This window comes from Hordeum vulgare, chromosome 1H (genome assembly GCF_904849725.1).
Source record: "Hordeum vulgare subsp. vulgare chromosome 1H, MorexV3_pseudomolecules_assembly, whole genome shotgun sequence".
In the NCBI taxonomy this organism is placed as follows: Eukaryota; Viridiplantae; Streptophyta; class Magnoliopsida; order Poales; family Poaceae; genus Hordeum; species Hordeum vulgare.
Window position 1 is genome coordinate 1,126,991 of NC_058518.1, and position 72,089 is coordinate 1,199,079.

Here is a 72,089-nt window from a genome sequence, read left to right on the forward strand (position 1 = left end):
ACGTTGCATTTCCCCAGAGGAAGGACAGTTGATCCTAGAGGTTATCCACTCGGGAACCTGCGGCCATCACGCCTCTTCGAGAGCAATCGTCGCGAAGGCGTTCAGAGCTGGATTCTTCTGGCTGCAGGCTAAAGAGATGGCCAAAGCTATGGTCGACCAATGTGAAGGCTGTCGGTTCTACTCCAACAAGTCCCACAAGCCAACATCTGCACTAAAAACAATCCCACTTGTATGGCCATTTGCAGTTTGGGGATTAGACACAGTCGGACCATTCAAGACAGGCCAAGGAGGCTACACACATCTGTTGGTGGCAGTCGACAAGTTTACAAAGTGGATAGAAGCCAAGCCCATCAAGAAACTCGACGCCTCCACAACCGTTAAGTTTGTCAGGGACATCATCTCCAGATTCGGAGTGCCTCACAGCATAATCACAGACAATGGGACCAATGGGGTTATGTCCTAGGGTAGGGTCATAGGCCTGCCCTACATGTCCTACCCAAAGACTACCCCACATAAAGGATAGGACCTTAAGTCAACCCCGACTGAATTAAGGTCTCCCCATCATCCAGTCGGTAACAGGCCCAGGATCATCCAGTCGGAGACTAGCATTCGGAGGGCATCGGGCTTACCGACTGGATACACTCGGTACGTCGTAACCTCTCTGGAGGGAAACTGTCGTACGTTTCCGGATGCATTTATTAGCATTTAGAGCGTACGTTACCTGTAACGTATGCATTCAATCGCCACTACTCCACCCCTGAGCCAGAACCGTTATGAAGGGCAACGCACTCTATATAAGCCGCCCTCTCCCACTGGTCAGGGGGTTAGCAAATCACTGTATTTCATATTACACTCGGTAACAAGCTCCGAGAGCACTGAGACGTAGGGCTATTACCTTCACCGTAGAGGGGCCTGAACTCATACAAACTCGCCGTAGCTAGGACTCTGCCCATCTCATTCGTACCCTACACATCTACTGTCAGGCTTATACCCACGACACTTACTCGCCGTAGCTAGGACTCTGCCCATCTCATTCGTACCCTACACATCTACTGTCAGGCTTATACCCACGATACTTATAAAGGAGTCCAATTTCTTCTCCTCTAGCGGGTTGGGACTAAACTTCCCACCACAACCTTGTCATGCCACCACCTACATGGGTCCTTGGAGATTTCTGAAATTCTCTTATGGGCCTAAAGCCCACTACTAATTTAAACATTTATGATGGACTGTCTAACCCTGAAGCAAGCCATTGATGCCAACAATGCAGATCATGCAATGCATAACTGGGATGTCTTTTTCATGAAATCAAGTATCAACTCCATATGAGCTTCATCAAGTATCACTAAAAGTTGCTATCTTTTTTGTAATGCTTGAATGCCATTATGATAACTATTTACGAATAGCAGGGAACTAGGCATCAATTGTAGGCAAGTGAACATCAAGAGTAGGTTATTGCTCATTAGTAATAGATAATTGAGCATTAAAATTAAACAATTTCATATTATTTGTAGGCAACTAAGCATCAACCATAGGTAGCTGGTCATCATTAATAGACAATTTTATAGTATTTGTAGGCAATTAAGCATCAACCGCATGCAACTACTTGTACGTACTACTAAATGCGGCTTATGTTTTGTGTGATTTTTACATTTTTTTAAAAATCAACCAAATAGATAGTCCAATTAGACCCAAAAAAATAAGTTACTTTCTTATAAAACTTTACCTAATTTTTTTTATCAAAACCTATCCATATGGGATCTACTTTTTAAAAACTCATCGTAAGAAAGTCAGCCGTGAAAACGAATCTCGATTCTGACACTCGAATCTTACCTTCCTTTTTTTTGTCAGGTGGGCTCGCTACGGCGGCTAGCCGTGTCCGTGAAATATATGTCGTATGCCTTTCTGAACACAAAGTGAAATCCACGCCGGACTGATGTGTCGAACCAGCGAGCTTCCTAAGCTAGAGATTACGGGCTAACCACTAAGACAGGCCAATCGATCGCTTTGTTTAAACACGGCTTACACTTTTTACATTGAGTGCAAAAAATTGTTCAATTCAAAATTCGTTTGTAACATTTGGACAAAAAGAATCCGAAAATTCAGAGATTTCCCAAAAACCAGTTTTCCTGGTGCATACCGAAAGAATGTGAGAATCCAGAAAAAAAAACTTTGGCACCACCGATCACTGATCAACACGGGTTACACTATGTTTATTCTTTGGCACCACCAAAAACCAGTTTTCCCGGTGCATACCGGAAGAGATGGGGAAAAGATGAACCTTCCGAAATAACAAGGAGGTCTGGCTTCCGAGATCTTTATTCTTTCAATTTATCCATGCTTGCGTCTCCTTCAAGTTCCACACTCGCTTTGTGCCAAAGTGTTGCAAGCTAAATATTACCCGGATGGTGATATTCTCTGTTCCGTGTCCAACATGAGTTACACTTGGAGAAGCATCCCTAAGGGACTGGACATTGTAAAAGAGGGTTTCATATGGCGTGTGTTGTCTGGGGAAAACATTAACATCTGGAAGGATCGGTGGTGCCACGAGATATGTCCAGGACTCGACGCATACGCTGTCGAGATAGGGCACACAATCACTCACCCGTGTTTCTGAATTAATTGAGCCAGATTGTCGTGGGTATAAGTTAGACAGTAGATGTGTAGGGTACGAAAGGATGAGCAGAGCCTTACCTACGTCGAGGTTGTATGAGTTCATGTCCTTCTACGGTGGAGGTAAAAGCCCTACGTCTCAGTGCTCTTGGAAGCTTAGTGTCGAGTGGAATATAGGTTACAGTAAATGCCAACCCCCGCACGATTGAGGAAGGGCGGCTTATATAAAGTGTGCTGCCCTTCACAACGGCCCGGTGGACAGGGGTGGAGTAGTGACAAATAAATGTCTACGTTACAGGTAACGTATGCCTTAAATGCTAATAATGGTATATGTAAACGTATGACCATTGCCCTCCAGAGAGGCTACGATATACAGAGTGGAATCCAGTCGGTACGTTTAACACGTTCCGAATGCTCGTCACCAACTGGATGATGGGGGAATCGTCACCGACTGGATGATGGGAAGTCCTTAGTTCAGTCGGAACTGTCTAAAGACCTTGTCCTTTATGAAGGGTAGTCCTTGGGTAGGACCTATAGGGCAGGCCTATGACCTTATCCTGGGACTATAACCCCATCATTAGTCCCCGAATGGATCGGAGTTCGAAGTGATGCCTGGAGTACGGATCCGACTGGTATGGATGTGACTTTGGCGTTGTTTGTCTCGATCCATTTTATCCTCTTGACCAGTGATCCGAATGAATATATCCGCGAAACGAACCATCAGGGACCGAGTGCTTCCGTGGAATCTTTTGATGTGACCGGTCAACTGACAGCGGCAGATTTTCTGGGATCCTCAAATTTCGATTGCCGCGCGCTCAGCGGGGATGACGATATCGTAATCGAGTAGTTTATGCCGCCTCGATTACCGCGCCTTTATCTTCTCCACTAATATCGCAGCAGCCGTCGGGGGATAAGATTTCGGGGCCACCTGTTAGTGACCCAGTCAGAAGCTTATTTAAACCTCTCCAGTGGGGGTTTCTCGTTGCGCTCCCCTGGTTAGTCACACTCGCCTCGCTTCTCCCGTAGCTCACTGCACGCTCCAAGCCTCCTCCTTCCTCTCCTCCTCTGCGGATCACAAAGGTGGAGAAGATCCAGATTCAACCTCTAGTCGACGCACTGATTGCTGTCGTACTTTCTACGTATTTGGCTTACTGACCTAGACCGTCCGGCCCCTCCCAGACAGCTTGCACTCACAAAGGTGGAGAAGATTCAGATTCAACCTCTGATTGCTGTCGTACTTTCTACGTATTTGGCTTACTGACCTATCTACTGATATACTTGGTGCTGTGACCGGTGCTTCTATTAAAAACAAAAACTGCATAGGACGAATTCGAATATAACTCCTTAATGCCATCCAAGGACGATCATAAAAAGCGTGCATGTGCGTGCCTTGTCTATTCTCTGGTACGGTTTCATCTCTAACCACATATCTCAGAAGTTCTACGACAAATTAGATAGGTGGCAAACCTAGTCTAGTTCCCTATACACGAATATGTTGTCGTGCATCGATCAACGATCAGTTAGCATGTTACGTCGTTTTCCTAGTTCTCCGGATTCATCGCCTAGAGATACACCTACGACGCGTACCGTCGACGCAGACCGTCCATTGCAGCCATGCATTTCAAGCATGTCCCCGTCGCAGTAGCTGCCAGCCTCTCGTGACCATTCAGTCGATAACCAATCTAGGCTGTTGTACAAAATGAAGGACGTCATCAGTCGACCGGCCAGCACTGTTGGAGTGCACATATAGCCGACAGACGATCGACACGAACACTGCAGCTTTTGCTTTACTTTGGAAGATGCTCATGCTTGTTTTTGCGAAATTGAAAAAGATATGCACCAGGATTATGACCAGTAGAATGACATGACTTTAGAGCATGTCCAACAGACGTGCAACATTAATGCCGCACTAAACAAAGCAACTTCGCGTGTCGTTTATTTCGTGCGCTTACTCCCTTGCACTGTACATTCGAGCGTCCGCGCCGCACTGACGTCATCCTCTCCGGCTGTCGTGGGAATAAACCTGATAGTAGATGTGTAGGGTACGAATGGAGAGGGCAGAGTCGCTACGGCAAGATTGTACGCAAGAACGTGTGTCCGTTGGCCCTCGTGGGTGACTTCTGGTCTTCGATATCGACTGACATCCTTCCGAGTGAATGGAAATGTAATCCGAGTGTTTACATACCGAGTGACTTTTTGGGTGTCATCTTCATCCAGTCAGAATCTTCTGTCTGACTCTTGGAATAATAATGAGGAACCCTTGGGTAGGACATTCAGGTCAGACATGTGACCCTACCCTAGATCCATATCCCCATCATTAGCCCCCGAATGGATCGGGCTTCGAGTGATGAAGGAGTCGACGTGAGTTCTTGTCGAGTCGTTCTGATCTTGGTCCTTGGATTGACAAAACTTCGGGTCGAATGAAATCTTCGTCATTCGCCTTTGATCGATTCTGTTGCGAAATTTGCCCGAGTGATTTCAGATGCTTGGGTTCACTCCGAGTGAGTGACAGGATCTTTTGATATGACTGATCACCGCAACGGGTCCGGATCTTACAGGATTCGAAATTTTGGTTTCCGCGCGCCTCGCGGGGATGACGCAACTGTCAGTAAAGTGGAGCAACGACGCCTCGATTATCGCATCGTCATCATCGCCACGCGTCACGTCTCCACTGATATCGGGATATGTTGAGATCTGGAGGGCCCACTCGTCGGTGAATCAGTGAGTCGCTTATATAAATGCAGTCGTGGCTAGGGTTATGGCCGCGGGGAGGCCCTGCTGCAGGGGCAAGCCGGCGGGGGCAGAAGGAGCCATGGCGGCTCGAGGCAAGCACCGGCGGGGCGCGGGGGCGCGCACGGCCTGGCGGGAGGCACGGCAGGGCACGCGGGAACGGGGCCATCACGGGGGGAAGCGGGAGGCCAGGGGCACGACGGCAACCGGCACGCGGGGAACGGCGAAGGCGAGCGCGACGGGGCGGCCTGGAGGCGAGGCATGGGGCGAGGGCGACGACCACGGGAGGGGCTGCGAGCAGGAGGGGGAGGCGAGGGACGAGGCGAGGTGCGCTGCGGGGGCAGGACAGCCAGCGGCGGGGCAGGAGAGGGAGAAGAGGGTTTCGGGCATGGGGATCGGGGAAGCACGGGGGGGAGGGGATCGGCTGAGGGGAGGAAGACGCTCACGGGGAAGGAGGGGCTGATCGCCAGGGTTGGGCCAGCTGGGCCTTGGGCCTGGCCGGCTGGCTCCTCTCCCTCTCTCTCTTTGGATTTTTTTTTAAACAGAAAACGCACTTTAAAAGAAAAATATTAAACAAAATAGAAAAATGCTTTTTTGCTTCTGTGAAAATATACCCCAACTATAAAAAAATAGTTGGGCAGTTTTTTTAAACGAATAAAAGTAAAACCTTTTGAAGAATTAAAATTAAAACCCTTTTAACAAGAGAATAAAATAAAACCCCTTTTTATGAATAAAATGGGTCTCTTGTTTTAAAATAAACAAAAGAAATAAATAACGAAAACCCAAGTGGTTGCCCCCACATTTAATAAAATGATTTTAAAAGAAGACGAACTTTTAAAGGGGGTTGAAACTGAACTCTTTTACGCAACCACAAAAATGAAATAAGAGGGGAGAGGAGGGGAGTTACTATCGCACTAAGACTCGGTGAGCACTCGAAGCACACACACTCAAACACCACACGCAACAGACAATGCAAGATGCCATGCATGATGCGACGATGCAAACTAAATGATGATGCAACAAATAAAATAACACATGACGGAAGCGGTATAGAAGGGGGAATCTTCTGGAACGTCGGCATCGGGCTGTCACAGTGGCCAAGCGCGATCTGGCCCTAGGTGGCGGCGGAGGCCAGAGGGCTGCGTGCGGCGAGGGTTGGTGGCCCTACTTGCTCCTCTGCGGTGATGGCGGCCGGCGGGGGATGAGCTGGGCGGGGTGGGGCTCGTTGTGGGGTTGCCTTGCTCTGGCTCGTCCGGATCTTGGTGGTGGCACCGGCTAACGGCGTGGCTTGGTGTGTCGAGCGGCGGTGGCGGCTGCTTGTTGGTGGGTGCGGGCGGTGGTGGCGTCTTATCTTCTCCTAGCTCTAAGTCGGTGATGGTTGGAACCTAGGGTTCGCGCTCAAGCGGGCCAGATCGGAGCTTCCGCTCCGGGTAGGTGAGGATGGGCTTGGTCCGGGTGATAGTCGGTGGCATCGTCTCCAGGTTTTTCTGATTGGCGATGGGGCGGCGCGGCTGTTGCGGTTTGATGGCAGTGCGATCCGGGTCATGGAAACCTTTGGCGTGCATCGTGGATCTTGTTCGTGGTGATGGATGACGGCTGGCGCTTTGTTATGTGGGGCTGACTCGGTCCACGTTTGTTTTCCAGGTCCTACTTCACAGGATCTCCGATCATATAGGTTGGGTTACTCCCATGGCAACTCATGTGGGTCTCATGCCCATCTCCCTCGATGCACTATCTATGACAACACGTGATAGCCCTTTAGTAAAGGGATCTGGTTCGTGGTGGTGGATGACGGCTGGTGCATTGTTATGTGGGGATGACTCGGTCCACGTTGGTTTCCTCCGCGTTGTGCTTCTCATGTGTGATGCTTGTCCATGGCGTCGGTCCAAGCTGGGCTCTTCGGGTGTTGCCGGGTTTTGAAACGGACCGACTCCGGAGACCATGGGCATAGCGTAGCTCGAGCTTGCTTGGCGATGGCCGTCGGCAGCCACTGGGTTGCATCCCCGTGGTTCACCCGGACCGGCGGGGGAGGCAGGTGTGGGCGCCTCCTACTATGGAGGTGCTAACCAAAACCCGGTGGCTGATGGCGGGCTAGAAGTAAAAGGAGGTCCCTTTTACTCCTACTACCGTGGTGGGGGGGGGGGTCCTGATGTTGATGACCGGTGGTGTTTGGGGCCATGGATACCGAGACAGTGGTCTCAGATGGCGGGCTTCACGATTGGCTTTCCGACAGGCCCCGTGGTGGCGGTGGTGACTTTACTTCTTGGTCGTGTGGGCGGCAAGGGGTGGAGTGGTGGGAGGCTTTGGGCTGCTCTCGGAGTGCCCAGATCTGGTGTGGATGGACTGGCCCTCGTAGAGGTGGTGATCGGCACTCCTCCTTGTCGCATTGGCGAGTGCCAGAGTGAAAGCTTCGCGCTATTTGGCGTCGGCGTCGCTGGTGCTTGTGGGTGTCGTTTGCTTCTTGGAGTCGTCGTCGAGGGTCTCGTTGTGCAAGGGCTTCAGGTGAAAACCTATGTGTGTTTATTTGGACTCGGCAACGGCGATGTTGTGCGCCGTTACCCTTTTGGGGGCGTTGTGGTGGAGCTTAGGAGTTGTAGGTCGGATTTCGATGAGGTGTTAGCTTGTTCGAGGTTATTGATGTTTTTTTAATCTCCTTTTTAAGAGAGCCTCTGTATAATACTTTATCGTTCTGACGTGTATTTTATTATGTTGCTTTATTTATAAAACGGGACCAAAGTCTATTTCTATGGAAGTGGTTTGGAGAGAGCTATTTCTATGATAGTGGTTTGGAGAGAGGCAAGCGTATGTGGCTTACTGTGCTGATGTACTTGGTGCTGTGACCGGTGATTTAGCCGCGTCCACTAGTTAATGGAATGGCTAGGTGTTCATGCCGTCCAAAGGTCCATAGAAAGCGTGCATGTGCGTGCCTTGTCTATTCTCTGGTACAGTTTTCATGTGTAACCACGGATCTCAGAACCTCTTCAATAAACTAGATAGGTACCTAACCTAGTCTATTCTCTGGTACAGTTTTCATGTTATCGTGCAGCGTTTTCCTAGCTCTCTGCCATGCATTTGAAAGCATGTCCCTGTCGCAGTAGCTGCCAGCCTTTCGTGACCGTTCAGTCGCTATCCAGTTAAGGCTGTTGTACAAAATGAAGGAAGTAATCAGGCTGCCGCCACTGTTGGAGTGCACATATAGCCAACAGTCTACCAGTAATAAATTTATTGATTAGTGGTAAGTAAATCAATGAGTCTAGGAAAATAAAAGATACACGTAATTAAGAGAAAGATAGTTTTCCTTTCTGATATAGGAAGAGATACATTCAATCATGACAGAGATACTTTCCTTTTTCTGAAAGGATAATAAGGAAATTGCATGGATTTACAAAAAATGCATCTTACATTGTGGAATTTTATCAAAAAAATAAATACACTTATATAAAGGAATGGAGGGAGTAGAGTTTAAGTTTTTATGATCTCGATAGTCAATATTTTATGATTTGCGATCCTATCATCACAGGTCCAATCCGATTTAAAATTACGATTCTGACAACATCGATGGTGAGGCTTGGACTCTACCACCAGAGTTTGCTAGAAAGATAACTCTTACCACAACGGAGTGGGTACAGTTACTTTCTTTACCCACCACATCAATTACGAGACAAAATACTCACTGGGAACCACCAGACCAGGATTGGGTTGTTGAATTTTGATGCTTCGTTTTCTACAGATTCTGGTACTGCTGGGTGGGGTTGCATCGTCCGTGCTTTCCTTCCTGAAATCATGTCAATATTGCCGTGGGACGTGTGGTGTAGCAAGCCGTTGATGCCAACAATGCAGATCATGCATAACTGGGATGTCTTTTTCGTGAAATCAAGTATCAACTCCACATGGGGTTCATCGAGTTTAAACTAGTTCATAAACCTCGTGATTGTAATAGGCCTGCTCATATGCTTGCTAGTATTGGTAGTGGTTTGGAGATAGATAGGCCCCATTGGGAGTCCCTTCGCTCCGCGGCTCTGCTTCCGTAGCGGACGGAGTTATAGTTAAAGTTCGTGGAGCGGCTGCACAGAGCTGGTCGATTACAGAAAAAAGTCCATAGTGAATGTATGTGGCTTACATTCTTAGAATATCTACAGACAGACTCCTTAAACCCGTCTCAAACGGCCACGCATCCCGCCCGGGCATTGACCAGTCATAAAAAATCGATCCAACCGGACCCTTCATGTCGTCGGGAATCGAACGAGAGAGAGAGAAAATGCGAGATCACAGTGATCGAGAGTGGCTAGGGTTTTGGTGCTGTGGCAACTGCCCAGCGTTTTCTGTTGTATTCACCTCTTATTCTCTGTTACAACAAACTCTCGCTAACTACCCCGACCAGCTCGATGCGATCCAGATAAACCGCGCCATCCCACGATCTCTCTGGTGCCGCACTAGCCGCGTTGTCCGGGTTTAAAACAGACATGCAGAGAAGAGAGGAAGAGGGCGATCGTGCCTACTGCACGTCCCCAGTCCGCATGCAGGCTGCGCGGGGATAGCAAATCCCAACAGCTTTACAATGCTTATTTGAAAACAGAAACTAACTAGCTGACCTGAGCTTAGTATTGTCTAACACCTCATACTCATCTAAAATGTCCGGACTAATCGACACCCGTCATGTCCATCTCAAATATGGGATCAATATGACGGTCCGTGGACGTGTCTGGGCATGGCCGATCAGTCCGCCACATAGGACGCGACCCCATCCCGGATCATCTTTCTCTTTCTTTATTCATTCTTTTTTTTTCTTTTCTTTATCATCAATCACGTTCAAGTGATCGGGTATATGAGAAAAATTATAAAAGATCTGGCTTTGTAGATGAAGAAATAAAGGCTTAAAAAAGACACGTTTGGTCGCTGGCCGGATGTATCTGCAAACTGCCGAGTGCTGATAAAAGGAAGTTTTCAAGCAAATTATGGTTATGCATCAACTCTGTATTTACATATGTTGGAGAAGTACGAGGAGTGCTAATTTGTTATCCTGGAGTGCAAAAATGATGGCCTTTCATGTACTATACATGATATTTTCCATAAGACAAAATACACTATCTATTGATAAATTGAAGACATTTTGGACATAGCACAGTTACAAAGCCTTACTTTGATCTTTGAGTTTTATATCATATGTTAATAAGTCACGGTAGCCCTATGATATTGTGGAACCATTTTTTATGAATATTCAATGGTAATATTGTAAATGAAGTAAAAGAACATATTTCTGTATATTAATATATTGAAAATTGGAGAAGGTTGTTTGCAAAATTTTCAGCGCCACTCCATCCAATTACAATCACATGTTGCAAGAAATATTATTATTCCATATTCGAAGTCACAAAAATGCATTAGCATACATGTGACAATTAGTTTAGGCAAAAATAAACTTTCTCGAAATATATTTTTGTTAAAAATGTTTCGGAGATATGTACATGTATAAGAGGTCAGGTCCATATGTTTAAGGAAATGATTAGTGTATTGGGCAGCTCTACATCCTCCCCGAATAATAAAAACAAACATATATGTAGGGAAACAGTGTGTGCATCACATGACTTTATCTACCCTTTTCAAAATTCCCTATATGACGGACTTTGGAATTCCAACATTTGGCTTACGATCTCATACTCCCGGTATATGAAATCATGTGTTTTTAACCTATCTGATTAGATAAACATTCAAACAAAATCATGAATCAATATATGATCATAACATAAACAACAAGATAAAATGAGATAACTAGCCCGTGCGAATGCACGGGTTGACGACTAGTAACATAGAATGAATGATTGGAGCGCTTGGCGTGACTGTGCCAACGTTGTGTGTCTAAGCAGCTGTTTGGTTCACAATACCATTTGCCGAGGCAAAGTTTGACATTCACAATTTAGTTTGTATGTTTTTGTTTTTGTCATATTTTGGCTTACCACACTTTATTATTCCTATGGCCTATTTGTCCTAGGGTCAAAAAAATTAGACGCCAAAATTTCCAGCCATGCTCTTGTGCCTAGTTACACTTTGGTTTGACAAAATTAGTCTCTAACCAAACATACCCTAAGAGCATCCATATCTGAGCGCTTTAAATCCGTCTCAAACGGTCGGGTTACTAACTAGACGAAAATGCAACCCAGACGGATGCCTCATATGGCCCTCAAACATCCGAGCTGACCGGCACCCTTCATATCCTGCCCAAATCTAGAACGGACATGGGATGCCTGGGCGCGTCGGCCATTCGGACCCGGCTCACACTGGACCACACGACCCCACATATATTCATTTTCATCCTTTCATCGGACGGAATCCTAGCCACTTCACTCCACTCCACTCAACTCCACTCTGCTCTGGAACCCCAGCTCCCATGCATCCGGTGATCTTTGGAATGGCGGCAGTGGATCTGAATCCGACTAGTCTGAATCCATCGACTGAGGTCTCGTCCCGTGCGGGTTGAAAGAGACAATGGACGTCCACATTGCACTCCGTCGCCCCCGAGAGGACTGTGCCCGATCGACGACAGGATCAGTCCGGCACGACTTCATACCGTCGGTGCATCAGGCGCTCGGGTCCTCCGGGGCTGGATCATCGTGATCTCAAGAACCTTAAAATTTTCCCTCCCTTATCACAGGTCCGTCGAAGTATGAGTCCCATCGGCCTAGGCCTGGGCCCGCCTCGTTGCCGATTTGGCGTCGGCGGAGACGACTGATACGGCGGTGTGCTCGACCTAGATGAGGAAGCCATTTGTGCCCGCATTGTAAAGAAGCGGCAGCAGAGACACACGGGTGCCCTTGCCCGAGAGAAGAATCGGGTGGTCCGTGACATGGTCAGACATCCACCAATAGAGGCGAAGGAGGACAGTGACGGGTCGAACAACGACGGGGATGAGCAAATCCAGCTCAATTCCTACCACGTCTTTGACTGGTACGTCCTTGATAAGGACAGAAATGGTAGTGGGAAGGGCAAAGACAGGGGCGGATGAACTTCTCCACCATAGCCAAAATGCAAAATTTCGGTAGTCCGTTGGTATGTATGATGTAGTAGCCAGACAATGTGTATGCGTCATTTACATAGTTGCAGGATGATGTCTATGTGTCATTTACGTAGTTGCATAATTTTGTATGGATTTAAGGTATGCTAACTGACATTTCCGGTTGTGAGATGGGAAATTTGAGGCTTGACCGGTTACACATGTGAGAGCCGGCTATTCCATGATATCCGTGTACATTTCAACAGATGGACGAAATTCATGCAAATTGGTTGATTTTCATATAAATCGGAAGGAAACATTTATATTTCCTATATATTTTAAATAAACCATATAGGACTAGGGTAACTAGTGTAATGTCGGTCGGGGGGGGGGGGGGGGGGGGACTCCACTCCGACGACAAGTCTTCCCTAGAAACCGATGACCATGGTCTACGCCCCACTCACCAGGTAAGATACTAACCGTGCAACCCAGCGACATGGTGGCGGTGGCCTTCATGGGACGCAAACCCCGACGGTTTCCCATGATCTACTATTCCTCGATGTCTGCTGTGATAGTGGACGTGCATGTCTCTGCAGACATGGCTTCTTCCCCACCTGTCTGTTACGTTGCCGTCATTGCTCACAACGGATTGGGTGGGAGATGGCGTTGGCCAACCTGAACGAGCAAGCACTAGTAGAAAATGTCACGTTTGTCCCTGTTCCAGAGGCCCATTAGCCCCGGTTCTGGAACCGGGACTAAAGGATCGGGACTAAATCCCAAAACCCTTAGTCACGGTTCGGTTACGAACCGGGACAGAAGTGTCTCCACGTGGCCGCTGCGGGGTGTTGGAAATATGCCCTAGAGGCAATGATAAAATAGTTATTATTATATTTCCAGTTACAAGATAATCGTTTATTATCCATGCTATAATTGTGTTGAATGAAAACATAGATACATGTGTGGATACATAGATAAAACAATGTCCCTAGCAAGCCTCTAGTTGGCTAACCAGTTGATCAATGACAGTCAAGGTTTTCTGACTATATGCAAGTGTTGTTACTTGGTAACTGGATCACATCATTAGGAGAATCATGTGATGGACTACACCCAAACTATGAATGTAGCATATTGATCGTGCCATTTTGTTGTTATTGTTTTCTGTGTGTCAAGTATTTACTCTTATGACCATGAGATCATATAACTCAGTGGTACGGAGGAATACCTTGTGTGTATCAAACATCACAACGTAACTGGGTGACTATAAATGTGCTATTTGTGCCTGGGCTATTTGTGCGCACAGAGGTGTCGCAGCAGATACCATTCTTACCAACGACGTCGCACTCCTTCTAATTCACCTCAAAAACGTCGCACAGGAGCTATTCGTCCAAAAGCGTGGGTTTGGCCTCAGTGTTTGGTGGACTGGGGATATCGGAGTGTTACACGGTTCATGTCCGGACTCCGATAAAGCCTCCTTTCCTGTTTGTTTCAACTTTATAGAAAAAATGAGGTCCGAATTGCTCCTCAGACCATGTGGATTGGCATTGTATGGCCTGCAGAGTCCAGAGAGCTACTTCCTGATGAATACCCTGAGGAGGACATGACTTCTGTTGGGTTTGATCTCTCTATATAGCAGATGAAAACGCGACACATGCCATCAAGCTAGCTGCCTAGTTAGGTGCTGGCCGAGTCAGAAACGCAACCACCATTGTATATATTCTCTACTAAATTACGAAGTACACCAAACTACTGATCTCAACCTTCTCGCCATGTCCATTGCCACCCAAACCATTCTGCGCCCCTTTGTGGTTCACCCCGTTGGCCCCCATCTTAGACGGCAAGCCCAGTTCTGCTTACGAGCGAGCTCGGCCGAAGACGTTAATTGGGAGAAGAATCGGGAGACTAGCAAGAGGAGGAGGTATAAGAAGGCGCAGGAGGAGACCGGGTTGAAGGCTCTCTATGATGATGGGTTCGGGAGCGTCACCATGAAGGATTACCTGGAGGCGGTGAGGGCCATGCTCAAGGACGACGGCGGGCCACCTCGATGGTTCTGCCCCGTGGAGTGTGGGCGGCCGGTGGTTGACAAGCCACCTCTGCTGCTGTTCTTGCCAGGTTGGTCCAAATGGCCCGCTTAAAAAAATATACTTCCTTTGTCTCAAAATAGATGACTCAAAAATGATTCAGTTTTATACTAACTTTAGTATAAAGTAGTGTCATTCTTTTGAGTCATTTATTTTGGGACGGAGGAAGTAGAATGCTAGCGTTGTTTTCCCACCAACTTGAACAACTAAAGTTCCAAAATGACATCAACTGATGGCATCACCATACAAAGGGATCATCATTGTTGTTAAGATCTCCCGGAAGGATTATTTAATTCTCTCGCTTATACTAACAACTCTGTTATGGGGACTGCAGGAACCGATGGTGTTGGAATGGAGCTCATTTTGCATCACAAATCCTTGGGGATGTGAGTATTCCTATACATCCATGCATATGCTGTTGCGGCGTTTCTGGAGTGATGAACTGTGTACTCTTAATTATACAAATCCTTGGGGATGTGAGTATTCCTATACATTTGTTCTTTGAGGTTTGAGTGATGAACTGTGTATAATTAAATATAAATACTCACCTTTTCGTACAAAAGAAACAGTTAAATAATTGAGCCAGTTCCAACTATGTTAATTCAAAGAAAGAACAGATAAAACATGACTAACATAATACTGATGATAATCAAAACAAGCAAAGGTTGTTAAAGCTAGTCATGCAATTGAGAACATAAGAAACAAGCATCATATACATATCGGTTGCTAACTTGCTACTAGCAGTAAACCAAACATTAATCCTAATAGAGATGAAAAGATGACATAAGAAGTAGTGGAAGAAGATGTAGGTCCTTCGTTTGTCATGGCGTCGATGAGGTGGTTGACGTCGGGAAAGAAGTCGTCTGCAACAACGATGAGGAAGTTCAAGCAGTCATGCAAGAGCGCAACTCAAAAACCTTGTTCGCCTCCCTAAACGGATCACAAGAGGGGACTTTCGCAGTCATGCTGTCTCACCCATCGATGCATGCCGAGAAGCGAGCTGGGAAGATGGTAGGAGCGCAATGTTCTGGAAAAGAGGAGAAGTGGTTGCATCTGTGGAGGAGGGGATCCGCTCGATCATGAAACACTACGTGTGGGAACACATGATAAAGCACTAAAAAGTTGATGAGTGCATTTCAGATTGTTAAATTCACACATAATTTATTTCACAAAATAAACATATTTTTCATTTTTATGAGTGTTATGTTTGCACAACAGAATACATGTGTATGATGAGGTCATTTTCTCCATTGGCAGAATACCTAATAAGTGATGTACCGATCAATTTATTTTCCTTGTTCTGTACACAGGGTATTCGAGGTGCGCTGCTTACACATACCAGTAAATGATCGCACACCATTTGGAGGTACAAATGTATGGTTTATATTGCAGATATTGTGATTCGAATTAGCTTGCCATTTCCATCTCATCACATGCGCTTCATTGTGTCTAACTAATTAATATAGATATATCTTAAATTATATAAAGGCATTTATCTGTTCTAAAATCAAGACACACCGTTCCTTCCTTTTATTACCATAAAATCAAAAAATATTAATATTGTGAAAGAACATGTAGTGTAGTCCCTTCATTTCCAAGTACAGTGTATATTCATTTTGCAAAAATCAAGTATATACCATTCAAATATTATTTTCATGATGTAATGTTATCCATTTGGAGGGAGCGTCCATAAAAGCATTTGTGATTTCATAGATCCAAACAATGTTAGATGCCCCATACAAATCTAATCTAATGACTCGTGAATTCTGTTTGACTTTTCCTAACATATATTAATTTGCAAATTAAAGCATGTGAAATACCCTCTAATGCCCATTAAATTCAACACTTGTTACATCAAAATTAGTAATAGGGATCACCTTTGTAAGATACCCCTTGGTTCATGGCTATTCAATTTAAATGCATACAGGGCTACTACAAATTGTGGAAGAATCTATCAAGTCTGAGCATGATTCTTCACCACACAGACCAATATTTGTCATTGGAGATTCTCTTGGTGGATGCTTGGCAATTTCAGTAGCAGCTCGTAACCCAAAAGTTGATTTGGTTCTTGTATTATTAAATCCAGGTAGGTAAATTTTATATCTCAAACTAATTTATAGAGGGTAATTGCAATATGACTCAGTCCATTTTTACAGCGACGTCTTTTGCCCAAAGTCCGGTGCAGACAATGTTGCCTCTTTTGGAATTGGTGCCAAGCAACCTTGCAATCACAAATCCACACCTTGTTAGATATTTGATTGGTAAATTTAATCATACATACACAACATTTGTGATTACGTCCAATTATGTAAGTAGATACTCATAGTTAAGCAGTAGCGAATAATTTTATACATTACGTTTGTCTACCAACATTATCCTCATAACCCCGAAGTAATTGGTGCCGAGCAGGATACGCTATTTCCTGTCATCCAGAGCCACAAGTGATATGACAAACAGAGAACATAGCTCGATTCCATTAATTTTGTCTTCGCGAGGTTGTTGAATTAACTCCAACAAAATGTCCTACAAGAAAAATGTTCATCGGCACAAATACCCCTCTCGCTATAATCTAGGAGCTGTAGGAAAGCACCAGCCTATGATTTTTAGTTGGTTTCAGTGTGAGGTTCATTAGTGCCCTGCTTTTTTTGGGAAAAGGAGGAACGCAGCCCCTCGGCCTCTGCATCAATCGATGCATGCAGACATATTATTAAAAAGATTCTTGTTTCAGTGAACAGACATATGTGATACAATCATACAACACGCATCTTAGACAGATTTTGCCTAGCAAAGTCTAGTATAAGGTTCTGACAAACAAACAGATTGGTTCTATTTATGAACCATCTGTCATAATTTACTAACTGTTTCTCATACGAAACTTTTGTTATATTACATTTGCACATACGATTCAAACTAGGTCAACACAATTTGAACGTTTCTGCATGGAAAACTAGCAGTGCTATTTTTCCACCTACGTCTTCTTTACACTATATGTGATGGCCCATCGAATATAAGCGTTGCCGTAGTAGCAAGTCATCTTTTCTTGCAAGCGTGGTCGATATATAATATGCAAACTAATCGCGTTCCTTACAACAAACATAGAGGAGGGATCTGAAGAAAATTGAATTTCAGCACAAACATTAGTTTAAGTCTTGTTATACTATCTTTTGGGGGGCCTTCTTTTGGGACGCATATTTATTGCCGAATTCTTTCTATGTCAGTCACTTTGAGAAATCACTAACTTTATAAAAAAAACATATTCATAGGTGAACCTCTTAAGATGGCAATGACAGAAATTCAGAAGGATTTGTCTTCTCAGCGGGCTCTGCAAATGTTTACAGACAGTCTTGGTTCTATGCTAACCTTGTCTTCAGTAAGTTATCGCCTCCTTATGTCTCCCATTTTATACCAATCCTTCAGTTTGCACAAATAAGAATTATTTTTTGGAGATTCAATATTTTTTTACTGTATAGAATACTTCTAAAATTTTAGCCCCATTCTTCATCACTAATAAGAACCAAGATGGTCAACTAAATATTCTAGATTGTGAAAAATTTGCAAGTTCTGCAAGGGGCAATAAAATTTGGGACAATGCATATATTTGCCATTTGATTGCCTTAACTTTTGGTGGATAACGCGGATAAAATATCTTAGCTTCCTTTCGGAATTCATGCATGCTTGTTACTTTCCAGGAAATTGGAGATATCATAAGAATGGATACCGTTATGTGGAAGCTCAAGCTGCTTAAGTCAGGTGCAGCCCATGCCAACTCTTGTATTCATGTGGTACAAGCAGAAGTTCTACTTATTGTCAGGTGCCTTTTTGCATGAGTACTATAGTCCCCATGAGTTGAGACGTTTTCACATTTGATCTCACACTGTAATATATATATCTGTATCAAGTGGGATTGAGAATCTACCCTCAAGCGGAGAAGCAGATGGACCGTTTAAGATGCTGAAAAATTGTAAGATTAGATACTTTAGGAACCGGGATCACAGTCTACTCATGGTACGTAAAACGTTGCTCAAGATAAATTTTCCACAATGGCTTCTGTGTATTCACATGACCTATTTATGTTAGTACCCATTTCTCACATCAAGCGACGTAACTATTGCCTTAGAAAATATTTTGTACAATAATCCTCACAGTTCGATGTCGTTATGTAGGATTATGACTTCAATCTGCTAACTGTCATAAAAGGGGTCAACATGTACCGCCATGGTCGAAAACGGGACTTCGTGACTGATTTCCTTCCACCTACACTTAGTGAGGTTAAGAGAACATTGGGTGAAGATTTCAAGTATGTGTTCAATTTCTTAAAGATCCACTATACTATCACATCACATGGGACTGATGAGCTGAAACCTTGCACAGACAGTACAATCATATACTGAGCCCAGTAATGTTGTCTACTCTGGAGACTGGAAAAATTGTTCGGGGTCTAGCCGGTGTTCCTGACAAAGGCCCTCTCTTGTTTGTGGGTTATCACCAATACTTTGGAATGGAGACTCCTTCCATTATTGAGGGTTTCTTGAGAGAGAAGAAAACAATTATGCGATCATTAGCCCACCCGTTATTTTTTGCTGGAAATGATTGGACTTTGCGCCAGGAGTTGTCTCTGTTTGATGTAGTATCTATGTATGGTGGAGTACCAGCCAGTCCAGTCAATATGTACAAGTTATTCAAGAGAAATGAATATGTCATAGTCTTTCCAGGTGGTGCTCGAGAAGCTCTACACAAGAAGGTGTTCTTGAACAAAACATTTTGTTGTATTTGTATACCTGAATATCCTGTTTGCTCCTACTGTGCATATTAATTTTCCTCTCCGGACGTACTTATCATGTTTGACCTGGGCAGGGTGAAAGCTACCAGTGCTTTTGGCCAGATAAACAAGAATTTGTAAGGATGGCAGCTCGGTTTGGAGTTACTATCATACCATTTGGTTGTGTTGGAGAAGATGACTTTGTTGAGGTAACATTCCATGCCTTTGCGCACTGACAACTCAAGGAACATGACTACCGTACTTTTAATTTGTTAATTTCAACAATGATCACTAGCTTAGATTCAATGTTTTAGGTGAAGTATACATTCCATATCTCTCTCTCTTTTATTTTCTGCTAACTATTCGTCCCTTATGCAGATAGTTCTGGATTACAACGATCAAATGAACATCCCCTGTCTCAGAGACTGGATAAAATCACTCAATGACGATCTTCCAAGTGTAAGGTCAGACTTCTATCATCCTGACTTGTTTCACTTACAATATAAAGAAATTTTTGAATTGTCTTTTTTCAAAAATGATAACACCGGGCCTCTGCATCAAGCAATGCACGGAACCATTTGTACTGCATTATTCAACAAGGCCTTAAAAAATAAATACATGAATCAACGGAGAGCCACCTTCTTGGCGTAAATTGTTGCCCTACCTACAATATTATGTTGTGTCATGACCTCACGTCAACGTGCACTGTTCCGATTGGCCTCAACCATCCACCCATCGGCTAGCCGGAAGGACCAACCGGTCTAGCAGACCCTCAGTGCGCACCGCATGTGGCACGTTGTAGAATCTGTTGCCGCCATCTTGAAGGGTAACCAATGCATTGACCTTGCCAGACTCTCTGTCGTCGACGCCACCACGATGCTAGACATCATCACGTTCCGGCGCGACCAGACCAAGTTGCACCTTGCCGCCAAGATTCACCGTCGTCGATACTATATAGATGGCATGCCACTCTACCTTGGTCACCGCAAGAGAAACATGTGAAGACATGCACCCAGTCATCGAAGTCAAACATTTGTCCCTCCAACCGATGTACTACCCCAAAGATGATGCCCCCATGGGGTGATGACCAAAAATCCTTGCTATCATCCGATCCGAAAACTCAATCCGGAATTTCCCCATAGGCACGCAGGGAACGCGAATCACCCCACAACACCTTCAACCAGGTAACAACGCTGAGAGGCACCACAATGGACGGTTCCGACTGGACCACCAGATCCTCCTCCAGCATCATCCAGCAAACCCCATGGGGATGTCCTTGCCGTCGAGAAACTGCCCATGATCGGAGCCACATCAGTGCCATATCCCGGAACCGCCACTCTGCCTGGGTGAGACGTCGAAGGCGGAAGAATCCTCATCGTCGTAACACCGACGCCAAACGACACACATGTTGAAGTAGGACACCCACGCGGGTCTCCACCGCGGCCACGTGCTAGAGCCATGGCGGTGGAAGGTCACGCTGCCACCATCATCTCCCCTGCCTCGGCTTTGCCCCGCAGCACTCCAACGACAGCGAGGAGAGGAGCTGTGGTGGCAGAAACCTTAGATCGGGTGTGGAGGGTGGGGGTAACGCAGTGCGGACCGTGTGCAATATTTGTATTGTCTATCAAAAATTATTTGTTCTACAGCCATGATCAGCTTTAGTAGGCATAATAACTTTATTATTTCAGGGATAGTATCACAGGAGAGGATGGGAATCATGCCTTACATGTGCCTGCCGTTCTCCCTAAAGTGCCAGGTCGCCTATACTTTCTATTTGGCAAGCCAATCGAGACCAAAGGAATGGACAATCTGCTCTTGGACAAGAAACAAGCAAACGAACTTTATCTACAAACAAAATCGGAAGTGGAGAATTTAATGTCTTATCTTAAGAGGAAGAGAGAAGAAGATCCTTTCCGGAGTATAACGCGGCGAACATTGTACCAGGTGACAAGGGGTGCATCCGCTCAGGTGCCTACTTTTGAGCTGTAAAAATCGGGTGTGGGTGCGTGCACCTTTCTATACGGTGGTATCGCCGTTTAGAAAATCTCGTGCAACTACACAACAACGAGGATGTAGTGTATTTGGAATAAACTACGTACACAATGTCCAACATTGCTCTGTACTTCAGAATACACTTTGATCGGAAGAACATGATGTAACTGTTGCTGCACTCAGCCGTGCACTCTTCAAAGCTTCTATTTAGGATATGTAAAAAAATTGTCATGAACCTTCATTCGAGGCAAGGTCACAAAATCACAAAATGACTTTGCCTAGCCACATTTCAGCACCGTTGTTCATCTACATTTGCTACTCTAGAGAAGTTTATACTAGCGGGATCAAACACATCGATGCAATGGCATGTTGGTTCAGTCCCAATGTACGTAGTCAACATAGCTGAATGGGCCACACGAGGCGTACCGGTCGTAGCTGCCAGCTGGGCGCTCAGAGATAATTGTCCATGAAGAACGAACGATTGTTCCAGCTAATAGTCCACTGTTGGGAATAAGCCGTGACCTGCACGGTGTCGACCAGCGTGCGTGTGCGCCTGGTGCGGTACGTGCAGGCCACGAGCGCATGGCGAATTCGAGCAGATGCGCAGGGCGGAGACAGAGATGTCGGCAAGATCGGCGGGATGATGGCGCACTGCGTGAGGTTCGGGTCGATATTGGACGATGCCGAAATGGTGAACAAAGCTGTTGTGTCGGACCGGTTGTACACGTCGGTGGCCAGAATCGAACAACTCTACATCATCAGCACCATGGCGTTCGAGGAGGCGCTCGGGCGACTCAAAACCTTCAAGGAGAGGTCGCGGCGGCGCACTTAGGGCAGCGGTGAGCGGACAGATGAACAAAACGCGGTGAGCGGACGGATGAACAAAACAATTGATGCTCACGGCTGCTCAATGGGCGGCGGGGCAGCGTCAGCAGGGCGGCGGGTTCGATCACGACGACGACAACACGAGCATCACAGCGTCAGGAAGCGGAGGGAAGCGGCGAGGCCGCAGGCGCTGCTACAACTGCAGCCAGGATGGACACTTCCGGCCGGAGTGCGCGAAGCTACGGAAGGCAAAGGTGGCGGAACAACCTCTCATCGTCGAGATAGATGACAACATCGTGCCGGCACTTCTCTAGATCACGACTTTGCTAGAGGTGACTGTTGGGAATAAGGCTTTTACCTTCAGCCTCTTGATGCATACAGTTATATTATTAAGAAAAGATCCATAAAAAAATGTGCATTGTAGTACAAAGTCTCATCTAAGAATAAAAATAAGAACTACTCCCTTCGTTCCTAAATATAAGTTTTTGTAGAGATTTCACTAGTGGACTACATACGGATGTATATAGACATACTTTAGATTGTACATTCAATCATTTTACTCCGTATGTAGACACATAGTAAAATCGTTTAAAAGACTTATATTTAGGAACGGAGGGAGTAGTAAAAGCCATAACCGGCTAACTATAGGAACTAGATCCCTATCCATTTATTTTATTATTTGACCGATATCCAAATCGGTTGTAAGTACTCCCTCCGTTTCTTTTTAGTCTGCATATAAGGTTTGGTCAAAGTCAAGCTTTTTAAAGTTTGACTAACTTTATATTAAAAAATATCAACATTCACAACGCGAAATCAATATTATCAGATGCATCACGAGATGTATTTTTATACTATATAATTTTAATATAGTAGATATTCATATTTTTTATATAAATTTGGTCAACTTTTATGTTGTTTCACTTTGACCAAATCTTATACGCGGAGTAAAAAAGAAACGGAGGGAGTATCTCATGCTATTGTCTCCCATCGATTGCATCCATAAGCCATATGTTCTTTGACTTTCGCACGGCTGAGTAACCAGCGTGTACCTGTAAACAGTTTATGACAATATGCCTGTTAAAAATGATGGCATTCCGGCCATTCTATATTATTCAAAATAGTGCACATACTCCAACTGAATATGTGCCGCTAATTTAGACTCTATCCCGTTTAGCAAATTCCAAAAAAATGTCAATGTTATTCAAAGGCCTGAAGGTAAAAGCTACCTGTACCATACGCTACAGTAGCCTGGCCTAAGGACAGTTAATAAACAGATGTTGAATTGACTCATCCATGTCTCAATTACGTTCTACAAGATTATCTTTAATAAGAATCACCTTCATCGGTTTATGCACAAACCACATAATTGTTTTTATCTTTTGAAGGTTCCATACCAAATGACCATTTGAATGTTTGAGCTGGGGACAAGGCTCAAAGAAAAGTCACTACTAGATGGGTCATCGGGGCCCTTTCAAGCAAACTAGGTGCCCTACTACACGGTCTTTCTCGCTCAACGAGAACGTCATAACCGGAAGGATGGCGTCTCTTGGGTGTTCAAAACTTTTTTCTATGATTGAGCTATTTGAAAACCTGAGGACCAAATTCCATGTGTCTCGCAATACGAGCAAGTACAATAGGATGACGTAGACAGGATGTAAGACTTAAAATAATATATTTATAATGAATTAAAAAAGATAAAAAAAGAAGAAGCAGGCTACAAATTAACAACCGATTGTAACACGGACTCCTAAATACTTTGTCAAAAAGGATGGTGAGTCTTATATCAATAAAGTATTTATTTGAGTAGGACGTTTTGGATCTCGGCCTTCATGAAATCCTTTATTTTTGAAAAATTCAAAACTCAAACTTTTTGGTTTCAAAAAACTCTGAAAAAAATATGCAAGTACATAAGGATGAAATGTATTTTTGTGTAAAAATTCAGAATGAAATACCTTAAGATGTGATCTGTGCAAAAGAAAACAAATTCATGTACTTTTGGGATGAATAGTATCATGTGTTAAAAATCCAGAATTTTTTTTTATGCAGATCTTGTTTCGACGTATTTTGTCCAAAAATATACAGACATATGTATTATGCCTCCATATATATCCATATTTTTTTAGATTTTTTTGAAATGTAAAAATATGAATTTCGATGAATTGTAGGTTTTTCAAAAACCGGTCTCCATTGAGGTTGAGCTCCAAAAGGCAATTTTTTTACTTATTTAGGGCATCTCTAGTAGAACCCTCAAACCCTCAAACCCTTAAAAATAACCGTTTTTTACAGTTTTTATCGGAAAAACGGCGTAGACTAGAATCCTTAAACCCTTAAACCCGTAAAAAAATTTAGAGGTCGAACCCTCAAACCCCTTCCCAGCCTGTAGAAGTGAGGGTTGGGGGGGAAAACTGCCCCCAACCCGCACTCATTTTCCCACATCACGCGGGAGGAAGTTGGTTCCCGCGCGCGGGAGGAATCCGCAGCGGCCGCCGCCCCGGCCCCGGCCCCGCCGCCCCTCTGCGCCCAGGCCCCGGCCCCGCGCTCCAGCCGCCGCCGTCGCGCCCACCGCGCCTCCGCCCGCCGCCGCCGCGCCTGCCGCCGCCCCCCGCGCTCCAGCCGCGGCCGCCGTCGCCGGGCCCCCGCCCGCCGCCGCGCCTGCCGCGGCCGCCCGCCGAGAAGGGCCGCGGCGCCCGGCGGAGCTCCACCGCGCGGTACGCCAGGGAGACGGCCTCGTCCAGGCAGCGCGAGCGCGAGCTCCTCCGCGGCTGAAGTCATTTTTGTATCCTCTGTTCCTCCGCGTGCATGTTCATAGTGTTCAAAACTAGGCTATAAGGGTTGGGTTTGAGGATTCTAGTCTTTGCCTCTGTTTTTCAACCCTTAAAAGTGTCAAAAATGGCCAATTCTCAACCCTTAAAACTGATTTTGGATTTAAGGGTTTAAGGGTTCTACTAGAGATGCTCTTACATCTTTTTTCTTGAAAAGAAAATATATTAATATCATGAAGATATCAATTACACTCATCCTCTCCACCAACAAAATATCTAAAGACATACAGGATGCACACAACCAAGAACCAAAAAAAAAGAGAAATATACGAACAATGACCGCGTCGTAGTGACGAATAATCACAACAACAACAACACTCTAACCACCACCAAAGACAACACACAGATTGCAAAAGAGGTTCCCCAAAAGCGACGCATCTAACAAGGAAAAAATGCAGAAGCGTTGTCGCCGTCCAATCAAGAATCTTGAGTTTTCATACTGAAGAAAGACCGAGATCCCAAAACAATGCCTTCAACAAGGTCATTACCAGGTACAACCAGTAAAGGCCAGACCTTAAACTTTCACCCTGGAAATCACGGCTCGGTACTGATAGCACCACCAAAAATGCTTTCCACTTGTGTTGCCGAGCCCTCCTGCCAAGGCTGCTGCTGCAAGTACTCAACAACCGACACACAGGAAAAACATGTGCCGTCATTCTTCAGTGCATGCAGCCAAAATTTCTCTTATACTAGTCTTTGATCGCAGACACCATAACTTTCTTCACCTCTGTCAACGTCATGGAAATATATACTTACACATGTTCCATGGCACCGACAAGACGGCGAAGCTTCGCAACATACCCTCATGAAGCCTCTCTAGCGAAGATGAGGGTGCATAGGACCGGATCGATTCCAATCTAAATATACACCGGCGTCATGCACCAAAAGCTGAGATCTCCGAGAGGAAGATTGGAATCCGTCGATGCCCAGGTCAAGAAGGCCGGCATGAACCAGATCAATTAATGTATTTGAACTTGAAGAATAGCAGGGCCAACCACCGCGGAGCTCCCCGGGATCCCGACAGGCCAGATCTTGGAGTGAGCGGACAGGCACCACGCCGGCAGCAGCAGGACAAAACGCTCAATAGTGGAGCGTGCACGCCTACTGCCGCGGTTGCCATGCGGGCGACAGGACTGCACAACCATGCCAAGCTGCAGCTCGCTGGCCACCCCTTCCTCACCAATCTCCAGAATGACATGACCGTGAGGCCAAAGCAAAGCACCGCCAGGAGGAGTGAGTAAGGACGCCGTCGTGCTCTTAGGGAAAGATCCCCGTGGATGGATATGCCAAGATGCATTACTGCTCGTCACCACACCCAACTGTCGCGCCATCTCCAAGGCCTTGGCCGGCCGCCGCCACCGCAGACCTCACCAGATCCGCTGTCGATCCGCCGCCCCGCTTCCTGATCTCCGCCGCTTGCGCCAACAATAGCTGGTGGACCCCGTCCCTTTGGGAGACGCCATCATGTAACGCTTAGATGACTAAAGCCTTGTGGAGGCTTTGGAGAGGATCCCCTTCTTTCCATCCTCCCAGGAGCTCAGGTGAAAACCTTAGATCCCCTTGGTCCAAGCGACGACGACACCGCGGTGGCGTGTTCCTTCCTGAAGGCGTTGCTCGGTGGCTGCTCAAGCGGTGGTGGAGGTGGCGGCGGTTCGATGTCGACGCATTTTGGCTTGCTTCATCTTGGAGGCTGTGACGTCGACGGCGCTCGTCTGGTGGAGCAACGGCATTGCTGTTTGCGTCATCAAGCTCTGGATGCTCCGAGGGAAACTCTAGATCTGGGTCTTCCTGGATCGGACGATGATGGCGTTTTATCGCCCTGCCTCCTGGGGGCATCGTTTTGGAGCAAGTGCTGACTGGAGGAATGGTGGAGCGGTGCTTCATCTCACACATTGATGGCGGCGGATATCGGCGGCATGGCATTGTGGGGACTCGGCGTCCAATGAGTGGAGATGGACTCGCGCAGGAGGAGGTAGCTATCTGGCGTCATGGTTACGTCAATGGTAGAGTGGCTACACAAGGTAGAAGCCTCAATATTTGCTTTGAAGACGGACCGGTGGAAGATGGCGGCGACAGCACACGAGTGTGTCAGATCGGTTTTGTGCCCTAGACCCGGTATGTGGCAGATGGCCTGACCGGATCTGCTGGGGCTTCCGACTTTTGATGTTAGGCTTAGGTAAGTGGTCTGGGTATGTGGCCCAGCTAACACCCCTTCATCATATGGATAGGAGTAGCGACAGATGTTGCGAAGATGGTGGATTCAGACATATTGTTGTAATACTTTGTAAGGTCCTTGAGAATAATCAATAAAATGGCCGCATGCATCTCCCTGATGCAGAGGCCGAGGGTCATCCTCCTTTTCTAAAAAAAAGTGGAAGTTCATTATACAATTTGATTAGATGAACTTAATTATCATGAACTTAGTCTAAAATTGTCTTTATAAATTTTGTAGATCCAATGGCTAACGCAAATGTCAACCTCAATTTCAACGCGTTCCTAGAGAAAACCAAACTGAAAGATGATGGAAGCAACTATGCGGACTTGGTCCGTGACTTATAGCTCATCCTCATTGCATCCAACAAGGCATGTGTCCTTGATGCGCTCTAGGTGATCCTCCCGTTCCCGCGGCAGCCCAGGATGTTCTGAATGCCTGGCAGTCGCGCAGTGATGATTACTCCCTGGTCCAGTGCGGCATGCTTTATAGTTTGGAACCGGGGCTCCAAAGGCGTTTTGAGCTGCACGGAGCATATGAGATGTTCCAGGAGCTGAAACTAATTTTTCAAACTCATGCCCGGGTCGAGAGATATGAAGTCTCCGACAAATTCTTTAGCTGTAAGATGGAGGAGACAAAGGAAATTGCATACGGGATTGATTGAATCCCCAACATCGTGGTTCATCCGATGAGATCATCGTGAAAAATATGCGAGCCAACAAGGGTATCCAGATCCCGCTGTTGGTTATTGACCGGAGAGGTGTCTCGGTCATGTCTGCATGGTTACCGAACCCGTAGGGTCTATACACTTAATGTTCGATGACGCTAGGGTTATTATGGAAATTGTATAACCATCAAAGGTTGTTCGGAGTCCCGGATGAGATCCCGGATGTCACGAGGAGTTCCGGAATCGTCCGAAGGTAAAGATTCATATATAGAAAGTGGAGTTTTGATCACCGGATGAGTTTCGGAGATAGTCAGTAATATACAGGGACCAAACAATTAAAAGTGTGTTCTTCCAGGAATTTTGGAGCTCATGCTCCCTATCAAACACACCCATAGGTTCGCGGAGACGAGCATGTCAGACGACCATTCAGAATCAGACACCAGGAATGTAAGTGAACCATGTCAGACGTCCATTCATGATCAGACACCAGGCATGTAAGTGAACCCCCGTTTAGGTTCAATTTTACTGTCCTGATATAGTTTTGTACAAACAAAAGCAATTTCATAGCTCACGGCGTTGCAAATTTTTGAACTAGAATCTGAACCAGCATACCCTTGCCTGGATAAACCAAATAGATTCTTAGTTTCTTGACACCAACAAACACCAACTTTTATTAGCTACACTAGTGGTGTATTGTTCGGTTTCTTGATTGAACCTTGTCGATCCGCTACAAGGATTTCGGACCCCTGTTTAACATTTTGTCACTAAAGATGCAGAGCTGACAAACATCCAACTTGACGACCATCTTCATCATCACGCCCAGCAGTCACAGTCAATTAAGTACATGACCAAATCATTTGAGAATGAAGGGCATCATCTCTGTTTCTCCAGGACTACAACAGACACATTCCATCCGGTTCAGTAAGTCACCACAACCCAACCCCAATAGGAAGAAGGGGCCAACACGGTATGCAGATGTTCACCGCCCCGCTACCGCCTCTGTACCGGCTTGTAGAGCACGACGGTCACATACTTGGCCTTAAACCTATGGGTGATCCCCAGGGCGACGACGGATCTCGAGTTCTCCTTCTCTATGTAGAGGTGGTTCAGCACCACGGGCTGGGGCAGAGGGAGGCTGCTCGCGTCGTCATGGCTCGGCGGGAAGCTCAGCAGTGTGTGCTGCAGGTGAGGAGGAGCCAGCGGGGGTTCCCGGTCTTCGTCTTCGCTTCCTGGAATAGGGTTGCTGTAGCTTGAATCTGGTGACGCTGGGACTTCGAATCCAACAACCTGCACCCCTTCCTGCACCCATGTATCATGTATGTTAACCAACCATCATAAATACAAACACGATAGAGACAGCAGTTTAGAAAAGAAAGCACCAAAACTACTTACATGGTCATCCCTGCCTTGTCGATGGTCCATATTGCAGCAAGACTCTGTTCTGTTGCCTATCCTAATAAACGAGTATATGGAAAATGTTGACGTGAGTAATGAATTTCAGTAACTTGTGTGCAGTGCAGACTGAAAATGAAAAATCAAGAGCTGACATAAATACAACAGATAATAACTCTAAATCAAATCTAGCAGTAACCTAATTACACACGGAACCAATGGAATTTTCACAGCAAGTAGATTTGTTTTCAAACTGCTCTGCTACAACAGAGTGAGAGAGCATGATGGTATGCTAAACGATTTCAGTATGACACATGATTATACTGGCAAAGTGGCAAAATTTCAACTACATAAACAAATTCTAAATGAGTAACCCCGGCCTGAGGTAAATAGTTGCAACTAGAACAGAATCAATGCAAGTCAACAGAAAAAGAACAAGGAAGAAGACAACTTGAATATTGCTGCAGCAAAAATTACAACAACAAGCTGTTAAAACTCACTCTTAACGATATTATTCATTCAGATATAAACTAAAGAAAACTTCTAAATTCCACAGTGGCATGCCGCCTTATCAAACTCTTTTCCTCCTACCCTTGACTGAATTATTTTGTTGGTAAGAAAGCCAAACTTGCTAATAATATTTCGCTCTGATCTGGTTCTGCAAACAACGAATGAATATCTTCCTTACATAGTACTACATCCAGCTGCGTTGAATGGTCCATTTCCTAGTAAAAAGGAGCACTGGTACTCCGCAGTATCCTGAATGTAAAGTGTTGTGTAAATAAAGGTACGTCCGCTTCTCCACACAGACTGAACAGCCGTGCTGATTTGGCTTCCCAATTTCCCCACGTCGTATCATAGCAGGTAGTTAGGCCTGTTGGATCAGAACAGACGACCAGATTGGTAGCTCAGCAGGTGGGTTCACTGCTACTTCATGTCAAAGCAGCAAGGGCAAGTATTGTGGGGGCTCAACACAGAGTTTTGGCTACAGTCTGAAACTATTACAGGGGCTCAGGATTTTAATGCCAAATAGTTCCAAACAAATTAGGAAATTCAAAATCTGAAGTTAAGCAAGAACTTGAGGGCTTACCAGAAGAACAGAGCAACACTCTCACTGTAGTTGTTAGAGTCCTGTTCCTTGGGTTGACCGTTGAGGATTTAAGCAGTTGATGTTACATTTATCAGTTTCGTATTATTGTCCATATTACTACCTGTGTATGGGACCTAATATGCCAGCTTCGGAAATTGTGTTGCATACACACTCGTAGAGAAAAAACGATGCTCAACGGGGATTCGAATAGCCTGTGACCAATTGTGCGTTAAACAGGGGAGGGGCTAGGGGCATGAGTATACATATGTACACCCATTATTTTTTGTAAAAAGAGCTTAGAGCTCTGTGTTAACCTAATAATTAGTTAGTAAAAAATTTAAGCTTTGAGCTATCTGCACACACAATCTACAAATCCTGCCTCCGCCAATCGCGTTAAAACTAGCAACTTACCACCAGGTAACACATGAGGTGTTTCATCATGTGGTCTTTGATTCGCATATTTATGAGTTACACTCGAGTATCCCGAAGATTTTCATGTTCGGTCCCATCAGGGCGGCAGGATTTTCCAGAATTTTAGCTGGTTACATGAATCCTGGCTGAAATGGGGCAGTAACGAATCGACCAAAGATTCAGGCCAAGTGTATCAATATTATCTCTTAGTTTTGTTTGATTTTAATTCAAAATAATCCCTTGAATCTGGAGTCAAGCAGAAGTTTGAAGGTTATACAAGAACATCTTTTTGTGAGTCAAGGGTTAAGTCACAAGTATGGGAAGAAAGCCCAAATATGGGCAAATGTTGCGGCGTTTGGGGACTACAGCAAGGATTTTACCATAGTTACTGCATGGAATCGTTTATTTTCTGCTAAGCTGGACCTTTCACTTGATTTGTGGCACATGAGCATAAAGGCAAATAAAAGGAAAATGCCCAGATTTAGTAAGCTGTGGAAGCTAGTTATCACAATCAATGTTTGTAATTAGGAAAACACATCATAATCAATGTTTCTAATTAGGAAAACGCAGGAACCTGGACCTAAGATGTACCATTTCCTTTCATTTGCATCTATGCGCACGCAACACAAATCCAGTATCAGATCAAATTAACACATCGGAAAAACAGAAACTACCTTATATACTAAAACAAACTAATAACAGACATAATAAAAGCAAAAACTACCTTATACACCAAAAACAACCTTTCATGAACAAATTTTAAAAGCAACTTGCAAACAACTTAAACAACATGTTAAAGACAGCAAAGCACCGATACTCCAGAGTCTGCTGTATCCCCTACCCCTGTTTTTCGAAATTAGAAAAGGAAAGAAATAGGTACATCCCACCAGTACGCCAGGGCTACGTTCAGGATACGGGAGAGAGCGCACCGAGTAAAGCCCACCCAACCCCGACACGCTAACCGCAACAGCCCAGAAAGCTATATCTTTGATCACTCAGTAGATAACAAACGGGCACTACTTTGATCTCACACCTCAAAGTTATAATTATGTCATCATTACATTACATGCTATATCTTTTGGATTATCTATGTATAGTCCCCTTGTCGCCACATGGCCGTTTCCGCGAAACGCCTTATCCCGTGCCCCCCGTGTCCGGCGTCCGTTGTATCGGCGCTTCAAAGGCCAACACAGTTACGTCTATGAACAAGCGACGTACACCTTTTGAGTCGTATATCATTAAAAGATGCATCCGCTCTACATAGACTACCCTTGTCCCTGCTGCAACTTTCAAAAATCCTAATGGCTTCAATCACGACGGAGATTCAATGGATCCATGCAAAAGAAGAAGAACAACGCATAACACAGAGAACTGGAAGTGCTTGGGTACGGGGATTTGCTGTTACTCCCTCCGTTCCTAAATATAAGACCTTTTAGAGATTGTACTATGAACTACATACGGATGTACATAGACATATTTTAAAGTATATATTCATTCATTTTGATTCGTATGTAGTCTCCTAGTGAAATCTCTAAAAGGTCTTATATTTTGGAACGGAGGGAGTATATGATAATAACCCAGTCTTACGCTAATGCAGTCTAGCTCAGCAGACAAACGCACGCAGTCTTCCCACTGGACTCCGCAAGTAGAATATTTTTTTTCTCAGCCCCAGATACGGCGCCGCTTTGCGAAATCCTACGGGCGTAATTCATGACGGAGGCGCGCATGGATCAAAATGATGGGAACTGGATCCATGGAGGGAATAAACGCGCCGCAAGTCCTCACCTTTGCTTCCCTCCTGCCGTCGGGGGGCGGCTGGCGGTGCCGTCGGGGGGAGGTGGTCGTCGGCTCGGGAGCGGAGGGCTTCTGCCGGCTCCGGGGAGGCGCTTATCTCAGCCGACAGCGAGGTGGACGGACGAGGTGGAGGATCTGGCGGGGTGGCGGCCGAGAGCGGCGGGGAGGTGTCCGGCCGTCGGCGGGGGGAAACCCTAGCCGGCCGGTCGGGGGGGAATGAGATGCGGGTGTGTGTGGGGAAGACGGATTCTCTGAGGGTGGCGGGGGTATTATCACTCGGTGGCACTTTTCGTGTAATTACCGCGCCACCAAGGGGCATGTTACTAGCAGGGCATAGGTTTTAAACCCTGGCCATGATATTAACAAGTTCACCGCAAACTAACAAGTTCAAGCTAAGTTCGTACCATCTACCGCGCGAGCGAAACGTTTTGGTTGTGGCTGCTGCGGCGCACCGGATGGAGCTATCGTGGTTGTAGATGCGGATGATAGTTTTTTTGGTTGTTTGGTTGCGGACCTCCTACTTAATGTGCGCTGCGTGTACCAGGCAGGCGCCGCGCAAGGGTCGGCCCAGCTTTATTTTGTCTCAACAAAAATATATGACGATTTCCTTCTTTTTCTTTTCTTTTCATTTTACTTTCTATTTCTCAATTTATTTAAAAACGTTTGCATTCTGACAAGTTTGTTCATTTCTAAAAAAAATGCTACCGCTTTAAAAAACAATTCGTAAATTCCACAAAAAGTGAAATTTTAAAATTTCTTCACTTTATTTACAAAAATGTTCGGTAATTAAAGAAACAAAATTCACAAATTTTCTTTAGCAAACTGTTCGAATTTTTAAAAAATGAATTTCTAAAGAACATTTGTTCACAAATACTTTAAATATTTGTGCTTTTATAATTTTTCAGAAGTTCCAAAATATGTCCGTGCTTCCAACTTTTATTCTGAAATTTCAAATAATGTTCCCATTTCAAAAAATTGGCAATTATTTGCAAAAAATGCTTTTTTTACAAAAATATATCTGCTTTTTTAATGTTTGTTCACAAATTGACAACTTGTCCATAAATTCCAAAACTTGTTCTAATTCCGTTCACCGATTCTAAAAAAATTTGAACGGAACCATTTTGAGGTTTTTTTTAAATTTGCGAACAATGTTTTATACTAGAACATTTTTTGAAACTCCTGAAGAAAACATAATATTTTTTAAAAAAATTAAACAATTTTGGAAACGGGAACATGTTTTTGATACTCCGAATATCCAAACAGTTGTGAAATTTAGAACCAATACCTTTCGAACAAATTTGAAAAACACGAACAAATTTTTAATATAACAAACCATTTTTATATTTATTAACAACATTTCAAAATACGACCATTTTTTCAATTATCGAATATTTAAATAAAAAGTAAATATTTTTAATACATATAAACTTTTCCAAAATTGCAAATATTTTTTAGCAATTGCGAAAAATTTCTGAAAACATACACATTTTTTGAAACTGCCGAACAAATTTGAAAACATGAATGATTTTTTTAACATTTGCGAATAATTTTCATAACAAATGAACATATAAAAGAACAATAGTAAAAGGAAAAAATGAAAATGAAAATGAAAAAAAAACAAAAACAGGAAAAAGGTGAAAAAAGAAAAAAAGAAAATTGAAAGTTTAAAGTAAAAAAGAAACGGAAACAGAAAAAAAAGAATGGGAAAAACTCTCGGAAACGTGAACATTTTTTGAAAATGTGAACAATTTTTTAAACTCCCGAACAAATTTGAATAGCTAAAAAGTTTTTGGAAATATGAACATTTTCTAAACTCATGAATAAAATTAAAGCACGAACATTTGTCAAAAATTGTGAGCATTTTTTATAACACACGAACATTCTTTCCAAAACAAAGGGAAATTAAAAAATGAAATATGGAAACTAAAAGGAAGAAAAAAGATACAGAAAAAAGGAAAAAAGTCATAAACATTATTTGAAATTTTTGAATAAGCTTGAAAAGTAAAGGAATAAAAAGGAACAGAGAAAACAAAAAAAGAGGAAAGAACAGAAAAAAGACATAGAAGAAAACCGAGTTGGTCATGTTTAATTTTTGAATAAGGTTGCAGAGGGAGATGGGCCGGCCTAGTTGATCGCCCCCTGTGTTATCGTCCGACTATTTGACGCAAAGCGCGGTTTTCCGTTTGGTTGTTGTTTAGTTGTTTGGTTGTCTTTTATTTGAGAAAACTATCATCTCCATGTTGTTTGGTTGCCTTCTCCAACATGTATGTCCTGCATTTCATATACATCTCCATCATCTTGGTTGGAAAAAACTAGGCAATTAATCATCATTTACATGTTCTTTGGTTGTCAGCATTGATCAATGACCACTTTAGGGCGAGCTATTTGGTTGCTCACATATGTATTTTACGGGTGAGAAGATGCAAACAACAGTTGTTTGCGTGTATACACGTTTGTTTTCTGCTCACCTCATTCAAATATGATGGCCTTGCCACCACATTAACAACACAACAGCAGTCAGTAGCACTAAATAAGAGCACAACAGATAAACAACAATAAACAAGCAGCTAACAGCGGGTAAACATGCATATTACTAGTAGGGCATAGGTTTCAAAACAACAGAGGCATCTCATGCCCCAGCTTCACCCCAAGGTGTTGATCCCTGGCCATAATATTAACAGTTCACGGCATAAGTTGTCCCCATCACCGCAAATTAACGAACAAGTTCATACTAAGTTCACACCATCTACAGAGTGAGCGAAATGTCCCAGATGCAGTTGTGCCTGCTGCAGCGCATGCTGCACCAGATGGAGCTATCGTGGTTGTAGATATGCACCTTCAGGGCAAGGCCAGAGATCCGCAGGACAACAAAGTCGCTGGGGACGACCCTATGGAGGCGGTAGAAGTACCGTCAACCTCGACCAAGCACCATCTACCCATGAAAGTTCTGGACGTGAACCCAAAATTCACACCACTTATTCATCGAGAGACTGACGACGCACGGGATCTTGACCACCAGCCACTGCTACATCAAAATTTTCTCCTGCGAACCAATTCTCTTTTTTCAGGTCTGTGCAAAAATTGCGTGCAAACCTGTATATGTAGGGTACGAGGGTCATTTTTTAGGGGGGAGATGTACAATTTTTTACAGGATAATGCATTTTGTGGTATCTACGATGGATTTTTTTTGCCTCATAATGTAAAACGATAGTTATTTTATACTGGTATTTCACGGGATCTACGGGAGTTTCTCTAAGGACATGTTTGGTAGCCTGCACTCCGATGTTTTTTTACCCTTGCATACGTGACTCAACAGGGACAAGCTAAATTAATGCAGGCTTAAAAGCATATTGTGCGCATAGTTTGGTAACATACATTGCATTTGTGACCAGATTATATTTGTTGTTTGCTGGTCTGTATTTGTTTTTCAGGAGGCAATGGCGCCAGAAAAAGTCTCTCATCCTCTCAATTATGAAGGTGTTGGGGCCCAAGTGCAAGGGTTTGCAACAAGCAACATCTCCTCTCAAGTCATCTCAAGGCTTAACAAATCCACAAGACCTACGAAATTGTAACTAGTGATTGGTACATACACATACAAACAAAACAAAATAAAACGTCTCTGTGTCGCCAACTAAGAGCTAGTGAGGTTGTCAACCTGAGTAGCTTCACTAGTTTGGAGGAATTAAAAGCACAAGTGTATGGAAGATTTGATTGCAACAAGAAAGTAAAAGAAAGTTTGTCTTGTGATTGAAAGATTATAGGAAGAAGGTAGTCCGGGATTAGTAGGTTCACTAGTTGTTTCTCTCCAAAAAGGTAACACTATGTGATAAACGAATTACAATTGAGCATGGATTAAACTGCAATATTTATGATTGTGATTATCCATGACATAATTAGCATATGAGAATCACATACCAAAATCTATAGAGTGCCATTCAACTACATCTATATCTAATATTCTACCCCAAGACCACCATCTAGCATACATCTCATAGTATTAACTATTTTAACTATTAAGTAAAAAGATTATGACTTAAACTTCTCAATAGGCATTCACTCAATGGATAACTTAATGAGTTTAGTTTTCTAATGGCTTGAAATAGTGACATCAACTCATGATATATCGTCTTCACCCTGCATTCAAAGGACAAATATGCAATCATCTTTTTGACCCTAGCGGCAATAACATAATGCAATTCTTTTCTATTTTTTGTCACTGCGGTATATTACTTGCAGGATTGAACCCAACTATCATACAAAACTCCCCCTAGTATACCAAACCCCCAACTTTGCCAGTGAAAGAAGAATAGACTAGAGAGCATTTATGAATAAGGGTTATGCAAAGAAGAAACAAAATATATCTCAAAAGAATTCATGGATAAATACGATCATAAAGTAACAATTCATCATATCCTGACAACCACACCGTAAGAATTAAATCAAATGAATCACGGACATGTAGGGCAGCTCACGTGATCTTTTTATTGACAAACATGGAAGAGAAAAAACCAACTAGCTGCTGCAAGATATCCATAGTCCAAAGAAAATTACTAACGGGTGATCATCGTGGCCATCAAGTTGATGGAGATGGCCCCCTTGAAAGATTTCCCCCTCGGTCGGAGTACCCAAAAGGCCTCTTGATTGGATCGTGAATAAACGACGACATGTTGTGGCGAAAAAATGTCACAAATTCCTGATTGGTTTAAAAGGCACTCCCTCCGTTCTTAAATGTAAGGTGTATTAGGTTTTCAAAAAGTCAAACCTTGTCTATGTTCGACAAAATTTATAGCAAAATTTATAAATATTTACAATATAAAATATGTCAAATATAAAAATATATTGTTTGGTGAATCTAGTGACAATGTTTTAGTATTCTAGACATTGATATATTTTTCTATAAACTTGGTCAAAGTTAGAGAAGTTGGACTTAAAAAAAATAATACACCTTATATTTAGGAACGTAGGAAGTATGTACATGCACGGTGACTGAGAAGCGGTAAATTTAGTAGAGGCTTAGGTGGGGGCACACGACAAGGGAACAGACCCCATAAGGCCCGAGGGCCGTTGTGTGGCCCCTTGCCTATGTCAATCCCCCCGGAAGCTTATGGATCCCACACATTCATTGCATGTTTCTAGGATTTTCTAAACCTGATAAAATTATCTTTTCCTAGGAAATCCAAAAATCACAAGAAAACACATGGCGTTAGGCACTATATTAATAGATTAGTCAAGAAACAATAATATAAAATGATTAAAATAAGTGCTAAACGATGATAATTTAATATAAATATGACATGAAACAAGCAAAAAATATAATATACATTTGAAACATATCATGGTCGTAGATTGTAGGCAATGAATTGTGATTAATGAGATTTGTGGGTCATTTAAAATATGGGTATTGTCAATGTGGTATATATAGTATATGTTTGTATCCAGGTTATTTAAAGGTCCCATGTGTTGTAGGTGTTTTAATATTAGCATTAGCCCAATTTCCCTACAATTAATATGGAAACTCCCTTTAAGTTAACCGATATATGGATTAAACCGAGAAAGTGTTAATAAAGTCTATTATGAAATTAAATGTGATGAAAAGTCTATCTATATTCGTATCCAGACAAAGATATGCCATAAATCGAACATTCATTAGATGTAAAGAAGGTCCACATTTAGAGGAACATTGACACAACACAAATTGTTTTGCATATTAGAAAATATAGATCATCATACTTCCTTTCCTAGGATGTACATAAAGTCCATTATTAATGATTATTTATGCATAAATTGATCTATATCCTTATAAAAACATAATCCACTAAGCAATCATTAATTGGATGTAAACCAAATCCGTATTTAATGAAAATTGATTGAATAATTAATTTATACCCAACTCTTAGAAAGATTTGTGAACCGGATGAGTACTCATTAATTGTTGAGTACATCAGCAATATGATGCCATATAAAGCTTTCCAAAAATATAATGTGGCTTGGTTCTATATAAGTTGTGTTCTCTAAAGAGCATACATGTATGTAAGGAATCATCCATACAAATCATACATATAAGTTACTAATTTGTTCATAGGAGCACAATTACCCATACAAATGGGAGGCGATTATGTTGTCATACTAGTCTTAGTGTGCTTTTTATGTAGAACTTGGGAACTCACCTTGGTTGATTCGATAGACATAGATGGCAATCTTGTGACAGATGAGAAGGTAACCAACATTTTACTTTTAGCTTTTGACATGTAGAACTCTTTATCAATTGGTTTATGTATTCATCCCGTCCTTCTATCAATTTGACCTCTTAATATTGATAATTTCTATTGGTTGTAATCATTCATAACTACTCTATGTTACTTATATTCCCAACTAAAATGTAGGATAAATATATGGAAACAAATACTTATATCCTTCAAGGAATTTGTGTATCAATTATACATGCTAACCAGTCACGGACTAACATTTCGCTCTGCAGAACACCACACTTTTAACACCTAAATCTTTACATTTTCCTTGGAGAGCTAATATCAAGGATGAAGGAAGCGGCATTATTTCTCATGTACACACACTTGCTCCAACTCTCTTTCTATATATCTCTTTACTTTTTCATGTATTAGATTTGGGATGCTTTGTTGATTTTTTGGTGAATATTGACCACAAAAAACATCACAATGTATACCATAGTGACACGTGATAAATATAAAAGGAAAATTCAAGGTATTTTTAATATAAGAATCACATAGTTAAACCACAAAGAGAAAACAATATAAATCTACATTCATTAGTTATGCGACTAAATCATAGTTCGTCAAGCTAATTTATGGTCAATGGCTAGAGAGACAACGTGGTACATAAACACCAGATAAAAAGGCATACACCTAAATAAACTAAGTTTGATGCCCTATATACCGCGAAAGCAATGATCATTACATACAAAACATGCTACCAAAATACCAATAATTATAGATTTAGAAAGGCATATAAGACACACTCTATTGGAAATACGCTTCACATGTATCAAAGAGAGAACCAAATATTGTTTTCCGCCTGTCATGAGATGAGAGAAGATGTTCTCAGCCTAAGAACTCGAGTAACACCATCGACAATGCACATGAACTAAATCATTCCATGCATCACCACAAATGGTACACTTCGTTGCAATGACACGTCATCCTATGGAGGAAGCTAAATTCCATGATATACTCAACAAATGCCGATGGAAAAAATCTAGACTAAATACAAAAGAGGATGAAAAATTACGCATTGTAGATGTATGGTAGGTGAACCTCATATAAGGCCAAGAATACACAACCTCACTTGTTTATTATGTCGTTCTCTATACATTTTTCTAGTTATCTACTAATTTGAGCTATACTTTTCTCTCATTAGTATGCAATGTGGCACACAAAGCCAGGACAATTCTATGGCCTTCGAGCTGAGATGAGTATATGGGCTTCACCAAATCAAGAAAACTCCCAAGAATCTGGAACATCCTTACAGATGTACTGTCAAGATGGAGGAAACTACAACTTAATTCAAGTTGGATTTCACGTATAAACATATCACCCATTCTTGTAAATTCAACTACTTTTGAATAAACTACTATTTCATAATCATGTTTTTATTACAGATTTCCCCCTCCTTATACCACAACAAAGATATTCGCTTCTTTACATATTGGACTGTAAGTATAATCAATGTCATTTTAACAAATTATATATTATTTTGGTGCACATATAGTTTTTGGTATTTTGTAGGAGTTAGAGGCATTATTGGACTAACTACAAGTCTCTTTACATCCATAATAATACATGTTTCCTTTTTTTTATTCCTCAGAAGGACTTGAAATCAAGGGGGTGCTACAACTTGAAGTGCCCAGGCTTTGTTTCTGCAAGTGGAGCTAATCTGGTACCTGGACAAGCCATTGCTCCTCCATCAATTTATGGGGAACAAGACTACTCGGTTAGGCTTAGCCTCAACCAGGTGCACCATTTGTCCCATAATCTCACAGTGTTGCAGAAACCTCATGAAATTAAACACGTACACGCATGCTATAACGGAAAACCCTATTCGCAGCATATTGCGACGAATTGTCGAGGCTCCAGGAGGTTCCTGAACCTTTTTTTACCTTTTTTTTTAATCTTTTTTCGTTTTCCAGTTTCTCTTTCTGTTTCTTTTTTCCTTTCCTTTTTTTTTGCTTTCTATTTCCTCTTTTTTCTTTTTTTCCAAGGTTATTTTATATGTTTTAAACTAAGTTCACGTTCAAAAATTCTTCATAAAATTCGAAAAATGTTTTTGCTTATATAAAAACGTTCTAAATTTCAAATAGTTTCTGTTTTTAAGAAAAAAAAAATCATAAGTTAAAAAAATGTACCAGATTTTCAAAAAATGTTATTATTTCGTTTTGACCTATTTTATTTCTTATTTTCACTTTTCCTTTCCTAATCCTTTTGTTTGACATTTTATAATTTTAGTTTTGAATTTCAAAAAATATTATCGTGCTCAAAACTTTGTTCACAATTTATATTTAAATGTTCTTGCTTAAAAAGTAATCAGGAATTGCAAAAAATGTTCTTGCTTTCAAAATGTATTCATATTTTAAAAAATGTTTCTGGTTCAAAAATTGTTCTCGTATTCCAAAAACTGCACATTTTTAAAGAAAAATCGTATTTTGTAAAAACATCAAGGATTTAGGAATATGTTTTGCTTTTTCAACAAAACAAATCATGATTTAATAAAAATATTTCGTGTTTAAAAATTGTTCTCCTTTTCAAAATTTGTTCATCATTTTCATAGAATGTTCCTGTGTACAAAATTAGTTTCAATCTCAAAATTTGTTCACGATTTTCATAAAAACATTTATGTTTCAAAATTGTCAAGGAATTTAAAAATATCTTTTTTCTAAATTCATTCAAAATTTAAAATCAAGAATATATTTTGGGAAAATCCCAAATAAATTTGGCAAAATGAACATTATTTGAGTATCCCAAACATTTTTTGAAATTCCAAACGTTTTTTGAAGTTATGAATACTTTCTGAAAGGTGAACATGTTAATAAAATATGGAAACATTTCTTGAATTTTGAATAAAAATAATAATAGGAACATTTTTTGAGCTTCTGAACATTGTTTTGAAATTTTGAAAAAAATTGAAATTTTGAAGAACAAGAAAGAGAAGGAAAAGGAAATAAAATAAATAGAACATGAAACAAATAACAGAAAAAGGAAAAAAGAAAGAAAGAATAAGAGGAAACGCTATAGTACTCGCGTGCCTACTGGGCTGGCCCAGGTTGCTGCCTCTGTGTTCGTCGTTTGGCTACTCGCCGAAAATGCGGCGCATAGGAGCTCCCTGCTATAACAACAACTACAAAAGAGAAAAAAAGTAGGATTGCGATTAATGTAATGTCATTTTTCAAAAAAAGTGAAACATGAACTACATAGGTATCCTCATGGTGTCCAACACACAATCCCTTCATGACAACAAAAAATTAATACAAAGTAATAATTTATGAGGAGCATGCATGACTTGATGGTGTGGTAGGACTGCATGGATAGAAAAAAAATAAGCACATGTAAAAAATATAACTTAAGACGAACATGCATAACTTGTTGATGTTGTATGGCTGCATGTAGAGAAAGAAAAGTTAACTTATAACTTGTTGATGTGGTATGACTTGTTCATGTATCATGGCTGCATGAACAAAAGAATAATTAGTGGATTAGTACTATTTAAGAATGGAGGATCAAAATTAACAAATATAGATTTTGTTAGAGTGAAAATTAGTCAGCCATAAATTCACATGGTTAATAAGTAATATCCATTGTTATCTTATTAAGAAAATATGTAACATTAATTAGAATATAGGAAATTGTATTGTCACCGAAAGTTTTTTGCTAATAACAACTTATTCTCTACTCTTATTGTGTATGAAATTTATTGACCATCAATCTTTCGTTGACTACAGGATCCAAATTCCGAAGATTGGGTGGTGTACCGTCATGATTTAGAAAAACTATCATTGTTGGGACATTTTCCAAAGAAGCTTTGCCGTGGAACACCACGTATACAAGCCTTGACTGGATTCGTGAATTACTTGAAGAATGCACATGGTCCTCCAATGGGTAGCGGCCACTTCCCCGATCATGATGATAAGAAATCTGGGTATTTCAAGCACATTCGGTATATCAACCCAAATGGTCATTCTTATACCCTCTTTGACGTTCCCATGGTCAAGTTAGTTGATAGGCTAGATTGTTATAGAGCAAATGATTTATTTCTCGATTATAAGAAGGGTTATATGTTCCACTATGGTGGACCAAGTGGTTGTGTTGGTTGACACAAAAGTTGTATTCCCATTTGGATTCAATAATAAAACATAGTATGATACTTAATGGCGAAAGATTGTCCCTTATTTCATTTATTTTGTCAAACTCCAAATTGGTCTTGATGTTGATTATCACCATGGTCCCTAGTTTATCAACCTATTGGTTTTCATCATGCACTTAAGCCATTCCTAATACGTGCACTTGTGACACGAGCTAGGTGGCGATAGTAAGTCAAACTAATGAAGGCTCACGGCAGCAGATACCATATCATTGGACCTCGCACTAATATTGGAAGGACCTAAGACGACACATATATCGCACACCAATCAATTAAATTGTCTGCGATGCAGAAATCTCAAACGATAACAAAATATACTCTCGTGTTAGAAAACGAAATGTGTGCATTGGTCCATTCATCGGGCACGATTAGGTGATGAAGACCACATGTAATAGTTAACACACTGCTAAGTGCTAATTATAAATTTGCACTAGTGGTTGGGGTCCGACGTAGCGGGCGCTTAAGAGGAAGCTGTGCACATCATACCTATACCTTGAAATAAAAAAATGATATAATATGTGAACATCACAACCATCTTAAAAAGGAAAAAAACTAAAAAAAAATTCTTGAAAGGAAAAAGTCTCAATTTTATTTTAAAAAAATTCTAAGAAAATCAAAAACTTTCTCATTGCGACCAACCAGCATGTGCCACATGGCATAACTGGTTGACATTTGAAAAAGACTAAAAAAATCAAAGACTTTCTCACTGTGATTAACCAACATGCGCAAAGTGGCGTAGCTGGTTGGCCACCATTCTAACGATCCTTAATGTGTTCATGTGCGAACGTGTTCATAATGCATACATTTCTGTGTGTGTCACCACGTGCATTCTTGGCAAATGATTTACAAGCACAAAATGTTTGCGATGGCTTGAAGCATTGCACACGAAGCGTGACATAAATACTTGTGTGAGATGATTTGAAAGTTATACACACAGTTCATAAAGTCAACTCTTCTGTGCCAACATGTGTCAGCCATATGTGGCCATGGAAAACCTGTCACGAAATAGCTCGATCCGGTCTGTCTCGGTCTTGCCCATGGGTCGGGTCTGGGCCTAGATTTTGAGCCCGGATGCCAGGGCAGGTCCGGCTTAGGCTTGACATAAATGCGTTTTAGGGAGGAGGCCTGTCCCGAGGCCCGTCCGGCTTTTGCATTGATGAGCCGAGCTTGGGCCTGAAAAGTAAGCCGAAAGGTCGGGCCGGGCTTGACCTGTGCATGGGTGTCCTGCTATGGGCTTTTTAGGCCTGGCCCGAGTTATGGTAAGGTATAGTGATAGGACATACAATTCTTTGGTGTGAATTGTCTGTTCTATAACCTCTATTGCGCACACGAGTATATCGAGCACACCTGTGGGTAAGTAATATACGTGCACGCATCGTGCTTCCTTCGTTCATGGCTTGGAGCATCGCTAAGATATTCATGACGTTATCCGAACACGCCACCATTTCCCGCCACTTCTCATCGGTTTCCCATCACCAACGTTGGGCATAAGCCTAGGCAGCACGCGACACACTGAGGCACAACAAGCGCAACCTATAGCCGCTCTACCATTTCCAAGCATGCCAACCCGCCGAAGCGCCGCCTCGGTCATCAACCTCCTCGACGAAGAAAATGAGTCGTTGCAGACGCCATTGCCAGGCCGACGGCGTCCCCGGCATAGCGTCGGACAACGCCGTGCTGCACGTCATCTCCAGGGTTGAGAAGACCCTTGGCGTAGGTGGCAACACCACAGATCAAAATAGACGTATCCACGCGAGAGATGCCGCACAGCAAGACCGATGGAGCAAAAGGTGCCGTGTGCTGCAGAGCAAGAGCGGATTCATGACCACTTGCCTGTTGTCCAATTTGACATGCCTGATTCCTCGTCATCGCCACGCCATACTTGCACCAGACGCCGGCCATTTTTGGTGAAACCGCGAAATCATTTTGCTCCAACCAAGTGCTGGCAGTTTTCTTGCTTTAGATTTTTTTTTTTTTTTTTTTTGCTTCAATCAAGTATCGGCGGATTTTTTTGCTTCGATGGCGGCCATGGTGACCTGCCTGCAACAAGAGACGGAGACGTTGCAACCATGGTGACCTGCCTGGAACCAGCAAACCTTTTTTTGCTTCAATCAAGTATTGGAGCTGCAGCCAAAGTGACGAGTGGAGACAATCAAGTTTTCGTTGGTTGGCTTACGGCAACGTCTATCCAGAGGAGCAGTTTTAATTATACTATTGTTTAATATTATCGATTAACTTAAATATCTCTCTCTGATGCATCTTTTTACCAGTCAGTATACCTTGTTTATTGGCGTCTTGATCTAGTCGTGATATGTTTGCTTGTGCGTATTTTACAAAATTTTCACTTAATTTAGATCTTGATCTTAATTTCAATGTATCTACTTTTTCAAACACTTTTTCTCTTGTTTTAAACTCTAATTTGCATGATATGGATGAAATTAAGTTAGACTGACGTTGTTTTCAGCAGAACATTTTGGTGTTATTTTTGTACAGAAATAGAAGTTCTCGAAATTTGACGAAACTTTTTGTGAATTTTTCTGGGAATTATAATGAATTATGGAGCCAAGACCTGTTGAAGGAGGTGTGCCAGGGGCACAAGCCAACAGGGCGCGACCCAGGCCCTGGCCGCGCCCTGATGGCTTGTGGGCCCCTGTGGCTCCTCCGACCCTATTTGTTGTCCTATAAATTCCTATTCGCGGAGGAAAAGGGGGAGAGAAGATTTCATCGCGTTTCACAAGACGGACCACCGCCACTTCTTGTTCTTCCTCCGGAGGGCTGATCTGGAGTTCGCTTTGGGCTCCGGAGAGGGGGATTCGTCGCTGTCGTCATCACCAACCCTTCTTGATCAACACCACCATGATGCTCACCACCGGGAGTGAGTAATTCGTCTGTAGGCTTGTTGTACGGTGGTGAGATTAGATGAGATTGATCATGTAATCGAGTGAAGTTTGATAGGGCTTGATCCCTAGTGTCCACTATGTTCGGAGATTGATGTTGCTATGACTTTGCTATGCTTAATGCTTGTCACTAGGGCCCGAGTGCCATGATTTCAGATCTAAACCTATTATGTTTTCATGAATATAAGAGTGTTTTGGATCCTATCTTGCAAGTCATAGTCACCTATTACGTGTCATGATCCGCATCCCCCAAGGTGACATAAATTGGGATTCTTCCCGGTGATTGCCGTAGTTTGAGGAGTTCATGTATTCACCATATGTTAATGCTTTGTTACGGTTCTCTATTAAAAGGAGGCATTAATGTCCCTTAGTTTCCAATAGGACCCCGCTATCACGGGAGGGTAGGACAAAAGATGTCATGCAAGTTCTTATCGCAAGCACGTATGACTATATATGGAATACATGCCTACATTATATTGATGAACTGGAGCTAGATCTGTGTCGCCCACACTTGTGGGTTATCAACCTTTTGGTAGAAAAAATGTGGAACTGAAAAGCCAGTAGTAAACAAGAGTTGCATAGAGCGTGTGGGGAATTTATCGGGTGTGACATTCACAAAGGTAGACCAATAGATTAGCCCAACATGATCCACAATCTCAAGGGAAAAGAGAAGGGCACATCTATAGAGACAAATAACCCTCTCTCCTAGCTAAGACATTTGCAGCTCCCTTGGTTCTCCTACTAATTTTTTCACTTGGGAACAACTCAAGTGGTTGAACTATCCTTGCAATACCTACAAGCATCGATCTCGAGTTTTAAACTGATCTACTTATCCCGTGCGGCGGCTTACAAAAGGTATACATGACACATGTGACCTAGGTCAATACCGATCCGCTTTGGCCCAAGCCTACCGGCAACGGGCCTCACTACGCTCGCTCGTCGGAAGTTAGCCTTCCTCTTTATACATGAATTTGGAGCATAACATAATACGCTCCACCTTGAGACAAATTCCATCTTGTAGCATGAACGAGAACCTTCTCCCTGAACAACAAAGAAAGCACTTCAGCGTCAAACAACCATTAGGACTAATGAGTTATACCGACTAAGTCTGAGCTTTAAAGCTCAAACTTAGCAACAGGAACTGGCTTTGTGAACATATCAGCATGATTATCATGAGTATTAATCTTGCATACCTTCAGGTCAACAATGTCTCGGACATAATGGTATTTGACATTAGTGTGCTTTGTTCTCTCATGGAACATCTGATACTTAGTGGGGTATATGGCACTTTGACTGTCACAAAACATATTAATGCAAGAATTATCTCCACAAAGCTCAGGATACAAACCTTACAACCAAATTGATTCTTTACATGCTTCTGCAATACCCATGTATTCTGTTTTAGTGGTAGATTGGGCAACTACTGGCTGTAGTGTTGCCCTCCAACTCACAACACAATCACCAACCATGAACACATAACATGTAAGGGGCCTCCTCTTGTCCAAACCGCTGGAAGCAAAATCTAGACCCACATAGCCACCTAGTCCCTCACAAGTCCCGTCGAATTTCAAACAAGCATTGGAAGTGTCACGAAGATACATGAAAATCCACTAAACCGCCTTCCAATATTCTTTACCATTATTAGCCATATACTCCCTTGGTTCCTAAATATAAGGTGTATTAGTTTTTCAAAAAGTCAAATGGTTTCTATGTTTGACCAAGTTTATAGCAAAATATATAAGGATGTACAATACTAAATAAGTAAAATTTAATATATTTCATGGTGAATATAGGGATAATGATTTGGTATTCTAGACATTGATATTTTTGTCTACAAACTTGGTCAAAGTTAGAGAAGTTGACTTTAAAAAAAATTATACACCTTATATTTAGGAACGGAGGGACTATCTACTCCCTCCGTTTCATAATATAAGTCTTTTTAGAGATTCCACTAGATGACTACATACGGATGTATATAGACATACTTTAGAGTGTAGATTCACTCATTTTGCTCCGTATGTAGTCCCTTAGTGAAATCGCTTAAAAGACTTATATTTAAGAACGGAGGGAGTATTAACCAAACTCATTGCAAATGATAAATCAGGCCTAGTACACACCATGGCATACATTAAAGAACTGACATCCCTAAAATATGGAACTCTTGACATATACTCAAAATCTTCATCTATACTAGGACATTGAGAAAATAAAAATCTCAAGTGAGGAGCAATGGGAATGCTTACTGACTTAGCATCATGCATGTTAAAACGATGAGGCACTTTTTGAATGTAACTTTGATGACTAAGAAAAAGCAAACCAGAATTTCTGTCCCATGTAATCTCCATATCCAAAATTTTCTTAGCAGCAACAAGATCCTTCATGTCAAACTTCCTACTTCACTATGACTTTAAAGCAGTGATCTATTTTCCATTTAATCAGGGGATTTGAAGGTATGAAGTTTCCGAATATTCTTGGAAACATGAAATACTTTTTAGAACCCTAACTGTTATTCGAAAACTATGTACACTTTTGAGAAAACGTGACAATGTTATATACAAACTTTTTTACAATTCACAAACAATTTTTTGAAAAGACCAAACTTTTATAAATACATGAACGTTATTTGAATTTGTGAACAATTTTTTAAAACGGAAACATGTGTTGAAAATTTGGAATAATTTTAGAAAATGTGTATCTTTTATACGCAAAAACTATTTTGAATTGCGAACATTTCAGTAAAGCATTTGTTTTTAATTTGGAGCATTTTCTAAAATCTCAAGCAATTTTTGAAAACTCAAACAGTTTTTGCAAAATTGGGAATCTTTTTTTGAAGTTCTGAATATTTTTCAAAATAGCAATAGAATTTTAGAATTCTGAACATTTTCCAATTGTTCTTTGGTTCTAACCGTTTTTAGAATATTTTGAATTTAGGAAATCATTTTAAAATTAAAATAAACTTGGAAGGGAGAAAACAAAACAGAAAGGAAAATTAAAATAAAAATAGAACACAAAAACAAAGGATAATGGGCCAGCCCATTCTTGGGGTCCAAGTGCGAAGCTCTAACCCCCCAAACCGCTTCGCTCTTCGCTCGTGGACGGTTGCACGTGATTTGTAGGCGACGTTTCTGCCCGTTTCTCCATTGCCGAGGCTGCGGGTCCTCGCCTCCTCCGTCTGCCTCTGTGGCGACGTATAGGGGTGGGGACCCAAGCGATTCTACTTCCGCTATTTGGAAGGGTTGGTCATGTTTGTTTGTGGGGAGTCGTTTCGGTGGTGAGGACGGTGCCGCGTCCTTGGAATAAAGTGCTTCTGTTCTTCTCCCACCTCGACGACGCATTCACTGGCGACGCCGAGGAGCAGGTAGCCAGGTCTTCTCGGTGGTCTTCGGATCTAGCAAGTGTAAGTGTTGTTGGTTGGTGCTCGGTGTCCTCTTAGACGGTCGCGAGCTCGGCCTGTGTAGTTGTGTTTGGGGTCTTGCAGTTGCGTGGATGGCGGCAGACGACGACGTTTCGTTTCTTCAATCATGTTGTATGAAGTTGATGGCGCCAAGCTCTAATGGACACGGGGATGAACCCCGGCAGATGTGCCACAAAGCTTCGGTCTCGTCGCTTGCGGCGGTCCGGTTAATCGACTCGAAAAGCATTCTTGTATGCGAAGATGCTCCCTTAGATCTTGGTATGGTGGATGTTTTCTCTTTTCTCTCGCCTCGCCATGGCAATGGTGGTAGACAAAGGTGGACAACGATTCAGCAAGGCACAAGGTTCTTTACTAGTAAAATTTTATTTTCACTTGTTGTAGAATTCTTGGCGAAAAAATGTAAGACTTATGTGTATGTCTCAAGCGATGACCATGTATGTACTCTATGTAATATGTTTGTCTAATGAAATATATGTGGTTATTTCAAAAAAAAAAACTCACGGTAAATAGGATTTTCCCATCTGCGTGGGCAAAATAATAAGTGGGCTGGCTTCGCTGGGCCAGCATGCAGCCCACCTACAAAATTCTGGAGAAGCCGATTTTTTTTTTCATAGACGGACGTACACAAAATTAGTACCATCTTGAATAAGATTTTTTTAGTAATAAATGGATTAAAAATTAGAAAAACACAACTTGCTTTTATAGTAGGTAAGATAAGATAAAATGAGATGACAAATGTTAGTGTTGTTGATGATCACAAAATAGTGCCGCGTGTCACTATGTCAGTGGGTTAAAGATTAATGACACCTATATATGTGCAACGCTATAAATTCAACGAGAAGAGGAGGAACTATTTTATGTTAGGAGAAAGGGAAAAGATTATCATCCACCGGCCGATCGGCGCGATTCATCCGCCGCCCACTAGTCCGTTGGATCTCGCCTCGATCACGAACAATTTCCTGAAACTAGCTCGTTGTTTCAGAAACTGGGCCACCGTCCTCCAGATCTCCACCTCCTCTGCACAGCCAGATCTCCACCTACTCCGCGACCGGAGAGGTCGTCCACTAGATTTGCCTGATGGCGTTCCGCCGACTCCTCTCGGCCGCAGTGCGCCGCCGCTCCGCCAACTCCTCTCGGCCGCAGTGCGCCGCCGCTCCGCCAACTCCTCTCGGCCGCAGTGTGTCGCCGCTCCGCCGCGGCTGCGGCGGACGCCGACAACCTCGTCGTGGACAGCATCCCGGAGTACCTCACCACGGCGGAGCTCCCCTACGGCATGACCTACTTCGGGTACCCCACCGACCTGTCGGCCGCGACGCCGGCCGGCCATCCGGCCGCCGCCAGCCGCCCATGAACGTTCCAAAAAATTTCCGCAGCTTGACTTTTGTTTGCAAAAATTCCTGAAACATGACCTTTGTTACAAAAATTTCTTCCGCAAAAGTATCTATGTTGCAGAAAGGCGAAGAAAAAAAAATCTGCAACAAGCAAATTGTTTCTGAAACTCAACCGTTGTTTCAGGAATTAACGGGTCCAAAATTTATTTCTTGCAACAAAGTAAAAGTTTCTGTAACTCAGCCATCGTTTCAGGAATTATGGGGTGCCTGGCCGGAGCGGATCGGACGGCTACGCGTAGATCGGACGGCCCTTCAAGTGACGGATGCGTAGTAGGCCCCTAGGAGAAAACAAGGCGTTGCTTCATTTGATCTTTCTGCCAACGAGAAGAAAAAGTTGTCCCTGATTGTTTTCTCGTACCAGAAAATAGTTCCTCCTCCTCCGCATAGTAGTTCAATTTAATATAGCGTTGCACATAGGTGTGCTTAGCCTTTAACCCACTGACATGCTGCGACACTATTTTGCGACCATCAACAACACTAACATTAGTCATGGTCCTATTACAATGTATCTAGGTCAATGATGCTTCAGCTGTACGCTGCGAAGAGCGAGAGATGTCGGGCTATGGGGCAATGAGATGAGCACGGCAATATGACAACGGTGGCATGAAGCTGGAGATCACTTTGCAGTGTTGTGCGATGCGGCATGGTCTTGTATGTTAAGCTTCATGCACTAGTCAACACAATTAAAAGCTCGAACCGATGAAAATAACTAGACAATCCACTATACACTACAACACCCACTCTCACGTGTGAATGGAAAGTCAACAAGTGAATAGAGTCAAAGGTATGACTCAAAAGTCCTATACATGCACAAAGAAGGCAGCGTTTAATTTTTTAGATGTGAAAACGAGTACTTGAACTCAAGACCTTAAACGCTCATACGATGCTAAACTTTTCAATGCAACGAAAAATCCGAACCGATGAAAAAAACTAGACAATCTACATATACACTATAACAGTGTGAAGCGACAAGGCGCATGCATGGGATGGACAATCAATTGGAGCCGAGAAAATCTGTTAGTCAGTTAGTTAGTTTGTTAGCTAGCTTTGTGCGCGTGTTTTGCATGTTGGACGAGTCATGTGATACTGGCCGAGTTAGTGGGTTAGCGAGGTTAGCGTGTGGCTTAGTGCGTGCTGGATTCCTACTTAAGCATTGCAATCATGTTTACTTTGAGCCAAGAGAAACAGAAGAAGAGAACAAGTGACGCCAAGCTCCTGTTTCTCCTTTGTTTCTGTGATAGTTTGTGTGAGACAGCTGAGGAAGAAGAAAGGGGGAGCATAAAATCATATGAGGGAAAGGTATGGAGAGCGCCCGTAAGAAGGCACTCGGCATGGCGACGCTGGTGGTGGCTCTGCAGCTGCTCGCGGCGGCGGCTCCGACGGCCATGGCTCGCTCACCACCGGAGGAGATGGAGATGGCAGCAGGGCAGTCAAGAAGGATAGCAGTTGAGCGCCTCGTCCTGAGAGCACCGACGGGAGACGCCAGATGCGGTGACGAAACATGCTATACTGGTTTCTGCTTCGCCGTCGCTGGTTGCAGCTGCCGGTATCCCTACTGTATGAAGCCTCAGCTTCCAACGCCGGTTCATGCTTGAGAAGCTTCACCGTCCGTCCATGGACGGACCCCTAACATGTTGGGTTTTGCCTACTCTCTCGAAAAAGCTATTACTATTTTACGCACATGTGCCGATTTAAGTCAGAACTATGTATGCATGCAGAACCACCAAATATATATGTCTCATTTGTGTAACTCAAATACATTTGAATTTTGAAATGTGAGCTTTTTCTATGATGTCATGTGTTTTTTATGGGTGTCTATTTTTCTTTGCAATGTTAATCGTCGTTGCAAGCTTACTACAATTAATGTGTAGAGGTGCAGTTTTTCATCATAGTATGTCTACGTTCCAAATACTCCTGAACCTGAACGTGGGGTCTTTCCAATATGTGAGTCACAGTCTGAGACTCAGCTCTCTGAAAGCTCTAGATTAAATCTTTGAAACTTGTAGGTGCTTACTCCTACTCCTGCATATACATAAGAACTAACTTGAAATTCCGTCGAGCGTTATCGGTTCCGGGCTACACGGAGCCTTTGATCATTCTTGCCATGGGTACGTTTTCGGTTTTTTTTTTTGAGACATTCTCACTAAGTTTTTTTCAAATCAACATAGATAAAATTCAAATCGCCAGGTTAGCCTAACCGTGGCCAAACCAAAGTGAATTTATAGGCTAGAGAATAAGGCAAATAGAGCAACAGGGGGCCCACAAGGGGGCAGCGTGCGACTATGCCCCAGAGCGCCCCTTGCAGCATTTTCGTCTCCTCGTGAGGCTTCTAGCCTCCTCCCGGCGATTCCCGAGTGTCTTCTGGTCCAGAAAAAGCATAAAAAAGTTTCACCGCGTCTGGACTACCTTTGGCATAGTTTTTCGGGAAAAAAAAGCAAATAACAATAATTCGCACCTGGCACCGGATTAATAGGTTAGTTCCCACAAAATGATACAAAATGATATAAAACAACTCGCACTTGGCACTTCATACAAGATTGGTAATATAATAGCATGAAACAATAAAAATGATAGATACGTCGGAGACGTATCAGCTAGCAATACGTGCTCCTTCTTCCCTATGCCGCCAGATCTTTGTGAGGATTACTCTCTCGAGAGTCGCTGGTTTCCTTTTGAGGTGAGATGCATTGTGTGGACAATGGCTTGACACAGAGGGTATGATTGTGCGGTGGTGGCGGCTAGTTTTCTAGCCCAACACATGGATGCAGGGAAAAGTGGTGGCAACTAACACATGATTAACTTTGATGGTGGTCCTTCTCGAGTATCCCGTGTACAGCTCCAGGGTGAAAACTAGGTCTTGCCCGAGTTGGTTATACCTGACAATGGCGATATTGTTGTATGGTTACCTTGTTGAAGGCATTGTTTTGACTGATTCTTTAGGGTAAAAACCTGCTAGACTCCGACCTTTGGTTGTTGGATACATTGTTGGCGGCGCTCGAGCATTGCTTCCTTCTAGGAGGTGTTGTTATTGAAGAACCTCGTCATCCTTGTGGTGTCATGAGATGGTTGGTATGAATATGGTCATAGTTCTAGTTTGTCGATCGCTGATTTGATCGCTTCAGAGGTTTCTTTTAATCTTTTCTCATTTAGGCATAGCTTTGGTCTTATATATATGACTTCGTTATTTTCCGGCGAGTTTTTGTACGAATGTGTGTGTGTTGGTGTTGGCCGCGTACATCTTAGCTATGCAGAGCCTAGGTGTGTGCTCATTTGGGTGTATCTACTTGATACTTCATTTTGAGTACTAAAATCCATTCGTTGTCGAAAATACAACCAGGTGGGTTTTATTTGTCTTCACTGGTGATCAATGGATATTATGGTAGGAGTGCACTTAGCTATTAAGGTACAATATATGGACTTATATGCATAAAAGCATGTATATATGAGCATGATAATATATACCACAAGAAAACAAAGCTGAAGTACATTCATTCATGAACTATATAATTAAGATTATGGTATCACGGAATACAACAGCTTCCTCGCAGGGGCGGGTGTATTATTTAAGGAGTGCACAAAGTAGCAGCAACAACAGCAAAAGATAGCAACAGTAGTAGAGTAGTAGCATTCTGGGATAATCAGTTCATAGGTCGGGGTAGTTGTGCGTAACAAGACGAGCGAGTTGGAGACCATCAATCATAGGAGCCACACGACAACCACTAAGCCCGTCTGTTATATTCATCTTGCTAGTTCCACTGTCAATCTTGACATTTCCCAAATCTTCATATGAGTAAGTCACCATGGGTTTTCCATGTCCACTTCCCGCAATAATATTGTCATATGCCTGACCAACATGATAAATTGCAGTGATAGTTAGAAAATGCTCAGACCCATTCTAAGATTAGACAAGGTCCAGTCATGTGTTCATTCCAAGATTAAGCAAGGCCCTGATCTGTGTTCATTCACTATGCGCAATTCAAAGATTAAGCAAGGCCCCATTCTAATGTATGAAACTATATCATTTTAGTTCAAATTGAAACTCCAAAGCATGATAACTTCTTGTTTGAATTAAACTATAAGACAATTCAAGTACCTTTTGGAAAGTTTTTGATACGAACTTTCATTTGATTACGATATTGCTATTCTTCACATATACTACCTCTGTTCACAAATATAAGACGTTTTGACAGTATAGATTGAACTGCCAAAACGTCTTATATTTAAGAATGGAGGGAGTAGTTTACATTGTTAAAAATGGACTTCAAATCACCAAATTGAATAACTTCAATTCAGTTTAGTTCAGTTCAACAAACAACACTTAATAAAGCAGCCTAAATCATTTCTATGTCTTGACTCCCGTGAGTTGAAAACTTGAAATGTAGTAATTTTTCCACTTTTGCTACGGTACACCCCATGGACTCATCAATAGCCAAGATCGGCCTATACCCCTTCCTAATGAAGGTCATACGGTGGGCATTAAAGTAGTAATTAAGTCAAGTCTAGCAGTTGCCACCGCAACCCAATGGAAACAGCTATAATCAACTTGCCTGCCAATATTCAAGCCAGATGCTCACGGGTCAGGCAACGCCATATATACCGGCCCATGCTACTGAGGAGGTGACGGTAATGCTAACGTAATCAGACCACAACGTTAAAAATGATGACGGTGGTGTAATGAGTTTTTTCCAAGTCTGTTTGGTTCACGTTCAGGGAGAGGAATTGATTACTATCCCTTTGCTGTTGCTCGGTAATCTTGTCGCCGCCGCTGAGGGCGACGCAAGCTGGCGTGGGACATTTCCATGGGAAACCCGATATCCTTCTTGAATTCCTAAGCAAGTTCCTCGCCGGTCTTCTTCTTCTTCCTGCTGCAAACCAAAGACCACGATCTGTTCGCTGATCTTGCATGCCTCTTTCAAGAATGTCAGCTACGGCCTTCATGGAGAGGTTCCCATAAATGGCTTGCCCTTGCTCCGGCCCAGCTGCCCAAGATCCCAAATGCCGTCGGTCATCCCCGAAGTCATGTGCCACCGGTCGCTCAGATCTCAAACGCCGCAGGCCATCCCACAGCATGGGTGAACCAAACTACCCTTTTCAAACTTTTGAGCGCACTTTTTTTTTGCGATGAAATCTTTTGAGCGCAATGCAGTACCACGGGTCTTTTTTGTATACAAATCACAATAATGGTGTATTACAATATTTAATCACTTAGGCAAATATGTGTAATATAATACCTTTGACATTGTTAATTTATATAAGCAACTAATTTATGATAAGCCTGTAAATGGCAAGGTTTAGAGAGTAAGTTAGTTCATACCTTTAACTTTTGAGTATCATCCAAGGTTTTAAAAGCCCCCCTCAAACCAGGCTTGGCGGTATCACTGCAAGTACAATGGGAAAACAATTGTTGTTACTGCATAAGTACTATAGTTAAGTCTAGAGACTAAACAGAGATTATGTTCACTAAGTGATGCCAATTTGCTTTTGTTTGTTCTCGGCAACGTCAAGCAATGTTAAACAAATTCCAAAAATGTTAAGCAAGTACCGCCCCCTCCCGTTTCTTTTTAGTCGACGTCCACATATAACAATTTGTAAAAGTCAAACTTTATAAAGTTTGATTAAACTTATATTGAAAAATATGAACATCTATGATACGTGCTAAATGTATGCAATATGAAAATTAATTTTAGGATGCATCTAAGGATATTTATTTAAAAAAAGCAAAGATCAATATGTTACTATTTTTATAAACTAAAGTTAGATAACTAAATTATTGAAACCAACACATTCGAGATCAAATTTTATGAATTTCGGTTATGAATTCCCGCTATGTGAAATTTTAATAATAGTAATATAAAATTATTGTACTCACTTTGAGCTCAGAAAATTCATATAATAATAATAATAATAATAATAATAATAATAATAATAATAATAATAATAATAAATGTAGGGACATACTCTGCCACCAGATCCTGAAACTTGATTTTGTTACCCTTGAGCCATTCTGAGAATTGATTTGGTATAAAATGTTCAAACTTTTCGGCATCCTCAAGCGCAGCTTTCTTATACCTGCCAGCCTCAAGAGCAAGGCATTGAGCTTCCTTCTGTTGAGTTGCCGGATCAAGACACTTTAGCTGCTTGATGAGATCATCACTGTGGGTCTTGACCTTATCAAGGTAGGTGAGACGGGTGTTGTAACTACGGATGAATTTGAGGGATGTTCCGATGGCCTTGGTGCAGTACTCATGGACATCCTTAGCAATATCTTGCTTGGTGGCGTCTTTGTCGGCCTCGGCCTCCATAATCATCTCCTGTGCACTGCCAAGGATATGGTACACCTTATCACGGGCCTCTTTGGCGTTTTTGAGATAGTTTTGTTGCTCTGCGTATGACTGGAACTTGAGCTCTTGAAACTTCTGCACTTCTTGTCGATGGATCAACTCCGCTAGCTTATGCAGCTGCCCTGGACTTAAATCAACTAGTTGCTGAGGCATGGTGTAATCCTGACAATATATACATCCTAGTTAGTCATATCTACTTAATTACAACATATAACATATGAAAAGTTTTTGTATACAAGGCCATCTCTAATTTCGATGTCTAAACTTGAGTATTAATTTATATGAGAAAGCTACGAACAGTAAAATCAAAAAAATAGGAAAACAAATAAAAAAATCTGAAACTTTGCAACATCAAAGATGATCAAACTTTGTAGGTTTTTGCAAGTTTTAATTTCAAAATATCATGTAGAGAAAGGTGTACAAACAAATTTTAGATTTCAGTGCTAAAAATGCTCAAAACTTGAAGCATTTAAATGTTTTCCTGTGTAGAGCTCATCAATTGTTTTTTTTGGCATGAAAACTTGCAAACACCTAAATTGTTTGATCATCTTTGATGTTGCAAAGTTTTAGATTGTGTAGGTTTTTTTCTATTTGTTGTGATTTTACTGTTTATAAAGGGTGTGCTGAAAATCCACTCTCTAATCTATATTTTATCAACAAAGTAGATTCGATCACACCCACTAGTTGAGATGAGATCTCTGTCCATCCATTTTCTGGGATGTGTGTGTGTGTGGGGGGGGGGGGGGGGGGGATGGCAAAGAAAATACATCATCTGGGGTGGCGGAAAGAAAAGAAACATATACGCACGTCCATGAACAGAACAAGAACGAACACAGAAATCCATTCAATGACTCGACACAAAAATCCCACCAACGCCTCGAACTAACAAACAAACTGGACATTCCAAACAGGGGAAGGGAAGGAGGAGGCGCATCACCTCGGGCTTCAGGTTTTCCACGGCGACGACGACGTCCATGGCACAAGCAAAGGGGTTTCAACTGGGCGGGATTGCTTCTTGTGTCCGGACACAGCTCTCACACAAGTAAAGGATGGTTGGTGTTTATAAAAGAGAGGCAGAGGGGAGTGGCAAATTAGCCAAGCCCCGTGAACAACGTGGCAAAGCTCCCTCCCGAGGTACTATGAACTGAGTTAGTATGCATGCGTGAGTTAGTGGACAGAGAGTCCAGGGGTTAGTTAGTGGGATAGCTAGTAGTGTGGGTCATTGTGTGAGTTTAGGATAGCTAGTAGTGTTGCTGTGTGGTCACTTGTACTAGCTTTGGCAATCCCGTTCAGTGGCGGAGCTAGCCCATCCATGGAGCCTGGGCAAAATACAAAGGGATATGCTTAATTCAGCATTTGCCCACAAAAACTAGTGATTAATTATCAATCTCTTACTATAAGCTAATAGAAGTATTTGGGCAGAGCCCGGGCCGCTGCCCAGGGTCGCCGGGAGGTGGCTCCTCCACTGATCCGTTCAGTCGGGCCCTTGCAGCTGGACGGCGACGCTCGATGCGGGAGGGCCTCCCTGATGAGCTACCTCGGTTGTGCCGGCAGGTCGATCTGGTCTATCTAGTCGGCAGGCCACGTTTGCAGATGACCTCGCGGAGAGTTGTGCCGCTACCATGATGGGCAGACACGAGGGTGCTCCTCCCCCCTTTTCCTCGTGCTCGACAGGGAGCCCGGTAGGTGGGATGGGTGGCCTCGACGCGGTCGCGTCACCTGTCGCCACAGCGGTGGCGGTCCGAATCCGTCTGCTCCCCTTTCTTCCTCATTCCTTGGCCACGGGCGGGTTGGTGCAACTCTACCAGCGGAGCGTCTGCGGATGGCTCTGTCGGTCGAGGGCCATTGGTAGATCAAAAGCCATGGCCTTTGTGGAGGTCTCGGGGATGTCTTGTTGTAAGGCGACGGCTCTAGCGGTGGGAGGCGTGGCGTTTGTGGGTGGAGCGTGCGTCCTAAGTGCGGACGGACAACCATGGCCTCGTGGGTGGCGTGGTTGCGGGTGATTGACGGAGTTAGGGTGCGATGGTGGGGTGCGAGTGACGGAGTACACCACTTGACCAGTCCTTTTAATTTTTTTACAATGAACAAAATGTAACCGCATAAAATTGATAATTGATAATAGTGCTCCCCATTACATCCATTTAAAAGTTACAACCATCACATAACATTCACATCACGTTAAATTTCAAAGGAACGAAGCAAACAAATAATACATGCTGAACAAGCAGTCAAACCACCACATGTCACCGACCCTGATATGGACCGGAATAATGTGATCCTGATTTCAATCACTTGAGAGCGAGCTTGCTGACGATTCACGTAGGATTTGCTTCTTTGTACACAAAGGCTTGTTTTTATCTGAAAAACTGCAAACACGATATAATTAAGAACTAGCAAGTGAAAACACATGCCTTTAGATTGAATAACAGACCACCAAGTGCCTGCGTTTTAATAGATTGAATGAAAGCATGCAAACCAGACCATCAAGTGCCCTGCGTTTTAACAGATCATATAAAAACAACAACAATGCTACATTGCAGATAAATAGGACTTTGCCAAAATTACTCCAAGATAAACCACACTTAGTACACCGGTATGAACCTGAATATATAACATGACACCTATATGATGTGCCAGGGAATTCATGCATCTGGCATCAGTATAAATGTGACATGGATAGCATGCAGGAAGAAATACTAAGCATCTCGTGGCAGTGAAGTCTAAAAAATGCATGCAAAGTACTAAACAAAGTTGCAATGGATGTATAGGATATGAATGGCGATGTAGATGAGATGAGATGATATGCGGCGACTAGGGTTGAGGGTAGCTTGCATAAGGAGCTTCCGTAGCCTTCTCTCTTGATGGGCTTCATCCAAGGGATCAAGATGAGTCAAATCTTTTCTCAATCTCTCTTACGAGCCAAGAATCTCATGAGATCGAACGAGGACAAACCCAGTGAATAATCCAGTCTGGAAGCTCGACTTTCGGAGCCATCTGCGTGTCAAACGACATGCCGAACATCGTCTTTGAATCTATCTTCCTACGGTAAAACGTCCGCCAATTCTCCACACAAATTGGAATTTGAAGTTCTTAGTCCCGTTTGATTCATGTGAACGTCACCGATCCATTCGTGGTCTTTGATCTCGATTCGGAGAACTTTGAAAAAAATCACATTTTTTGACCTCTGGAATGGCTAAGTCTGGCCCCTCACTGACTCCGCATCAAACCTATACTTGGTTATTTCATCGTGCTTGGTCCTACGTTGATCCAAATCAGCGTAGACAAAAGAAAACGAAGAAAAATGATAAAACATTGAATAAAACACTAAATGTGCAATGTTCACAATGATAAGTATAAAAACATGAAGTCATGCATAATGAACACCTATTTGGTTCAATGGGACATGCTATATGAAAAGAACATGCAACAAATTAATGAGCTCGTAAAATATAGAGCCATGGGCGACTCTTAGGAAATGCTAAAGGACCATGGGCCCCTTTGCCAAGATAAAAGATGTCGATAAGAGAGTGGAGGTCTGCGACCACATCACGATAGTTCTGTCAGAGAGGTAGGATCAAGACCAAGACGTCGACACCTCAAAGTATGTGCCTCTAGAATAATTAACCTCGGCCTCCCGGCCAAGCTACTAGCAGGCAAGACAAGAGCCCACCAAGGTCTCGCGGTGACCCTATGTGACCTCCGCCACACTCGGGGCTACTAATGGGGTCGTGTACCGGGGCTAGCTAATGCGTAGGAGCCCATCCTCATCAAATATAATGGGGCCCACTAGGCCCAAAAGAAATAACAAACCTAAGGATGCGAAAAGGACCTTCATGGCACCCAAGTTAGGAGGGCGGCAAAGTCCCAGATCGCATCTACCGCCATGTAAAGTTTAGACCTCCACTGCCTATATAAAGAGAGGTCTAGCGTCGCCCTCCTCATCTATCCAAAGATAGCCAACTCTTGGTATCAATCTCATACACCATTGTTACCCATCGCACAAGGTATCACTCCACCATGGATAACGAAAACCATCATGACGTAGTGTATTACTCTCCGGAGGACCGGACTTGGATAAACCTTTCATGTGATCTTTGATCTCGGACTTCAAACTATGCTTGGACCTCTACCGAGGGATCTAACTGCCACTGGTGTGAGTCGGGAAGAGATGAGGGATAGCAGTGAGGGAAGGGGGTGAGGGTAACTTATGACGCTGCTTCCCGAAACAACACGATGTCTCCATAACGCATCCACGTGTACAAACTCCCACACCCACATGCCTAGGGTAGCACTGCTCGGGTGTGACTCTAGAAAAACGACCGATTCACGCGTTCTTCTGGATGCATGCCCAAAGTACGTGCAAACCAAGAAACCAAACAAGCAGAAAACTGCCCGTGCGGGTCTGGCTGGCTCTTATGCAGGTAACCAAACGCGCCCTACATCGCTTTGCATGTCTTTGGCGACCTCGTTGCACCATCGAGTCCCTATATATGTACCTTGTTCCGAACGGACATGACGAACACGCTGGTCACCATGAGCTTAACCTTCATTCCCAGGAGTCTGGTGTGGATGGTTTGAGGGCTTTGTACAGGTACTACATTTGTGGCATCTAGGCATATAAAATAGATACAATGTGCAATTCTTGTTTAACAACAGTTTCTTATTACGTTTTATCTTTGGGGCTCATGGCGAGTTAAATTGTGTCCTAAAGATAGTGTTTTTGCAATGTTTTTTTTTGAAAAGCCAGCAATGAAATGTCAAAACATAGCTAAATATGCTATCTAATACATCTTAGGGCAGATAACGTGGCTAATTTTGTTGGATTATTAGGACAAGCTCAAGCACCTGCAAGAAAACGTAAGGAAGAACATGCCATTGGCAATGTTGTTGAAGAGTGCATGTGGTGTTTTAGAACAAACTAACAGTGGGTTGGCACAACTCTACCAGCGGATCGTCTGCGGGTGGCTCTGTCGATCGAGGGCCATCGGTTGATCCAAAACCATGGCCTTAGTGTAGGTCTCGGGGATGTCGTTGTAGGGCGGTGACTCTAGCTGTGGGAGGCATATCTTTTGTGGGCAGAGGGTGTGTCTCAAGTGCGGGCGGACAATCATGGCCTCGTGGGTGGCGTGTTTTAGATGACCTAACATTTTAATTTCTTACAAGATAGAAAGCACAAAGGTGCCTTGGATTCTGGTTTCGCGCCCCCCAAAATCTGCCCTTAGTAGTATGACAAAATTAGTAAATATTCCTAGTAAACCTAATTAAACATATTCACTGTATGACCACAGTATGAAAAATATCAACGAATAACATTCACAGCAGAACCACACTTGATCATGATATAGTTTACATTACAAAATTCTAACAGATTCAGAGTACAACCAAATCATATCGAATTCAGAGTACAACAGTGTGAATGGTTTTCATCTGCCTAACGAACATATACTAACATACAAGCCGGGTCCAGTGTCCCTCTATTATTGCAGTAATGCTACACATACCCATGTATCATCCACCTACCCTCCCCTTCCCTCCATCTATCTTCACCTCCTCCACACACTCGTTAGATGCCGTCTGTGACTTCCATTAAAGAAAGAAAGATGCCGACTCGGACAAATGATATGTGTGCAGACTGCAGCGAACGGGAGTGTGCAAGCTAGGATCCGATCTAGGGTGCATCTTTACGCGAAGATGGCACGGTCGATACTGTAACAACACGTTCAGCAGAGACAAAACAATGAGCATCTCTGCAGTTTTGTTTTGGAAAAGATAAAGATATCAGCATTCTATAGGCAGATGCGGACGAGGATCATCATCACTATCACGTTCACGTGTACGATTTTGTTCCTCGTGGCCCATGCTCTCTTGATTTTTCAGAACGCACATGTATATTGGCTTTCTTAGTTTTGATTTCTTCCTCTCTTTTGTCTTTTTGTATGGTTGTCTGTATGATACTATCTTCATCTCTTTTAAATTAGATCCTATAAAAGCGACATGAACTCATACCAGAGTATCGCATACGAGCAATTAAAAAAGAATTGATGGGATTCTTTGTTGATGAGGTCATATCACCAACCGGAGAATACCATCAACAAGTGATAGGGGATGTTGGTAATTAAATATTAGAGATCGTGAGAGATATATATATTGTATATATGTATGAATGTGTACTATGGGCGTGTTTGGTAGCCTGCATGGAGAGTGTATGAGCCCAAAAGTTCCCTCCCGACCCACTTTTCGCTGTTTGGTAGGGTGTATGGGCCGAGGAGAGCATGCATCAACTGATGTAGAAAGGGCCTCAGCATAGCTGAGCCCAGCACCCCCGCAGAGGCGAGCTGAGGCGAGCTATGCTAAGCCCATGCACCCTGTCGCCCCGTCGCCCCGTCGCTCCCCCCTGCGCCTCGCCCCGTCGCCCCGTCGCTCCCCCCTGCGCCTCGCCCCGTCGCCCCGTCGCTCCCCCCCCTGTGCCGAGCCCGAGCTCCGGCGGCCCCCCTCCCCCCCTGCGCCGAGCCCGAGCTCCGGCGGCCCCCCTCCCCCCTGCGCCGAGCCCGAGCTCCGACGGCCCCCCTCCCCCCCTGTGCCGAGCCCGAGTTCCAACGGCCCCCCTCCCCCCCTGCGCCGAGCCCGAGCTCCGACGGCCCCCCTCCCCCCGTTCCTTCACCTCCCTCCTCTTCCTCCCTCGCAGTGCACCTCTTCCTCCTCCCTCTTCCTACCAAGCACAGTCTCATCCAAACATGTCACAACACATGCATGACCACCAAACAACTGAACATGAATGTATTCATCATGTCTATACTTAGCATGCATCAACAGGGAACAACTATGCTAGGGTGAGAACAGCTGCCAAACACACCCTATATGTAGTAGCATCGAATATTAGTTGGCTCGACGGTATTAGCAGCTACATACCCAGGAGTTGGGTTTCGACGGTATTAGCAGCTACATATGTGCAACGGTGGCCAGCTTTCCATGGCCAAGTCGACCTTCTTGCTTGCCCTCTGTTTTTACAACTGTGGTCATCGGAGAGGTTCTCTATAGGACGACCAAACATAGATGTCGACCAGGGTTTTGATGTGGGCAACATGTTTGATGTTGAAAACATCGACATGCCTACTTTTGGTCTGTGTTGGACACATCGCAAGATAGTCTCGTGGTATAATGTTATCGACCTTCTTTGTGTAGACTATGGCAGGAAATTGAGGCGGGAAAGAAAAGGCGGGAAAAATTATAGAGGAGCAATTTTCATATCGTGGACATAAAAAATTGTGCATTACGTGGAAAAAAAATTATATGCACTTATTAGCTTTACCAACACCAATTAGTACTAATTGGTGACTGCTAGACACTTTTTTTAACAGAGTACAATCGAAGTCACTCACATACACTAATCGCTCACATACACGAACCTACACAAAATGCAAGCACCAACGTCATGTCTGGGACTTGAACTCTGGTGGGCAGGGGATATCACAGTCCACCTAACCATCCAACCACGGGTTGGTTTGCAGGTCACGGCTAGGTCAATTAGTACTAATTGATCATGGCTAGGCTGACTAATCGCCCTAGCCATTGCCGATATGTGCCCACATGCAAAGCCGACAGGCCTGTCGGCCTAGCCATAGCCGACAACGACTAATTAGTCTTGGCTAGGATGACAGGATCACATTTAAAAAAAATCAAATGACTCAATATTTTTCAAAATTAATAAAAAATGCAATATTTAAAAAAGATTAGCATCTATATTCACCTCCTCCGCACACTCGTTAGATGCCGTCTGGGACTTCCATTAAAGAAAGAAAGATGCCGACTCGGACAAATGATACGTGTACAGACTGCAGCGTACGGGAGTGAGCAGTGTCCAGTGTGCAAGCTAGGATCTGTTTGGTTTCATCCCTAGCAGCCGTTCTCGTGTTTAGTTGGGTTAGGAACCGAAATTGGATCATCCGCATGCAGGGAATATTCCCTCTAGATGCTTTACCAAGTGATTCCGCCGATTTGGAGGAATCGACTCGTTATTCGTTCATGAAAGCAAAGAGAGAAGTAAATAACCAATCAATTCTCACCGCGCTCACCCCCGCATCCGAACAAAAGTTTTCGTGGTTATTTTTTTTGTGGTTATTTTTTTGTTGTTATTTTTTTTTCATTTTCATGATTATTTTTTTCGTGGTTATTTTTTCATTTCCGTGATTATTTTTCGTAAATATTTGGCATATACTCATGATCATATATTTTTATTTGCATGTGTTGAAAATAGAAAGAAAATATTTCTGAAAATTTAAATTATAGGCTTGTCAAATGCAAAGAACTATATTTGTTCAGAGATGTAATCTCACCATTTATATCGGAGAGGTGAGTGGCATCAAATTCTTCTCATTTCATCTCTCCAACTAAACACCGGGACGGAACCAATCCATGACATTTTTTATCATCAACTGAACACAAGGATGGAACCAACCCATGACTTTGGAATGGAATCATGACATTTCATGACTTTCGGTCCTCAAACCAAACACACCTTAAGAGTGCATCTTTACGCGAATATGCCACGGTTCATACTGTAACAACACGTGTCTTGCACGTTGAACAGAGACAAAACAATGAGCATCTCTGCAATATTTTTAAAAAAAGGTAAAGATATCAGCATTCTAGGCAGATGCGGACGAGGATCGTCACGGTCCAGCGTTCCTCAAATTTTTATCAATTTAATCAGATTCATAACACAAGTTCACAGAATAGTTTTCATCTGCCTAACGAAGATATATTATCATCGAAGCCGGGTCCTGTGTCACTCTATTATTTCAACAATGCTACACGTACGGATGTATCTTTGCCTCCTCCACGCACACATAAGATGCTGCCTGTGACTTTCTCGCAAAATAAGAAAAGATGCCGTCTGTGACTAGCATAAAAAAGGGGAAAGATGCCTGCAAGCTAAGATCCGATCTAGGGGTCTTGGACTTTGATGGCAACTTTGGTCATTTCTAAGGTGGATGATGTAACAATGCGTGTTTTGCATGTTAGCGTGCACACACACAGACAAAACCATGAGCATCTCATGCAAAAAACAATTGGAAAAAAACAAAGATATCAACATTCTAGGCAGATGCGGACGTGTATCACGTTCACGTGATCGATTTTCAGCCCCGTGGCCCATGCATGTTTGGCTTTCTTGATTTTGATTTCTTCCTCTTTTTTGTCTGGTTGTGTGTAGATGATGCTATGCTTTGTTCGCCGGCTACCCAATCTCCCATTCTCTCTCTCTCTTCTTTGGAAAAACTAAAGGTATCAGCATTGTAGGACGGTCACGGGTGTGATTTTGGCCCAGGCAGATGCCCTCTTTATTTGTTTGTTTGTTTTTGAGAACGCACATGCTCCCGGTGACTCATGCCAATTATTTTTGACCGGGCCGCGAGAGGGTAGAAAAGCACGCTCGGTGTGTCCACCCTGACTCACAGCTAGCCATCTAAAATCTACTAAAAAGAAAAGCTAGGCATATAAACTAGTTTCTCTATAAAAAACCCATAGTTCATTTTATGTTAAAATTAGTACAAAATAAGCGTCTCTATACTAGTACTTCCTTCGTCTCTAAATAAATGTTTTAAATCTTATATTAAAGTTAGAACAAATTAAGACACTTATTTTAAGACGGAAGGGGTATATATGTATCAAAAACAAAGAAAGAAATGGCCGCTGGAGCTCCAGATGATAATTATTTTTATCAAAATATCGTGTGATGTTGTTTGATTCGTTTTCGTAAGTACACAAAAACAAATCAGATTCTTATGTAATTGTGGGAACATATTAATGATTTCAAATGTGAATTAACATGTGTGCCCATACATTGTGAATCTATATTTCGTCACATGGGAATATATTCAGATCGCTTCTCAATTCATTTCAACTTAACTCGTACAAATAAATAAACTACTCTAAACTACTTAGTATATTTATTCATTGGAAACACATGACGTATATCTGAAATTCTACACGTGGTTATTCTCATATTTTGGGCCTGTTTGGAACTGCTTCAATTCATCAAAATCAGCTTCACTTCATCAAATTCATTTTGAAGCAGCTTCACACAGAAGCTATAGCACTATTAAGAGAATGTTTGACTTTCATCTAGCTCCAGCTTCAAAAATAGAAAATCTGGTGGAAAGAATCTATTTGATTGGTTGAGGGAAAAAATGAATGGGTATCCACTTACTGATGGCAGTGGTGGGTAATTTCCTCCCAACTCCAGCTTCTAGAGTTTTTTGGAGCACCCTCTGAGGAGCTTCATAAAAACTTTGAAGTTTTATCCCAGATTCTAGTTTTTTTGCGGAGCGACATATCATGAAGCTACCCCGTTTGGCTTGTCTTTTCTCGAGCAGAGCTGAATTTTAAGGAGCAGAGCAGTCCCAAACAGACCCTTTATGTATGTCGGTGTACACAAAAATCCGCGAGAAAGGGCACTGCCCAAACGTGGGACGTTGGGAGTCGAATACAGCCTTTTGTTGCCTCTCGATATACACGAGCCCTCGCCGTACGTATGCGCATGTGTAGCGTGGTTGTACGTATGTGTATACGATTTAGATTGGATACCCTGGACTGCTATCATTATTAAAAAATAGACCTTTCATCCGGACCTTTAGTCTCGGTTGGGTTTGGGACCGGGACTAATATGAGCATTACTCCCGGTTCCAACGGCAAGGAGCCGACAAAGGGATGGCCGACTTTAGTCCCGGTTGGTGATACCAACCGGAACTAAAAGGATTGCGGTAGGCTGGGACCCTGCGAGCCTCTTTAATCCCAGTTGGTTTCACCAACTGAGACTAAGTATAAACCTTTAGTAGTCCTGATTAGTGATACAAACCGGGACTAAAGTCTTTTCTGTATAAAGCTCTTCTTCTTCCAACCCAAGTCCAAGCTTTACCTCCTCTCTGTTTCCTTCCCCACGCTAGAGTTCATCCTTCATTTCCCCCCAGATTTGTCAAGATGGAAGGGACCCCATCTATCCAAGTGTTCTAGACGGTTAGCAACTTCACCCATTCATCTCTCATTGTTAGTTTCGCTCATTTAATGTTCTATAAGTATAGTGATCTGTGGGTTTTACTTTGGGAGTAATTATGGGAGAGTTTAATTTGATTTATATGCAATTTGAGCTCAAATTAATTTCCTAGTTTGCATATGTGCAGGTGTGGTTTATTTAGTGTCTTCCCGTCCTCACCGCCGTCGATCACCCACGCCATCCCGTCGCCGGCATCACCTTGATGAGCCTCTTGTTCTTATCCATTTTGTAAAAAATAAATCTAATTTGTATGATTTAGATAGTTACTTGTATAATTTTCTTACTTATATGATTTTTTTGTTATATATACATATAGTGCCATGGTTTTGATATCCGTCCCCGTCGGCCCTCGTCCGGTTTATGATTCAGATGTGGTATATTATATTTTGTAACTATTTGTTTCATTTCATGTTTATGAGAATTCTTCCCATCAAGTTGATATAGATGTCTTGGAGGTCTGTGAACCGGAAATTGCAACCAACCCTCTGGTCGAGAAGTTAAATTTCGTTGGAAAAGAAAATGGTTATTTGAAAGTTAAATTGAAAAGAATTGAAGAAGAGAAGATGAAATTGAAGTTGTATGTTGTCGGTGTAGTCGATGATCAGAAGATCAAAATGGATGCGATGCGCTCGAGGACTAGAAATATAACAAAATATGTCATTATTAAAGAGGCTTGTTATCACTATGTTGTTGGATCAATTATTACCTTAGTTGTAATTTTGATCACATTTTTTGTTGCATTTAATTTCTTTAGATAGTTGTATGTTGTTTTATGAGAAGTATATATGTATGAACTTTATTTATATATATTTTTAGTAATAACATTTTGTCACTACACTACTCTACTTTGGTTTTGATGTGATGAACTTGTATTTTGTTTACTTCCATGTTGTGTAATGAATATGAGCCGACAATGGATGTATGATGACCGACGCTCTCCCGAGTTCATTAATGGCCTGCATTGTTTTATACGTGTGGGTGAGGAAAACAAGCGGAATGGTTCTTTGTGTTGTCCATGTGGTGTCTGTAAGAATGATAAGGATTACTCTACCTCAAAAATCCTTGACAGCCACCTGCTTCAGTTCGGTTTCATGTCCGACTAAAATTGTTGTACCAAGCACAGAGAAAGTGGGGTTATGATGGAAGAAAATGAAGAAGAAGATGATGGTGAAAACTATCATATGTCCCCTGAATACGGTGATACTTCAACGAGGGAAGCTGAAGATCAAGAGGCACCAGATAAGCCTGCTAATGATCTTGGTCGGACCATTATTGATGCAGAGAGAAAGTGCAGAAGTGAAAAGGAGAGGTTGAAATTTGAGAGCATGTTAGAGGATAACAAAAAAATGTTTTACCTAAATTGCGAAGATGAAAAGAAAAATCTAGGCACCACACATGAATTGCAGCAATAGAAGGCAGAGAATGGTGTATCTGACAAGGGATTGAAAAGTTGCGAAAATGATAACAAAGGTGCTTCCAAAGGATAACGAATTGCTCGCCAATATGTATGAAGCAAAGAAGGTTATCTGTCCTCTAGGATTAGAGGTGTAGAAGATACATGCATGCCCTAATGACTGCATTCTATACAATGGTGAGGAGTACGAGAATTTGAATGCATGACCGGTATGCGGTGCATTGCGCTATAAGATCAGCCGTGATGACACTGGTGATGTTGAGGGCGAGCGCCTCAGGAAGAGGGTTCCTGCCAAGGTGATGTGGTATGCTCCTATAATACCACAGTTGAAACGTTTGTTCCAAAACAAAGAGCATGCTAAGTTGGTACGATGGCAAAAACAAGACCATAAGAAAGACGCGATGTTGAGAGTACCCACTGATAGGTCACAGTGGAGAAAAATTGAAAGAGTGTTCCCAGTCTTTGCAGTTGACGCAAGGAACTTATTGTTTACTCTAAGTATAGATGGCATGGATCTTTTTGTGGAGCAGAGCCATAGTCATAGCACCTCACATGTTAATCTATATATCTATAACCTTCCTCCTGGGTTGTGCATGAAGCGAAAGTTCATTATGATGTCAGTGCTCATCCAAGGCCCTAAGTAAATACTTCAACGACATTGATGTGTACCTAAGGTTATTAGTTGAAGAAATTTTACAATTGTGGGATAAAAATGTGTAAGTATGTGGGATGAGCACAAACAGGAGGAATTTGACCGACGAGCATTGTTTTTTGTAACCATCAATGATTTGCCTGCTCTTAGTAACAATTCGGAACACACAAATAATGTATACAATGCTTGCACATACTGTTTGGCTGAGACCGATAGTATATATTTGGATAAATGTAAGAAGAATGTCTACCCGAGACATCGTCGATTTCTTCCGACCAACCATCTCTTAAGAAAGAAAGACAAGCATTTCAAACGTGAGGCTGATCACCGGAAGAAGCCTGGCCACCGTATTGGTGATGATATGTTTCATATGATCAAGATTTAGAAGTGAACTTTGGAAAGGGTCCTAGGAGACAGTCTTTTCCGAATGATGCTAACGTACATACACCCATGTGGAAGAAGAAATCTATATTAAGGAAACAAATAGCCGGTACAAAAGAAGTACAACTTGATAGAAAAAAGTACAGAGTATAATTTTTTGGTCATCTCCTTCCATCTATTATTCGCGGACAACCGGCTCTTGAAAAACACTTTCCTATGAAGGAAATGGACTTGCAACCACTTTGAAGACCATAATAACCAGTCCCTGCTAGCAACGAGATCTAGTAGGGCAGCTGGAAAACTCCACGTGCATTCATGGTAGTGCCTTCACCGATGTTAGCCCTGGAAACATATCCGTAGTTGCTATCAGTTGAGTGGATATTTGAATTTGCCAGCCTCACATTATAGATATAATCCCAGGGATTAGGGAAGTGTCCTTGCTCACGGATTTCAGTGTACACCTGCAGACATAAAATATAAGATCAACAGCGTTTAGGAGTCCGAATTTTGTGGTGTACTTCTCAAGAATCAAGACGAATCAGACAAGATTTTATACCATTTTTGTTAAAATAATTATCATGTGCAGCTCTGTAATGCATGACATGATTTGCCAACTAAATTCCAGTTTCCATTTTTGATTGCATATAAATTTATGTGTTATTAATAGATTAGTCATTCTAGCAGCTGCTCTTGGTTTGACGTGGAGAAATGCCCCCCATTGTCCATTCTGAATATCCGATGGGTAGGGTGTATCAAAGATACTGCCAATCCAATCCTTCTAGGTGACGAAACTCAGGTTGGTACCGGTGGCATTGTAGATGAGGCATTTCACAGATATTCCATTTCCGTACCTAGGAGTTTAGCCAAAAGTTGAACGAATCGATATGAGTTGAGTTGTACAATAACAAAACTATACTAAACCTTTGTTGTGGATCTTTTGCATGATTGCATGGTTAAATATAAGCGAACTCAATTTGGTTCAATTTGCTTCAATTTGGGTCTGTTTTCCTCATCTGAAAGAGTATGATGTGAATGAATTCAGGTCAGTTATAATCTAATAAATTGAATGCGAAAAAGACCAAGGAGTGCCGAAGAAAACAGTGGCCACCGCCTCCTCTCCCAGCTTTAGATTGTGAAGAGGACAGAGCATCGGGGCAGCCCTCCTTGGTCCTGGCCAGCAGGTAGGGGACAACGTCCAACTCGCCGAACTTAACCACCTTCCTCATGAGCACCGTGCCCATGACGACAAGCAGGGGGGCCCTTGAAGCGGATTCGAGAGCGCCGCCATGACTTGGTCTGATGCATATCACCGACAACCAGTCCAGTTAATGGCTCGATCATGGACCAGGCCGACTAGAACTATGTCCACCCTTACCGGTCAGGGCCATGACTTGTGATGAAGGTTCACAAGTGAGGGGAGCACCTCATGTAAAGGGTCCTCATGGGTCGACGGTCGTCACGAGGCCAGATACTTCAGCGTTGGTGCTAGGGTTCGTCACTGGAAGAGAAGGGGAGGAATGAGAGAAAGAAGACGCAGTCGACTGATGGTGCCTCACTAGTGAGGTCGTCTACTCACAAGGACTATGAGGATTGGGCATACAGATTGGGCCTTATGAGGCCTTAAGGTAAACATGGCATGGATATTGTGTTCGTGGGCTATTAAATCAGTCTATATGGACAATTCGGTCCTACAGAGTAGAGGACCGATTTGAACGTATTTAAATTCGGTTGTAGACCGATTTTTATTCGGTCTTCTCAAGTTCGGTATTTATGGGTTCGGTCTCGGCCT

The 72,089-nt window shown here is 42.7% G+C and overlaps 4 protein-coding genes across 5 annotated transcripts; 2 read left to right on the plus strand and 2 right to left on the minus strand.

Annotated features, from left to right (window-relative positions):
- The first annotated feature begins 14,003 nt into the window (after window positions 1-14,003).
- LOC123403266 (acyltransferase-like protein At1g54570, chloroplastic) lies at window positions 14,004-21,300 on the plus strand. The gene is made up of 13 exons (XM_045097214.1): window positions 14,004-14,440; window positions 14,744-14,795; window positions 15,720-15,775; window positions 16,337-16,495; window positions 16,566-16,670; window positions 17,673-17,779; window positions 18,099-18,220; window positions 18,309-18,414; window positions 18,573-18,706; window positions 18,781-19,150; window positions 19,264-19,377; window positions 19,547-19,632; window positions 20,857-21,300. The coding sequence occupies exons 1-13, from the start codon at window positions 14,098-14,100 to the stop codon at window positions 21,155-21,157; spliced, it is 2,055 nt and encodes a 684-aa protein (XP_044953149.1). The 5' UTR covers window positions 14,004-14,097; the 3' UTR covers window positions 21,158-21,300.
- Window positions 21,301-28,522: 7,222 nt separating this feature from the next.
- Window positions 28,523-32,609, minus strand: LOC123432862 (SNF1-related protein kinase regulatory subunit beta-3). 2 transcript variants are annotated; one of them, XM_045115512.1, is made up of 3 exons: window positions 32,365-32,609; window positions 29,079-29,134; window positions 28,523-28,985 (listed from the first exon to the last, which is right to left on the minus strand). In XM_045115512.1, exons 2-3 carry the CDS (start codon window positions 29,106-29,108, stop codon window positions 28,677-28,679), a joined length of 339 nt encoding a protein of 112 aa, XP_044971447.1. In that variant the 5' UTR covers window positions 29,109-29,134; window positions 32,365-32,609; the 3' UTR covers window positions 28,523-28,676. The 2 variants fall into 2 exon arrangements, with proteins under 2 accessions (XP_044971447.1, XP_044971386.1); XM_045115451.1 differs by having other exon boundaries at window positions 29,079-29,139; window positions 32,365-32,608.
- A 5,771-nt stretch (window positions 32,610-38,380) lies between these two features.
- On the plus strand, window positions 38,381-42,768 carry LOC123403273. The gene is made up of 6 exons (XM_045097225.1): window positions 38,381-38,589; window positions 38,852-38,935; window positions 39,766-39,927; window positions 40,007-40,060; window positions 40,213-40,359; window positions 42,341-42,768. Exons 1-6 carry the CDS (start codon window positions 38,476-38,478, stop codon window positions 42,710-42,712), a joined length of 933 nt encoding a protein of 310 aa, XP_044953160.1. The 5' UTR covers window positions 38,381-38,475; the 3' UTR covers window positions 42,713-42,768.
- An 11,109-nt stretch (window positions 42,769-53,877) lies between these two features.
- LOC123403279 lies at window positions 53,878-58,012 on the minus strand. The gene is made up of 4 exons (XM_045097236.1): window positions 57,741-58,012; window positions 56,421-56,965; window positions 55,777-55,840; window positions 53,878-54,306 (listed from the first exon to the last, which is right to left on the minus strand). Exons 1-4 carry the CDS (start codon window positions 57,777-57,779, stop codon window positions 54,106-54,108), a joined length of 849 nt encoding a protein of 282 aa, XP_044953171.1. The 5' UTR covers window positions 57,780-58,012; the 3' UTR covers window positions 53,878-54,105.
- Window positions 58,013-72,089: the final 14,077 nt, after the last annotated feature.

Excerpts from the sequence above, each read along its gene's own strand:
- LOC123432862 (XM_045115512.1), bottom strand. The coding sequence starts at position 29,108 with ATGGACCATCGACAAGGCAGGGATGACCAT. Across the intron at positions 28,986-29,078 it reads GACAAGGCAGGGATGACCAT|GAAGGGGTGCAGGTTGTTGG; the intron begins GTAAGTAGTTTT and ends ACATGGGTGCAG.
- LOC123403273 (XM_045097225.1), top strand. The coding sequence starts at position 38,476 with ATGGGAGGCGATTATGTTGTCATACTAGTCTTAGTGTGCTTTTTATGT. Across the intron at positions 40,061-40,212 it reads GCTTCTTTACATATTGGACT|AAGGACTTGAAATCAAGGGG; the intron begins GTAAGTATAATC and ends TTTATTCCTCAG. Across the intron at positions 40,360-42,340 it reads TTAGGCTTAGCCTCAACCAG|GATCCAAATTCCGAAGATTG; the intron begins GTGCACCATTTG and ends CGTTGACTACAG.
- LOC123403279 (XM_045097236.1), bottom strand. The coding sequence starts at position 57,779 with ATGGACGTCGTCGTCGCCGTGGAAAACCTGAAGCCCGAG. Across the intron at positions 56,966-57,740 it reads TGGAAAACCTGAAGCCCGAG|GATTACACCATGCCTCAGCA; the intron begins GTGATGCGCCTC and ends ATATATTGTCAG. Across the intron at positions 55,841-56,420 it reads TTTCAGGATCTGGTGGCAGA|TGATACCGCCAAGCCTGGTT; the intron begins GTATGTCCCTAC and ends TTGTACTTGCAG.
- LOC123403266 (XM_045097214.1), top strand. The coding sequence starts at position 14,098 with ATGTCCATTGCCACCCAAACCATTCTGCGCCCCTTTGTGGTTCACCCC. Across the intron at positions 16,671-17,672 it reads CCTTGTTAGATATTTGATTG|GTGAACCTCTTAAGATGGCA; the intron begins GTAAATTTAATC and ends ACATATTCATAG. Across the intron at positions 19,151-19,263 it reads GAGAAGCTCTACACAAGAAG|GGTGAAAGCTACCAGTGCTT; the intron begins GTGTTCTTGAAC and ends TGACCTGGGCAG.